The sequence below is a fragment of the Pseudophryne corroboree genome, chromosome 5, assembly GCF_028390025.1.
Source record: "Pseudophryne corroboree isolate aPseCor3 chromosome 5, aPseCor3.hap2, whole genome shotgun sequence".
NCBI classification, from domain to species: domain Eukaryota; kingdom Metazoa; phylum Chordata; class Amphibia; order Anura; family Myobatrachidae; genus Pseudophryne; species Pseudophryne corroboree.
The window spans coordinates 540,816,899-540,888,987 of NC_086448.1; positions in this window are offsets into that span (position 1 = coordinate 540,816,899).

Consider the following 72,089-nt stretch of genomic DNA (forward strand, 5'->3'; position numbering starts at 1 on the left):
AGATGAGCCCACCTTCCTTGTGGAGTGGGCATTTACAGATTTTTGGCTGTGGCAGGCCTGCCACAGAATGTGCAAGCTGAATTGTACTACAAATCCAACGAGCAATAGTCTGCTTAGAAGCAGGAGCACCCAGCTTGTTGGGTGCACACAGGATAAACAGCGAGTCAGATTTCCTGACTCCAGCCGTCCTGGAAACATATATTTTCAGGGCACTGACAACGTCTAGCAACTTGGAGGCCTCCAAGTCCCTAGTAGCCGCAGGCACCACCAATAGGTTGGTTCAGGTGAGACGCTGAAACCACCTTGGGGAGAAACTGAGGACGAGTCCTCAATTCCGCCCTGTCCGAATGGAAAATCAGATAAGGGCTTTTTCAGGATAAAGCCGCCAATTCTGACACGCGCCTGGTCCAGGCCAGGGCCAACAGCATGACCACTTTCCATGTGAGATATTTTAACTCCACAGATTTAAGTGGTTCAAACCAATGTGACTTTTGGAACCCAAAACTACATTGAGATCCCAAAGTGCCACTGGAGGCACAAAAGGAGGCTGTATATGCAGTACCCCTTTTACAAACGTCTGAACTTCAGGGACTGAAGCTAGTTCTTTTTGGAAGAAAATTGACAGGGCCGAAATTTGAACCTTAATGGACCCCAATTTCAGGCCCATAGACACTCCTGTTTGCAGGAAATGTAGGAATCGACCCAGTTGAATTTCCTCCGTCGGGCCTTACTGGCCTCGCACCACGCAACATATTTTCGCCAATTGCGGTGATAATGTTTTTGCGGTTACATCCTTCCTGGCTTTGATCAGGATAGGGATGACTTCATCCGGAATGCCTTTTTTCCTTCAGGATCCGGCGTTCAACCGCCATGCCGTCAAACGCAGCCGCGGTAAGTCTTGGAACAGACAGGGTCCTTGCTGGAGCAGGTCCCTTCTTAGAGGTAGAGGCCACGGATCCTCCGTGAGCATCTCTTGAAGTTCCGGTTACCAAGTCCTTCTTGGCCAATCCGGAACCACGAATATAGTGCTTACTCCTCTCCATCTTATCAATCTCAGTACCTTGGGTATGAGAGGCAGAGGAGGGAACACATACCCTGACTGGTACCCCCACGGTGTTACCAGAGCGTCTACAGCTTATTGCCTGAGGGTCCCTGGGCCTGGCGCAATACCTGTCGAGTTTTTAATCATGTGGAAGACTTCTGGGTGAAGTCCCCACTCTCCCGGGTGGAGGTCGTGCTGAGGAAGTCTGCTTCCCAGTTGTCCATTCCCGGAATGAATACTGCTGACAGTGCTATCACATGATTTTCCGCCCAGCGAAGAATCCTTGCAGCTTCTGCCATTGCCCTCCTGCTTCTTGTGCCACCCTGTCTGTTTACGTGGGTGACTGCCGTGATGTTGTCCGACTGGATCAACACCGGCTGACCTTGAAGCAGAGGTCTTGCTAAGCTTAGAGCATTGTAAATGTCCCTTAGCTTCAGGATATTTATGTGAAGTGATGTCTCCAGGCTTGACCATAAGCCCTGGATATTCCTTCCCTGTGTGACTGCTCCCCAGCCTCGCAGGCTGGCATCCGTGGTCACCAGGACCCAGTCCTGAATGCCTAATCTGCGGCCCTCTAGAAGATGAGCACTCTGCAACCACCACAGGAGGGACACCCTTGTCCTTGGTGACAGGGTTATCCGCTGATGCATCTGAAGATGCGATCCGGACCATTTGTCCAGCAGGTCCCACTGGAAAGTTCTTGCGTGGAATCTGCCGAATGGGATTGCTTCGTAGGAAGCCACCATTTTACCCAGAACCCTTGTGCATTGATGCACTGAGACTTGGCTCGGTTTTAGGAGGTTCCTGACTAGCTCGGATAACTCCCTGGCTTTCTCCTCCGGGAGAAACACCTTTTTCTGGACTGTGTCCAGGATCATCCCTAGGAACAGAAGACACGTCGTCGGAACCAGGTGCGATTTTGGAATATTGAGAATCCAATCGTGCTGCCGCAACACTACCTGAGATAGTGCTACACTGACCTCCAACTGTTCCCTGGATCTTACCCTTATCAGGGAATTGTCCAAGGAAGGGATAACTAAAATTCACTTCCTTCGAAGGAATATCATCATTTCGGCCATTACCTTGGTAAAGACCCGGGGTGCCGTGTACCATCCATACGGCAGCGTCTGAACTGATAGTGACAGTTCTGTACCATAAACCTGAGGTACCCTTGGTGAGAAGGGTAAATTTTGACATGAAGGTAAGCATCCTTGATGTCCCGAGACATCATGTAGTCCCCTTCTTCCAGGTTCGCAATCACTGCTCTGAGTGACTCAATCTTGAATTTGAACCTCTGTACGTAAGTGTTCAAAGATTTTAGATTTAGAATCGGTCTCACCGAGCCGTCCGGCTTCGGTACCACAACAGTGTGGAATAATACCCCGTTCCCTGTTGCAGGAGGGGTATCTTGATTATCACCTGCTGGGAATACAGCTTGTGAATGGCTTCCAAAACTGTCTCCCTGTCAGAAGGAGACATCGGTAAAGCCGACTTTAGGAAACGGCGAGGGGGAGACGTCTCGAATTCTAATTTGTACCCCTGAGATATCACCTGAAGGATCCAGGGGTCTACTTGCGAGTGAGCCCACTGCGCGCTGAAATTCATTGAGACGGGCCCCCCACCGTGCCTGATTCTGCTTGTAAAGCCCCAGCGTATACTGAGGGCTTGGCAGAGGCGGGAGAGGGTTTCTGTTCCTGGGAACTGGCTGATTTCTGCAGCCTTTTTCCTCTCCCTCTGTCACGGGGCAGAAATGAGGAACCTTTTACCCGCTTGTCCACGAAAAGACTGCGCCTGATAATACGGCGTCTTCTCATGTTGAGAGGCGACCTGGGGTACAAACGTGGAATTCCCAGCTGTTGCCGTGGCCACCAGGTCTGAAAGACCGACCCCAAATAACTCCTCCCTTAATAAAGCAATACTTCCAAATGCCGTTTGGAATACGCATCACCTGACCACTGACGTGTCCATAACCCTCTACTGGTAGAAATGGACAACGCGCTTAGACTTGATGCCAGTCGGCAAATATTCCGCTGTGCATCACGCATATATAAAAATGAATCTTTTAAATGCTCTATAGGCAAAAATATACTGTCCCTATCTAGGGTATCAATATTTTCAGTCAGGGAATCCGACCACGCCAACCCAGCACTGCACATCCAGGCTGAGGCGATTGCTGGTCGCAGTATAACACCAGTATGTGTGTAAATACCTTTTAGGATACCCTCCTGCTTTCTATCAGCAGGATCCTTAAGGGCGGCCATCTCAGGCGAAGGTAGAGCCCTTACAAGCGTGTGAGCGCTTTATCCCCCCTAGGGGGTGTTTCCCAACGCACCCTAACCTCTGGCGGGAAAGGATATAATGCCAATAACATTTTAGAAATTATCCGTTGTTATCGGGGGAAACCCACGCATCATCACACACCTCATTTAATTTCTCAGATTCAGGAAAACTACAGGTAGTTTTTCCTCACCGAACATAATACCCCTTTTTTGGTGGTACTCGTATTATCAGAAATGTGTAAAACATTTTTCATTGCCTCAATCATGTAACGTGTGGCCCTACTGGAAGTCACATTCGTCTCTTCACCGTCGACACTGGAGTCAGTATCCGTGTCGGCGTCTATATCTGCCATCTGAGGTAACGGGCGCTTTAGAGCCCCTGACGGCCTATGAGACGTCTGGACAGGCACAAGCTGAGTAGCCGGCTGTCTCATGTCAACCACTGTCTTTTATACAGAGCTGACACTGTCACGTAATTCCTTCCAACAGTTCATCCACTCAGGTGTCGACCCCCTAGGGGGTGACATCACTATTACAGGCAATCTGCTCCGTCTCCACATCATTTTTCTCCTCATACATGTCGACACAAAAGTACCGACATACAGCACACACAGAGGGAATGCTCTGATAGAGGACAGGACCCCACTAGCCCTTTGGGGAGACAGAGGGAGAGTTTGCCAGCACACACCAGAGCGCTATATATATACAGGGATAACCTTATATAAGTGTTTTTCCCCTTATAGCTGCTGTATAGTTAATACTGCGCCTAATTAGTGCCCCCCTCTCTTTTTTTAACCCTTTCTGTAGTGTAGTGACTGCAGGGGAGAGACAGGGAGCTTCCCTCCAACGGAGCTGTGAGGGAAAATGGCGCCAGTGTGCTGAGGATAGGCTCCGCCCCTTTTTCGCGGACTTTTCTCCTGCTTTTTTATGGATTCTGGCAGGGGTTAAATGCATCCATATAGCCCAGGAGCTATATGTGATGCATTTTTTTTGCCATCCAAGGTGTTTTTATTGCGTCTCAGGGCGCCCCCCCCCCAGCGCCCTGCACCCTCAGTGACCGAAGTGTTAAGTGTGCTGATAGCAATGGCGCACAGCTGCAGTGCTGTGCGCTACCTTGTTGAAGACAGGACGTCTTCTGCCGCCGATTTTCCGGACCTCTTCTGCCTTCTGGCTCTGTAAGGGGGCCGGCGGCGCGGCTCTGGGACCCATCCAAGCAGGGCCTGTGATCGTCCCTCTGGAGCTAATGTCCAGTAGCCTAAGAAGCCCAATCCACTCTGCACGCAGGTGAGTTCGCTTCTTCTCCCCTTAGTCCCTCGATGCAGTGAGCCTGTTGCCAGCAGGTCTCGCTGAAAATAAAAAACCTAATCTAAAACTTTCACTAAGAAGCTCAGGAGAGCCCCTAGTGTGCACCCTTCTCGTTCGGGCACAGAGATCTAACTGAGGCTTGGAGGAGGGTCATAGGGGGAGGAGCCAGTGCACACCAGATAGTCCTAAAGCTTTCTTTAGATGTGCCCAGTCTCCTGCGGAGCCGCTATTCCCCATGGTCCTTACGGAGTCCCCAGCATCCACTTAGGACGTTAGAGAAATCACAAGCTCACGGACGGTTTCACCAGTGCATCCGAATAGCGTCTAGTTAATCGTTCCACGCGGCTTCAGATGCAAATAATTCTCCTTAGCGTTTAAGCTCACGGATCTGGTGTTGGACTTTAGCAAGTCATACACGTCCTCCATGGCCACGCCCAATGCGTTTCGTCACTGTCGGACTTCGTCAGAGGGTGTGGTTTATGTCCCTTAGAATACGTACTTATAGCAAATGTTCCAATTGTTTAATCAATTAATTATTAATTAAGTGTATACACACCATGCTTCATCAAATCAACAGGCCCGTGTCACATATAATTAGAACATACTATAAAGCAGCATCAATACAAACTTATAAACGTATTAATCAATGCTCTAACATCTCAAGCTAAGAAGCAGCAAAACTGTTATAATTCTTTACCATAATTCAAACATTTACATGAAAAAAACATATATAAAAGTATTTTTTATTTCATTTATTAATAATTATTTATTTAAAAACTATTTAATTGATGCTTTATACCTTGAGATGCCTATGCCATAACACAAATATACTAACTACAATTTTAATCTTTATAATAATCACGCACATTCAAAAACAAGAATCGATATACATAATATAGATACGACACAAGAGGACCCGGTGTCAGACGCAGCACCTCCAGAGCAAGTGTCCGCTCTTACTGCTCGCAGGGCCGGCGGAAGCCCCACTTGCATGCCGATTGGACACAAACCTCCTTTAGCGCTACGTCAAAGATGTCAAAGGGTATAGTTTTTAAACCCCGAAACTTTCAAATCAGACATATATATATATATCTATATATAAAAAATTAAGAGGGAACAAATATCCGAGAATAAAACAAGGGGGAAAAAAGGAGCAAGAAAAAGACATTAGTAACATAAATAAATTTCATACAAAACTGTCTCACTTTGCTGATATTTTGAACCTTCATAGAGATATTCTAGAACGTCTTTTGTAACGATTCAACTTTGTAAAAAAGGAGTAATATCATACGTTTCATTCAAACCATAAGGTGACAGAGTATGTAATCTATTAATCCAAAACGTCTCTCTTTTACTTAATTGCTTTAGAACATCTCCACCTCTATCTGTCAGAACTACATGTTCTAAAGCTTTAAAGGTACATTTTTCCAGAGAAGAATTACAACATTTTGCAAAATGTCTAGGGACACTATGAGTAGTTAATTTATTTAGAATACTTCTTGTATGTTCCAAAATTCTAAGCTTTAACGGACATTTAGTTTTTCCTATATATATCTGATTCCACAACCACATTGCAAATTTATTAGCAGTTGGGCAAAACCATGGCCCTCATTCCGAGTTGTTCGCTCGGTAAAAATCTTCGCATCGCAGCGATTTTCCGCTTAATGCGCATGCGCAATGTTCGCACTGCGACTGCGCCAAGTAAATGTGCTATGCAGTTAGGAATTTTACTCACGGCTTTTTCATCGTTCTGGAGATCGTAATGTGATTGACAGGAAATGGGTGTTACTGGGCGGAAACAGGCCGTTTTATGGGCGTGTGGGGAAAAACGCTACCGTTTCCGGAAAAAACGCAGGAGTGGCTGGAGAAACGGAGGAGTGTCTGGGCGAACGCTGGGTGTGTTTGTGACGTCAAACCAGGAACGACAAGCACTGAACTGATCGCAGATGCCGAGTAAGTCTGGAGCTACTCAGAAACTGCTACGAGGTGTGTAATCGCAATATTGCGAATACATCGGTCGCAATTTTAAGATGCTAAGATTCACTCCCAGTAGGCGGCGGCTTAGCATGAGCAAATCTGCTAAAATCCGCTTGCGAGCGAACAACTCGGAATGAGGGCCCATGTGCATTGCAGGGGGGGGGGGGGGGCAGATACAACATTTGCAGAGAGAGTTAGATTTGGGTGGGGTGTGTTCAAACTGAAATCTTAATTGCAGTGTAAAAGTAAAGCAGCCAGTATTTACCCTGCACAGAAACAAAATAACCCACCCAAATCTAACTCTCTCTGAAAATGTTATATCTGCCCCCCCCCCCTTCCCTGCAGTGCACATGGGCCCTCATTCCGAGTTGATCGCTCGCAAGGCGATTTTAGCAGAGTTACACACGCTAAGCCGCTGCCTACTGGGAGTGAATCTTAGCTTCTTAAAATTGCGACCGATGTATTCGCAATATTGCGATTACTAACTACTTAGCAGTTTCAGAGTAGCTTCAGACTTACTCTGCCTGTGCGATCAGTTCAGTGCTTGTCGTTCCTGTTTTGACGTCACTAACACACCCAGCGTTCGCCAAGACACTCCCCCGTTTCCCCGGCCACTCCTGCGTTTTTTCCGGAAACGGTAGCGTTTTTTCCCGCACGCCCATAAAACGGCCTGTTTCCGCCCAGTAACACCCATTTCCTGTCAATCACATTACGATCGCCGGAGCGATGAAAAAGCCGTGAGTAAAAATACTATCTCCATTGTAAAATTACTTGGCGCAGTCGCAGTGCGAATATTGCGCATGCGTACTAAGCGGAATTTCACTGCGATGCGATGAAAAATACCGAGCGATCAACTCGGAATGAGGGCCATGGTTTTGACCAACTGCTAACAAATTTGCTGCTGCTATCAACTCTGAATTAGGCCCAAAGGTTGATGAGTTTGGGGTGGAAGAACTTCACTGGCTCGCACAGAGCCCTGACCTCAACCTCGTCGAGCACCTTTGGGATGAACTGGAATGGAGTTTTCGAGCCAGGCCTTCTTGTCCAACATGAGTGCCTGACCTCAAAAATGCTCTACAGAATAAATGGACAATTCCCACAGAAACACTCTACAATTTTGTGGAAAACCTTCCAAGAAAAAAAATAAGAATTTACTCACCGGTAATTCTATTTCTCGTAGTCCGTAGTGGATGCTGGGAACTCCGTAAGGACCATGGGGAATAGCGGGCTCCGAAGGAGGCTGGGCACTCTAGAAAGATCTTAGACTACCTGGTGTGCACTGGCTCCTCCCACTATGACCCTCCTCCAAGCCTCAGTTAGGTACTGTGCCCGGACGAGCGTACACAATAAGGAAGGATTTTGAATCCCGGGTAAGACTCATACCAGCCACACCAATCACACCGTACAACTCGTGATATGAAACACAGTTAACAGTATGAAACAATAGAGCCTCTCAACAGATGGCTCAACAATAACCCGATTTAGTTAACAATAACTATGTACAAGTATTGCAGATAAACCGCACTTGGGATGGGCGCCCAGCATCCACTACGGACTACGAGAAATAGAATTACCGGTGAGTAAATTCTTATTTTCTCTAACGTCCTAGTGGATGCTGGGAACTCCGTAAGGACCATGGGGATTATACCAAAGCTCCCAAACGGGCGGGAGAGTGCGGATGACTCTGCAGCACTGAATGAGAGAACTCCAGGTCCTCCTCAGCCAGGGTATCAAATTTGTAGAATTTTGCAAACGTGTTTGCCCCTGACCAAGTAGCTGCTCGGCAAAGTTGTAAAGCCGAGACCCCTCGGGCAGCCGCCCAAGATGAGCCCACCTTCCTTGTGGAATGGGCATTGACAGATTTTGGCTGTGGCAGGCCTGCCACAGTATGTGCAAGCTGAATTGTACTACAAATCCAACGATCAATAGTCTGCTTAGAAGCAGGAGCACCCAGCTTGTTAGGTGCATATAGGATAAACAGCGAGTCAGATTTTCTGACTCTAGCCGTTCTGGAAACATATATTTTCAGTGCCCTGACAACGTCTAGCAACTTGGAGTCCTCCAAGTCCCTAGTAGCCTAGGCACCACAATAGGCTGGTTCAGGTGAAACGCTGACACCACCTTTGGGAGAAACTGGGGACGAGTCCTCAATTCTGCCCTATCCATATGGAAAATCAAATAAGGGCTTTTACAAGACAAAGCCGCCAACTTTGATACTCGCCTGGCAGAAGCCAAGGCCAATAACATAACCACCTTCCACGTGAGATATTTCAGATCCACGGTTTTTAGTGGTTCAAACCAATGTGATTTTAAGAAACTCAACACCACGTTGAGATCCCAAGGTGCCACAGGAGGCACAAACGGGGGCTGACTCTGCAGCACTCCTTTTATAAATGTCTGAACTTCAGGTACTGAAGCTAGTTCTTTTTGAAAGAAAATCGACAGAGCCGAGATCTGTACCTTAATGGAACCCAATTTAAGGCCCATAGTCACTCCTGCTTGCAGGAAATGCAGAAATCGACCTAGTTGAAATTCCTCTGTTGGGGCCCTTTCGGCCTCACACCATGCAACATATTTTCGCCATATGCGGTGATAATGAGTTGCTGTAACCTCTTTCCTGGCTTTAGTAAGCGTAGGAATGACTTCCTCCGGAATGCCCTTTTCCTTCAGGATCCGGCGTTCAACCGCCATGCCGACAAACGCAGCCGCGGTAAGTCTTGGAACAGACAGGGCCCCTGCTGCCGCAGGTCCTGTCTGAGTGGCAGAGGCCATGGGTCCTCTGATATAAATTCTTGAAGTTCTGGGTACCAAGCTCTTCTTGGCCATCCACGAGTATCGTTCTTACTCCTCGCCTTCTTATTATTCTCAGTACCTTTGGTATGAGAGGCAGAGGGGAGAACACATAAACCGACTGGTACACCCACGGTGTTACCAGAGCGTCCATAGCTATCGCCTGAGGGTCTCTTGACCCGGTGCAATATCTTTTATAGCTTTTTGTTGAGGCGGGACGCCATCATGTCCACCTGTGGCCTTTCCCAATGGTGTACAATCCTATTGGAAGACTTCTGGAGGAAGTCCCCATTCTCCCGGGTGGAGGTCGTGTCTGTTGAGAAGATCTGCTTCCCAGTTGTCCACTCCGGGAATGAACACTGCTGACAGTGCTAACACATGATTTTCCGCCTATCGGAGAATCCTTGTGGCTTCTGCCATCGCCATCCTGCTTCTTGTGCCGCCCTGTTGGTTTACATGGGCGACTGCCGTGATGTTGTCTGATTGGATCAGTACCGGCTGGTTTTGAAGCAGAGGCCTTGCCGGCCTCAGGGCATTGTAAATGGCCCTCAGGTCCAGAATATTTATGTGTAGGGAAATAACCTGACTTGACCAAAGTCCCTGGAAATTTCTTCCCTGTGTGACTGCCTCCCAGCCTCAAAGGCTGGAATCCATGGTCACTAGGACCTAGTCCTGTATGCCGAACCTGCGGCCCTCTTGAAGATGGGCACTCTGCAGCCACCACAGTAGAGATACCCTGGTCCTTGGAGACAGGGTTATCAGCCTATGCATCGGAAGATGCGATCCGGACCACTTGTCCAACAGGTCCCTCTGAAAAGTTCTTGTATGGAACCTGCCTAATGGGATTGCTTCGTAGGAAGCTACCATTTTTCCCAGGACTCGCGTGCAATGATGCACCGCTACCTATTTTGGCTTCAGGAGGTCTCTGACTAGAGATGACAACTCCTTGGCTTTCTCCTCCGGGAGAAACACTATTTCTTGTTTATGTCCAGAACCATCCCCAGGAACAGTAGACGTGTCATAGGAACCAGCTGTGACTTTGGACTGTTTAGAATCCAACCATGCTGTTGTAGCACTTTCCAAAATAGTGCTACCCCGACTACCAACTGCTCCTTGGACCTCGCCCTTATAACGAGATTGTCCAAGTACGGGATAATTACAACTCCCTTTTTTTGAAGGAGTATCAACATTTCGGCCATTACCTTGATAAAACACCCTCGGTGCCATGTACAGTCCAAACGGCAGTGTCTGGACTTGGTAATGGTAATCTTGTACCACAAATCTGAGGTACTCCTGGCGAGGATGGTAAATGGGGACATGCAGGTAAGCATCCTTGATGTCCCAGGATACCATGTAATCCCCCTCGTCCAGGCTTGGAATAACCGCCCTGAGCGATTCCATCTTGAACTTGAATTTTTGTGTTCAAGGATTTTAAATATAAAATGGGTCACACCGAACCATGCGGTTTCGGTACCCCAACCCGTGTGGAATAGTAACCCCGTCCTTGTTGAAGTAGGGGCACCTTGAGTATTACCTGCTGGGAATACCGCTTATTAATTGCCTCTAGCACAGCCTCCCTGCCTGAGGGAGTTGTCAGCAAGGCATATTTTAGGAAACGGCTGGGGGGAGACATCTCGAATTCCAGCTTGTACCCCTGAAATACTACTTGAAAAAAACAGGGATCCACCTGTGAGCGAGCCCACTAATTGCTGAAATTTTTGAGACGGCCCCCCACCGTACCTGGCTACACCTGTGGAGCACCCGCGTCATGGTGTGGCCTCACAGGAGGCAGGGGAAGAATCTTGATTCTGGGAACAGGCTGACTGGTGCAGCTTTTTTCCCTCTACCCTTGTCTCTGTACAGAAAGGAAGCGCCATTTGACCCGCTTGCTTTTCTGAAGCCGAAAGGACTGTACCTTTGTCTGTGAGGAAACCTGAGGTAAAATTATTTCTTCCCAGCAGTTGCTGTGGATACGAGGTCCCAGAGACCATCCCCAAATAATTCCTCACCCTTATAAGGCTCTCTATGCGCTTTTTAAGTCAGCATCACCTGTCCAGTGACAGGTCTCTAATACCCTCCTGACAGAATGGACATTACATTTATTTTGGATGCCAGCCGGCAAAATATCCCTCTGTGCATCCCCCATATATAAGACGACGTCTTTAATATGTTTTTATGTTTGCCAACTAGTATCCCTGTTTGACAGGGTCACCGACCACGCTGCAGCAGCACTATCTGCAGGTCTCAGTCTAGTACCTGAGTGTGTAAATACAGACTTCAGGATAGCCTCCTGTTTTTTATCAACAGGTACCTATTAAAGTGGCCGTATCCTAAGACGTTGACAAACGTGTGAGCGCCTTATCCACCCTAGGGGATATCTCCCAGCGTAACTTATCCACCTGGCGGGAAAGGGTACGCCATCAGTAACTTTTTATAAATTACCAGTTTCTTAACGGGGGAACCCACGCTTTCACACACTTCATTTTTTTGAGCCCCTGATGGCCTTTGAGACGCCTGGGCAGGCGCGGGCTGCGAAGCCGGCTGTCCCACAGCTGTTACGTCATCCACCCTTTTATGTAAGGAGTTGACACTGTCGGTTAATACCTTTCACCTATCCATCCACTCTGGTGTCGGCCCCACAGGGGGCGACATCACATATATCGGCCTCTGTTCTGTCACCATATAAGCCTCCTCATTCAACATGTCGACACAGCCGTACCGACACACCGCAGACACACAGGGAATGCTCTAAACGAGGACAGGACCCACAAAAGCCCTTTGGGGGGACAGAGTAAGAGTATGCCAGCACACACCAGAGCGCTATATATATACAGGGACTAACTGAGTTATGTCCCTAATAGCTGCTTTTTATATAATATACTGTATACAGTGCCAATTTTAATGCCCCCCCCCTCTCTTTTCCCTCTTACTGTACTGTAGAATTGCAGGGAAGAGCCAGGGAGCTTCCTTCCAGCCGAGCTGTGAGGGAAAAATGGCGCCAGTGTGCTGAGGAGATAGGCTCCGCCCCTTTTTCGCGGCCTATTCTCCCGTTTTTTATGGAATTCTGGCAGGGGTATTTACCTCATATATAGCCCCTGGGGCCATATATTGAGGTATTTTAGCCAGCCAAGGTGTTTTTATTGCTGCCTCAGGGCGCCCCCCCCAGCGCCCTGCACCCTCAGTGACCGGAGTGTGAAGTGTGTGAGAGGAGCAATGGCGCACAGCTGCAGTGCTGTGCGCTACCTTGGTGAAGACAGAGTCTTCATGCCGCCGATTTTCCGGACCATCTTCTTGCTTCTGGCTCTGTAAGGGGGACGGCGGCGCGGCTCCGGGACCGAACATCAAGGCTGGGCCTGCGGTCGATCCCTCTGGAGCTAATGGTGTCCAGTAGCCTAAGAAGCCCAATCCGGCTGCAAGTAGGCGAGTTCGCTTCTTCTCCCCTTAGTCCCTCGCTGCAGTGAGCCTGTTGCCAGCAGGTCTCACTGAAAATAACAAATTCTAAGACTATAACTTTCTAAGAGCTCAGGAGAGCCCCTAGTGTGCATCCAACCTCGGCCGGGCACGAAATCTAACTTAGGCTTGGAGGAGGGTCATAGTGGGAGGAGCCAGTGCACACCAGGTAGTCTAAGATCTTTCTAGAGTGCCCAGCCTCCTTCGGAGCCCGCTATTCCCCATGGTCCTTACGGAGTTCCCAGCATCCACTAGGACGTTAGAGAAAATGTGCTGCTGCGAGCAACTCTGAACTAGGCCCACAGATCCTTTTGGCTACATCTACCTAGTGGCATTCTAAGGAACCGAGCAGCCGCCCAAAGCAGTGGAGGGTGTATAAACGGGGATATAAAGCTCACATTGGACTTTGTGATATCCTGTGGACCAAGTATCAGGGTACAGGAATACTTTTCTGGGAGGAGCGCAATGATCTATATCTGTGGACTAATTATATATATACACAGGTTGAGTATCCCATATCCAAATATTCCGAAATACGGAATATTCCGAAATACAGACTTTTTTGAGTGAGAGTGAGATAGTGAAACCTTTGTTTTTTGTTGGTTCAATGTACACAAACTTTGTTTAATACACAAAGTTATTAAAAATAGTGTATTAAATGACCTTCAGGCTGTGTGTATAAGGTGTATATGAAACATAAATGAATTGTGTGAATGTAGACACACTTTGTTTAATGCACAAAGTTATAAAAAATATTGGCTAAAATAACCTTCAGGCTGTGTGTATAAGGTGTATATGTAACATAAATGCATTCTGTGCTTAGATTTAGGTCCCATCACCATGATATCTCATTATGGTATGCAATTATTCCAAAATACGGAAAAATCCCATATCCAAAATCCCTCTGGTCCCAAGCATTTTGGATAAGGGAGACTCAACCTGTATATATATATATATATATATATATATATATATACACACACACACACACACATACACACACACACAATATACTGTGCAAAAGTTTAGGCAGGTATGGAAAAAATGCTGCAAAGTAAGAATGCTTTCAAAAATAGAAGTGTTAATGGTTTATTTTTATCAATTAACAAAATGCAAAGTGAATGAACAGAAGAGAAATCTAAACCAAATCAATATTTAGTGTGACCACCCTTTGACTTCAGAACATCATCAATTCTTTTAGGTACACTTGCACAAAATCAGGGATGTTGTAGGATAATAGTCAGGTGAATGATTAACCAATCATACTAAAAATAAGAATTTACTCACCGGTAATTCTATTTCTCGTAGTCCGTAGTGGATGCTGGGAACTCCGTAAGGACCATGGGGAATAGACGGGCTCCGCAGGAGACTGGGCACTCTAAAAGAAAGATTAGGTACTATCTGGTGTGCACTGGCTCCTCCCTCTATGCCCCTCCTCCAGACCTCAGTTAGGGAAACTGTGCCCGGAAGAGCTGACACAACAAGGAAAGGATTTGGAATCCAGGGTAAGACTCATACCAGCCACACCAATCACACTGTACAACTTGTGATAACCATACCCAGTTAACAGTATGAACAACAACTGAGCCTCATTTAACGGATGGCTCATAACAATAACCCTTTAGTTAAGCAATAACTATATACATGTATTGCAGAGAGTCCGCACTTGGGACGGGCGCCCAGCATCCACTACGGACTACGAGAAATAGAATTACCGGTGAGTAAATTCTTATTTTCTCTGACGTCCTAGTGGATGCTGGGAACTCTGTAAGGACCATGGGGATTATACCAAAGCTCCCAAACGGGCGGGAGAGTGCGGATGACTCTGCAGCACCGCATGAGCAAACTCAAGGTCCTCCTCAGCCAGGGTATCAAACTTGTAGAACTTTGCAAACTTGTTTGACCCCGACCAAGTAGCAGCTCGGCAAAGTTGTAAAGCCGAGACCCCTCGGGCAGCCGCCCAAGAAGAGCCCACCTTCCTTGTGGAATGGGCTTTCACCGATTTTGGATGCGGCAATCCAGCCGCAGAGTGAACCCGCTGAATCGTGCTATAGATCCAGCGAGCAATAGTCTGCTTCGAAGCTTGTTGGCTGCATACAGAATAAACAGCGAGTCAGACTTTCTGACTCCCGCCGTTCTGGAAACATAAATTTTCAAAGCCCGGACTACGTCCAGCAACTTGGAATCCTCCAAGTCCCTAGTAGCCGCAGGCACCACAATAGGCTGGTTCAAATGAAACGATGATACAACCCTAGGGAGAAATTGGGGACGAGTCCTCAATTCTGCCCTGTCCATATGGAAGATCAGATAAGGGCTTTTACATGACAAAACTGCCAATTCTGACACACGCCTAGCCGAAGCTAATGCCAATAGCATGACCACTTTTTACGTGAGATATTTTAGCTCCACGGTCTTAAGTGGCTCAAACCAGTGGGATTTCAGGAAATCCAACACAACGTTAAGATCCCAAGGTGCCACCGGTGGCACAAAAGGAGGCTGAATATGCAGCACCCCCAGAACAACGTCTGAACTTCAGGCAGTGAAGCCAGTTCTTTTTTTTTTTTTTTTAAATTGTTTATTTTAATTTTCAGGGTATAAACTTTACAGGTTACAAACATTACTGCAGCCTTCCCCCTTATATGGGATGGGCTGTTCTGTCTAACATAACATTACCGATAACAGATATATAACCTTAAAATAAGGAACATGTGGTTCCCACAATGCAAAGAAACAGCAAAGAGTTATGTCTCAGGGTAGACAGAGACTATTCAGATGGGTGGGAACCGACACACAGGTTCGTAGTTATGACTGTAGGAGGGTAGAGACTAAAGAGATAGAACCTGAGAGGCGAGAAAAAGAGACAGGGGAGATGGGGAGGGAATAGAGTAGGAGGAGAGGTGGCAGGGTTAGGGAAATGCCGCTGGTACGCCCCCGTTTTGCGTTGGTACGCGCATGGCGCTAGTACTAAATGGAAAGTGCTACTCGGGGAACACGAAAAGGATATGTTGAGGATATCCTCTGAGCTACTTGTCGGGCTAGGAGAGTACAGGGGTCATAATAGTATGGCCGTCGAGCTCCCGGGGGGTCGAGCTCCGTGTGCGGGGGCCTGTGAGTCAAACCAGAGTTCCCATACTTGAAGGAACTGAAAAGATCTGTTATGGAGGTATGCAGTGATTTTTTCCATGCTTGCGAAGTACCATATTTTGTTGATGACCTGTTGTATAGGGGGGGACTCCCTCTTTTTCCAGTTTAGGGCAATTGCGCATCTAGCCGCGTTCAAGATCTGTGTCAGTAATTTACCGGAGTTCGGAGGTGCATTGGCAGTGGGGAGGCCTAGCAGAAAGGACCAAGGATCTTTGTATATCCGGGTCTGGAGCACTGTACTCAACAAGTGGGCGACTGAGTCCCAGAATAGCTCGATTTTAGGGCATGTCCACCATATATGGAGGAAAGAGCCGTGTCCGCCGCATCCTCTCCAGCACAATGGCTGGGAGGAGGGGAACATTTTGTGAAGTCTAGAGGGGACTAGATACCACCTATATAAGATTTTATATGCGTTTTCCTTAACTAGGGTTGAAATCGAGGATTTCGCGGCAGCCGCAAAGACATCTGACCAATCATAGTCATCTGGTATCGGGCCAAGGTCCTGTTCCCACTTGAGTATAAAGGCCGGGGTCGTTTTCCTATCCCCTACCTGGAGAAGGTAATACAGTTGGGAGATGATTCCACGAGCGAGCGGTTTGTAATAGCAATAGGACTCCAGGGTGGAGAGAGGTTGGAATGGGGATGTGCTTGTTAAGGACGAGACAAAGTGTCTCACCTGTAGATAGGTAAAAGGGTTCGCATCCGGGAAGTCATATTTTGACGCAATTTCCGGTAATGGTGTACAGGCCCCTTCGGACAATACATCTAGAACGAAGCGGATGTTATGTGTCGACCATGAGTGCGAGCGGGTCATGGAATGGCCTGGGGCGAACGAAGGGTTGTCCCACAATGGAGTAAGCGCCGAAGGGGCTGATAGCATGTGGAAATGGCGTGTACAATAGTCCCAGATCTGACAGGTGAATTCCAGAACCGGGTGGAGTTGCAAATGGGGAGATCTAGATTTAGGAGGGGATAGGAGTAGAGATGATAGAGGAGTGCGGCTAAGTGTCCTCTCTAACTGGAGCCAACGTATGGACTGCGTAGGGGCGAACCATGCAACCGCTTGGCTGAGATGGGTGGCCAGATAGTAAAGGCGGATATCTGGGAATCCTCTCCCCCCTTCTTGTACTGATCTGCGGAGGGTAGAGAACCCTATCCTAGGAGTTTTATTTCTCCACACAAAACGTAGCAACCACGTATGAATTTGTGCCAGTACCGAGTCCGGCACTTTCACTGGTAGCGTTTGGAATAGATAGAGGAGGCGGGGGATAATATTCATTTTCAGAGCTATGATACGGCCTAACCAAGATATGATTAATGATTGCCATTTATGGAGATCGGCCTTAAGATTTTTAAGCAAAGGCGAGAAATTTTCCTTAAACAAGTCTCCATAGCGGCTCGTAATATAGACCCCCAGGTATCGGATTTTAGAGGTGCACCAGGTGAATTTGAAGTTGTTTTGCATGTTGGCTATTTGGGGAGGGGAGATGTGGAAGGGGAGAGCTTCCGTCTTGGACCAGTTGACTTTGTAGCCCGATAACTGTCCGTATTCAGACAGGAGAGTAAAAAGGTTCGGCAGAGAGGTGTGAGGTGAGGAAAGTGACAGGAGGACGTCGTCTGCGAACAAGGAAATCTTGTAAACGGAGTCCCCTACTCCTAGCCCTCCGATGTCGGGCGAGGCTCGGATTCGGGCTGCTAATGGTTCTATCACTAAGGCAAAGATCAGGGGTGAGAGTGGGCAGCCCTGTCTGGTACCGTTGGAGATGTCCAAAGGGTCAGATTGTACTCCGTTTATAGATACCCTAGCGGAAGGGGTCGAATATAAGGCTTGTATCCCTGTAAGGAATTCCCCCTTGAAGCCAGTTCTTTTGAGAGAAAATGGATAGGGCCGAAATCTTGACCTTTATGGATCCTAATTTTAGGCCCATAGTCACTCCTGACTGTAGGAAGTGCAGGAATCGACCCCGCTGGAATTCCTTTGTAGGGCCTTCCCGGCCTCACACCAAGCAACCTATTTTCGCTATATACAGTGAAAAAGTCTTGCTGTCACGTCTTTCCTAGCCTTTATCAGCGTAGGAATAACTGCATCCGGAATGCCCTTTTCCGCTATGATCCGGCGTTCAACCGCCATGCCGTCAAATGCAGCCGCGGTAAGTCTTGGAACAGACAGGGCCCCTGTTGCAACATGTCCTGTCTGAGAGGCAGAAGCCCTGAGTCCTCTGAGAGCATTTCTTGCAGCTCCGGGTACCGAGTCCTTCTTGGCCCATTCGAAGCAAAGAATATTGTTCTCACTCCTCCTTTTATTACAATTCTCAGCCCTTGGGTATGAGAGGAAGAGGAGGGAATACATAGACCGACTGGAACACCCATGGTGTTACTAGTGCGACCACAGCTATCACCTGAGGGTCCCTTGACCCGGCTTAAAACCTTTTTTAGCTTTTTATTGAGGTGGGACGCTATCTAGTCCACCTGAGGCAGTTCCCATCAATTTGCAAACTGCGTGAAGACTTCCTGATGAAGTCCCCACTTTCCCGGGGGGGAGGTCGTGCCTGCTGAGGAAGTCTGCTTTCCAGTTGTCCACTCCCGGAATGAACACTGCTGACAGTGCGCTTACTTGATTCTCCGCCCAGCGAAGAATTCTGGTGGCTTCTACCCTCGCCACCCTGCCCCTTGTGCCGCCTTGGCGGTTTACATGAACCCCTGCGGTCTGACTGGATCAGAACCGGTTGGTCGCGAAGCAGGATCTCCGCTTGACTTAGGGCGTTGTATATGGCCCTTAGTTCCAGGATATTGATGTGAAGGCAAGTCTGTTGACTTGACCACAGACCTTGGAAATTTCTTCCCTGTGTAACTGCCCCCCACCCTCGGAGGCTTGCATCCGTGGTCACCAGGATCCAGTCCTGAATGCCGAATCTGCGGCCCTCGAGAAGGTGAGCACTCTGCAGCCACCACAGGAGAGACACCCTGGCCCTGGGGGATAGGGTGATTAACCGATGCATATGAAGAGGTGATCCGGACCACTTGTCCAGTAAGTCCCATTGGAAGGTCCTCGCATGGAACCTGCCTAAGGGGATGGCCTCGTATGATGCCACCATCCTTCCCAGGACTCGAGTGCAGTGATGCACTGACACCTGTTTTGGTTTTAATAGATTTCTGACCAGTGTCATGAGCTCCTGAGCTCTCTCTATCGGGAGATAAACCCTTTTCTGGTCTGTGTCTAGGATCGTGCCTAGGAGAGGCAGATGAGCTGTAGGAACCAACTGCGACTTTGGAATAATAAGAATTTACTTACCGATAATTCTATTTCTCGTAGTCCGTAGTGGATGCTGGGGACTCCGTCCGGACCATGGGGAATAGCGGCTCCGCAGGAGACAGGGCACAAAAATAAAGCTTTAGGATTAGGTGGTGTGTACTGGCTCCTCCCCCTATGACCCTCCTCCAAGTCTCAGTTAGGATACTGTGCCCGGACGAGCGTACACAATAAGGAAGGATATTGAATCCCGGGTAAGACTCATACCAGCCACACCAATCACACCGTATAACGGCCCTCATTCCGAGTTGATCGGTCGGTATTTTTCATCGCATCGCAATGAAAATCCGCTTAGTACGCATGCGCAATATTCGCACTGCGACTGCGCCAAGTAATTTAACAATGAAGATAGTATTTTTACTCACGGCTTTTTCATCGCTCCGGCGATCGTAATGTGATTGACAGGAAATGGGTGTTACTGGGCGGAAACACGGCGTTTTAGGGGCGTGTGGATGAAAACGCTACCGTTTCCGGAAAAAACGCAGGAGTGGCTGGAGAAACGGAGGAGTGTCTGGGCGAACGCTGGGTGTGTTTGTGACGTCAAACCAGGAACGACAAGCACTGAACTGATCGCACAGGCAGAGTAAGTCTGAAGCTACTCTGAAACTGCTAAGTAGTTTGTAATCGCAATATTGCGAATACATCGGTCGCAATTTTAAGAAGCTAAGATACACTCCCAGTAGGCGTAGGCTTAGCGTGTGTAACTCTGCTAAATTCGCCTTGCGACCGATCAACTCGGAATGAGGGCCAACTTGTGATCTGAACCCAGTTAACAGTATGACAAACGTAGGAGCCTCTGAACAGACGGCTTACAACAATAACAACCCGAATTTGTTTGTAACAATAACTATGTACAAGTATTGCAGACAATCCGCACTTGGGATGGGCGCCCAGCATCCACTACGGACTACGAGAAATAGAATTATCGGTAAGTAAATTCTTATTTTCTCTAACGTCCTAAGTGGATGCTGGGGACTCCGTCAGGACCATGGGGATTATACCAAAGCTCCCAAACGGGCGGGAGAGTGCGGATGACTCTGCAGCACCGAATGAGAGAACTCAAGGTCCTCCTCAGCCAGGGTATCAAATTTGTAGAATTTTGCAAACGTGTTTGCCCCTGACCAAGTAGCAGCTCGGCAGAGTTGTAATGCCGAGACCCCCCGGGCAGCCGCCCAGGATGAGCCCACTTTCCTTGTGGAATGGGCCTTGACAGATTTAGGTTGTGGCAAGCCTGCCACAGAATGTGCAAGTTGAATTGTGCTACAAATCCAACGAGCAATCGTCTGCTTAGAAGCAGGAGCACCCATCTTGTTGGGTGCATACAATATAAACAGTGAGTCAGACTTTCTGACTCCCGCCGTTCTTGAAATATATATTTTCAATGCCCGGACCACGTCCAACAACTTGGAATCCTCCAAATCGTTAGTAGCCGCAGGCACCACAATAGGCTGGTTCAGGTGAAACGCTGACACCACCTTAGGCAGAAAATGAGGACGCGTCCGCAGTTCTGCCCTGTCCGTATGGAAAATCAGATATGGGCTCTTATATGATAAAGCCGCCAATTCTGATACTCTCCTGGCTGAAGCCAGGGCCAGTAGCATGGTTACTTTCCATGTAAGATACTTCAACTCCACCGATTTGAGCGGCTCAAACCAATGGGATTTGAGAAAATCCAAGACTACATTAAGATCCCACGGTGCCACTGGGGGCACAACCGGGGGCTGTATATGTAGTACTCCTTTTACAAAAGTCTGGACTTCAGGAACTGAAGCCAATTCTTTCTGGAAGAAAATCGACAGGGACGAAATTTGAACCTTAATGGACCCCAATTTGAGGCCCATAGACAATCCTGTTTGCAGGAAATGTAGGAATCGACCCAGTTGAAATTCCTCCGTGGGGGCCTTCCTGGCCTCACACCACGCAACATATTTTCTCCAAATGCGGTGATAATGTTGTACAGTCACCTCCTTCCTGGCTTTTACCAGTGTAGGAATGACCTCTTCCGGAATGCCTTTTTCCCTTAGAATTCGGCGTTCAACCGCCATGCCGTCAAACGCAGCCGCGGTAAGTCTTGGAATAGACACGGTCCCTGCTGAAGCAGGTCCCGTCTTAGAGGTAGAGGCCACGGATCCTCCGTGAGCATCTCTTGAAGTTCCGGGTACCAAGTTCTTCTTGGCCAATCCGGAGCCACTAGTATCGTTCTTACTCCCTTTTGCCGTATAATTCTCAGTACTTTTGGTATGAGAGGCAGAGGAGGGAACACATACACTGACTGGAACACCCACGGTGTTACCAGAGCGTCCACAGCTATTGCCTGAGGGTCTCTTGACCTGGCGCAATACCTGTCCAGTTTTTTGTTGAGGCGGGACGCCATCATATCCACCATTGGTTTTTCCCAACGGTTCACAATCATGTGGAAGACTTCTGGATGAAGTCCCCACTCTCCCGGGTGTAGATCGTGTCTGCTGAGGAAGTCTGCTTCCCAGTTGTCCACTCCCGGAATGAATACTGCTGACAGTGCTATCACATGATCTTCCGCCCAGCGAAGAATCCTTGCAGCTTCTGCCATTGCTGTCCTGCTTCTTGTGCCGCCCTGTCTGTTTACGTGGGCGACTGCCGTGATGTTGTCCGACTGGATCAACACCGGCTGACCCTGAAGCAGGGGTTTTGCCAGACTTAGAGCATTGTAAATCGCTCTTAGCTCCAGTATATTTATGTGAAGAGACATCTCCAGGCTTGACCATACTCCCTGGAAGTTTCTTCCCTGTGTGACCGCTCCCCAGCCTCTCAGACTGGCATCCGTGGTCACCAGGACCCAGTCCTGTATGCCGAATCTGCGGCCCTCTAACAGATGAGCACTCTGCAACCACCACAGAAGAGACACCCTTGTCCGTGGCGATAAGGTTATCCGCTGATGCATTTGCAGATGTGATCCGGACCATTTGTCCAGCAGATCCCACTGAAAAGTTCGTGCGTGGAATCTGCCGAATGGAATCGCTTCGTAAGAAGCCACCATCTTTCCCAGGACTCTTGTGCATTGATGCACAGACACTTTCCCTGGTTTTAGGAGGTTCCTGACAAGTTCGGATAACTCCCTGGCTTTCTCCTCCGGAAGAAACACCTTTTTCTGAACCGTGTCCAGAATCATTCCCAGGAACAGCAGACGTGTCGTCGGGGTCAACTGAGATTTTGGAAAATTCAGAATCCACCCGTGTTGTTGCAGCACTAGTCGGGTTAGTGCTACTCCGTCCTCCAGCTGTTCTCTGGACCTTGCCCTTATCAGGAGATCGTCCAAGTAAGGGATAATTAATACGCCTCTTCTTCGCAGAAGAATCATCATTTCGGCCATTACCTTGGTAAAGACCCGAGGTGCCGTGGACAATCCAAACGGCAGCGTCTGAAACTGATAATGACAGTTTTGCACCACGAACCTGAGGTACCCTTGATGTGAAGGGCAAATTGGGACATGCAGGTAAGCATCCTTTATGTCCAGGGACACCATAAAGTCCCCTTCTTCCAGATTCGCTATCACTGCTCTGAGTGACTCCATCTTGAATTTGAATTTTTGTATGTACAGGTTCAAAGATTTCAGATTTAGAATAGGTCTTACCGAGCCGTCCGGCTTCGGTACCACAAATAGCGTGGAGTAATACCCCTTTCCCTGTTGTAGGAGGGGTACCTTGACTATCACCTGCTGAGAAAACAGCTTGTGAATGGCTTCCAATACCGTCGCCCTGTCTGAGGGAGACGTTGGCAAAGCAGACTTTAGGAACCTGCGAGGGGGAGACTTCTCGAATTCCAACCTGTAACCCTGAGATACTACCTGCAGGATCCAGGGGTCCACCTGTGAGCAAGCCCACTGTGCGCTGAAATTCTTGAGTCGACCCCCCACCGCTCCTGAGTCCGCTTGTAAGGCCCCAGCGTCATGCTGAGGGCTTTGCAGAACCCTGAGAGGGCTTCTGTTCCTGGGCAGGGGCTGCTTGCTGCCCTCTCTTACCCCTTCCTCTGCCCCGAGGCAGATATGACTGTCCTTTTGTCCGCTTGTTCTTATAGGACCGAAAGGACTGCGGCTGAAAAGACGGTGTCTTTTTCTGTTGGGAGGGGGTCTGAGGTAAAAAGGTGGATTTTCCGGCAGTTGCCGTGGCCACCAGATCCGATAGACCGACGCCAAATAATTCCTCCCCTTTATACGGCAATACTTCCATATGTCGTTTGGAATCCGCATCACCTGACCACTGTCGCGTCCATAAACTCCTTCTGGCAGATATGGACATCGCATTTACTCTCGATGCCAGAGTGCAAATATCTCTCTGAGCATCTCGCATATAAAGGAAAGCATCCTTTAATTGCTCTATAGTCAATAAAATACTGTCCCTATCCAGGGTATCAATATTTTCAGTCAGGGAATCCAACCAGACGACCCCAGCACTGCACATCCAGGCTGAGGCGATGGCTGGTCGCAGTATAACACCAGTATGTGTGTATATACTTTTTAGGGTAGTTTCCAGTCTCCTATCAGCTGGATCCCTGAGGGCGGCCGTATCAGGAGACGGTAACGCCACTTGTTTTGATAAGCGTGTGAGCGCCTTATCCACCCTAGGGGGTGTTTCCCAGCGCGCCCTAACCTCTGGCGGGAAAGGGTATAATGCTAATAACTTTTTTGAAATTAGCACTTTTCTATCTGGGTTAACCCACGCTTCATCACATACATCATTTAATTCCTCTGATTCAGGAAAAACTACAGGTAGTTTTTTCACCCCCCACATAATACCCCTTTTTGTGGTACTTGCAGTATCAGAGATATGCAAAGCCTCCTTCATTGCCGTGATCATATAACGTGTGGCCCTACTTGAAAATACGTTTGTTTCATCACCGTCGACACTAGATTCAGTGTCTGTGTCTGGGTCTGTGTCGACCGACTGAGGTAAAGGGCGCTTTACAGCCCCTGACGGTGTCTGAGACGCCTGGGCAGGTACTAACTGGTTTGCCGGCCGTCTCATGTCGTCAACTGATTTTTGTAATGTGCTGACATTATCACGTAATTCCATAAACAAAGCCATCCATTCCGGTGTCGACTCCCTGGGGGGTGACATCACCATTATCGGCAATTGCTCTGCCTCCACACCAACATCGTCCTCATACATGTCGACACACACGTACCGAAACACAGCAGACACACAGGGAATGCTCTTATCGAAGACAGGACCCCACTAGCCCTTTGGGGAGACAGAGGGAGAGTTTGCCAGCACACACCCAAGCGCTATAATATATATGGGAACAACCCTATATAAGTGTTGTTCCTTATAGCAGCTTAAATATATCAAAATATCGCCAAAAAATGCCCCCCCTCTCTGTTTTACCCTGTTTCTGTAGTGCAGTGCAGGGGAGAGTCCTGGGAGCCTTCCTCACAGCGGAGCTGAGCAGGAAAATGGCGCTGTGTGCTGAGGAGAATAAGCCCCGCCCCCTATTTCGACGGGCTTTTCTCCCGGAGTTTTAGATATCTGGCATGGGTTAAATACATACATATAGCCTCAATGGCTATATGTGATGTATTCTTTTGCCATAAAGGTATTAAATATTGCTGCCCAGGGCGCCCCCAGCAGCGCCCTGCACCCTCCGTGACCGCTTGGTGTGAAGTGTGTGACAACAATGGCGCACAGCTGCAGTGCTGTGCGCTACCTTCATGAAGACTGAAGAGCCTTCTGCCGCCTGTTTCCGGACCTTCAATCTTCAGCATCTGTAAGGGGGGTCGGCGGCGCGGCTCCGGGACGAACCCCAGGGTGAGACCTGTGTTCCGACTCCCTCTGGAGCTAATGGTGTCCAGTAGCCTAAGAATCCAATCCATCCTGCACGCAAGTGAGTTGAAATTCTCTCCCCTAAGTCCCTCGATGCAGTGAGCCTGTTGCCAGCAGGACTCACTGAAAATAAAAAACCTAAAAACTTTTTCTAAGCAGCTCTTTAGGAGAGCCACCTAGATTGCACCCTGCTCGGACGGGCACAAAAACCTAACTGAGGCTTGGAGGAGGGTCATAGGGGGAGGAGCCAGTACACACCACCTAATCCTAAAGCTTTATTTTTGTGCCCTGTCTCCTGCGGAGCCGCTATTCCCCATGGTCCTGACGGAGTCCCCAGCATCCACTTAGGACGTTAGAGAAATATAGAATCCAGCCGTGTTGCCGTTACACTTCCAGAGAAAGTGATACGCTGTTCAGCAATTGCTCTTTTGATCTCGCTTGTATGAGGAGATCGTCCAAGTACGTGATAATAGTGACACCTTGCTTCCGCAGGAGCACAATCATATCCGCCATTACCTTGGTTATAACAATCCCGTACCGCAATTCTGAGGTACGCCTAATGAGGTGGATAAATGGGGACATGAAGGTATGCATCCCTTATGACCCGATTCACGATAAAGTCTCCCTCTTTTTAGGCTTGCCCTGACCGCTCTTAGCGATTCCATCTTGAATTTGAACCTTCTCAGGTATATGTTCAGGGATTTTTAATTCAATATGGGTCTGACCGAACCGTCTGGTTTCGGGATTACAACATGGTCGAATAATAACACCCTTTTGTTGAAGGAGGGGACCCTTGACCACCACCTGTTAAAGATACAATTTGTGAATTGCAGTTAACACTGGCTCCCCCTCTTGGGGGGAAGCCCGCAGGGCCGTCGGTGAGGGGGCATCTTCTCACAGTCCAGCTTGTATCCCTGAGACACAATATCTATTGCCCAGGGACCTAACAGGGAGTGAACCCACTTGTGGCTGAACTTACGAAGGCGTGTCCCCACCGGGCCTAGCTCCGCCTGTGGAGCCCCAGCTGCATAGGTGGATTTTTGTAGGGGCCGGGGAGGACTTCTGTTCCTGGGAACTAGCTGTGTTGATCCCGGCTCTGACAAGAAAGGACGCACCTCAGACTTTCTTGTTTCTTTATTCGAAAGGCTGCATTTAATAATGTCGTGTTTTTTTAGGCTGTGCAGGAATATAAGGCAAACTAGCAGAATTACCAGCTATAGCTGTGGAGACCAGGCCCGAGAACCCTTCTCCACACAATCCTCAGCCGTCCATATGCCTCTTAAGTCGGCATCATCTGTCCAATGCATATTCTACAGGACACGTCAAGCAGAGATCGACATAGCTTTGACTCTAGGACCCAGTATACTCATGTCTCTTTGGGCATGCTTTATAACTATATATCTATCACTTAAGACAGCATCTTTAATATATTTACTAGGGTCTCAATCTCTGCTGATAAGGTACCTGTCCACGCTGCCACAGCGCTATAAACCCATGCCGACACAATCGCCGGTCTGGGTAGTATACTAGAATGTGCACGCTATCTGCAGGATCCCTGAGAATAGCAAGTGCTACCGTCTGTGCAAACAGGACACCCTAGGGGAAGATTCTTAACACATCCTAGCCCTAGTGGGGAAAGGATACAGCCTGAGAATTCTCTTGTGGGAAGCTGCCGTCTCTTGTCTGGAGATTCCCGCTCTTTTTCCTCATGAGAGGAGGGAAATTTACCTCAGCATTCTTCCCCTTAAACATGTGTACTCTCGTGTCAGGGACAGATGAGTCATCAGTGATATGCAAATCATCTTTTATTTCAATATCATATATTGAATACCTTCTAGCCATCTTGGCTGTAACTTTGCATTATCGTAGTCGACAGTGGAGTCAAACTCCGTGTCGATACCAGTGTTTGTTATTTTGGATAGTGAGCATTGTGTGACTCTGAAGGTCTCTGTGACATAGGTACAGACATGGGTAGATTTCCTGTCTGTTCCCTAACCATTTGTGCAATAAATTCACCTTAGCACTTACACATATCCAAACAGGTGTCGGCGTTGTCGACGGAGACACCCTCTCACATACATATCCGCTCTATCACCTCCTTAGAGGAGCCTTTTACCTCAGACATGTCGACACACGCGTACCGACACACCACACACACAGGGGATGCTCTATTTGAAGACAGTTCCCCCACAAGGCCCTTTGGAGAGACAGAGAGAGAGTATGCCAGCACACACCCCAGCGCTATATAACCCAGGGATTACACTACAACTCAGTGTTTACCCAGTAGCTGCTGTATATACAATTTTTGCGCCTAAATTTATGTGCCCCCCCTCTCTTTTCACCCTTTGTGTACCAGGATACTGCAGGGGAGAGCCTGGGGAGCTTCCTTCCAGCGGAGCTGTGAAGAGAAAATGGCGCTGGTGTGCTGAGGAAGAAAGCCCCGCCCCCTCAGCGGCGGGTTTCTGTCCTGTTTCTGACTAAAAATGGCGGGGGTTTTACACATATACAGTCACAGACTGTATTATGTGTATTTTTATGCCAAATGTATTTTTATTGCTGCCCAGGGCGCCCCCCCCAGCGCCCTGCACCCTACAGTGACCGGAGTGTGTGGTGTGCTGTGGGAGCAATGGCGCACAGCTGCGGTGCTGTGCGCTACCTTAATGAAGACAGGAGTCTTCTGCCGCCGATTTCATCGCTTCTCTTCTGTCTTCTGGCTCTGCAAGGGGGACGGCGGCGCGGCTCCGGGAACGGACGATCGAGGTCAGGCCCTGTGTTCGAACCCTCTGGAGCTAATGGTGTCCAGTAGCCTAAGAAGCACAAGCTAGCTGCAAGCAGGTAGGTTCTCTCCCCTCAGTCCCACGTAGCAGTGAGTCTGTTGCCAGCAGATCTCACTGAAAATAAAAAACCTAACAAATACTTTCTTTTTAGCAAGCTCAGGAGAGCCCACTAGGAGCACCCAGCTCTGGCCGGGCACAGATTCTAACTGAGGTCTGGAGGAGGGGCATGGAGGGAGGAGCCAGTGCACACCAGATAGTACCTAATCTTTCTTTTAGAGTGCCCAGTCTCCTGCGGAGCCCGTCTATTCCCCATGGTCCTTACGGAGTTCCCAGCATCCACTAGGACGTCAGAGAAAAGGTGATAATGATCATTTTTAAATGTAAGTTGAAACGCAGTCATTAACTGAAACAGAAACAACTGTGTAGGAGGCTTAAACTGGGTGAGGAACAGCCAAACTCTTCTGTAAAGGTGAGGTTGTGTAAAACAGTTTCATGTCACAGGTCATACACCATGGCAAGACTAAGCACAGAAACACAACATGACACACACTGCATCAGCAAAGTCTCTCCCATGCAAAGATTTGAAAGCAAACTGGGGTTTCAAGATGTGCTGTTCAAGCTCTTTTAAAGAAATCAATGTTATTCACTTCATCTGTCAGTGGTTTTAATGCAATAGTTGTGTGTATACAGATGCATCCTCATACATCTTACCCTCAGTACACCACGCAGTGTGAGATGCCTGGTGACAGTGACCAGCCAGGTCCTGTGCAACTCTGCACAGATGCTGGGCGTCTCTTTTTTGCCGAAAAAATGTGGCTAGGATGCACGAGGATACTATTCTGATATATGACTGAGGACCTAATTCAGACTTGATCGTTGCCGTGCAAAATTTTGCACAGCTATGATCAGTTACTCAGACAGGCGGGGGGACGCCCAGCACAGGGCTAGTCCGTCCCGCATGTCAGGCTCTGGCCCGCCGCACAAGTACAAAAGCATCACACAGTGGCGATGCTTTTGTACTTGATGAGTAGCTCCCTATCGGAGTAGCTCCTGCGCGTTGGCAGGGAACTACCCGTTACTGTTTGGATTGCAGCGGCTGCGTGTGATATCACAAAGCCATCCCAGCCCGCCCCCCGCACAGTCCAGGCACGCCTGCATTGCCTGGACCGCGCCCCTAAAATGGCAGCCAAACTCTACTGGCCCGCCCAGCGACTCAAGCAGAGGCGAATGCAGGGCTGAGATGGCCATCGGCTGTCTGGAATGCGCAGTTCAGACCTGATAGGCTGCTGTGCGAAAACGCACAGCGATCAGGTCTGAATTAGGCCCTGAGTCTGTACACAGAGTAGAACAGAACTTGTATCGGAAAAAAAGCTGCAGCAGCTACATTGTGGCACTTTGAATACAGATTCAGGCACTCCCAATGCTAGAAAATGCTCATGTAACCTGGTGTGCCAAGTGCGGCTGTTTCGTGTGACTGCAGCAAAGATGTATGTGGACACAACTGTAAATATATATATATATATATATATATATATATATATACACTGCTCAAAAAAATAAAGAGAACACTAAAATAACACATCCTAGATCTGAATGAATGAAATATTCTTATTAAATACTTTGTTCTTTACATAGTTGAATGTGCTGACAACAAAATCACACAAAAAGTATCAATGGAAATCAAATTTATTAACCCATGGAGGTCTGGATTTGGAGTCCCCCTCAAAATTAAAGTGGAAAAACACACTACAGGCTGATCCAACTTTGATGTAATGTCCTTAAAACAAGTCAAAATGAGGCTCAGTAGTGTGTGTGGCCTCCACGTGCCTGTATGACCTCCCTACAACCCACACAAGTGGCTCAGGTAGTGCAGCTCATCCAGGATGGCACATCAATGCGAGCTGTGGCAAGAAGGTTTGCTGTGTCTGTCAGCGTAGTGTCCAGAGCATGGAGGCGCTACCAGGAGACAGGCCAGTACATCAGGAGACGTGGAGGAGGCCGTAGGAGGGCAACAACCCTGCAGCAGGACCGCTACCTCCGCCTTTGTGCAAGGAGGAACAGGAAGAGCACTGCCAGAGCCCTGCAAAAATAAGATTTTACTCACCGGTAAATCTATTTCTCGTAGTCCGTAGTGGATGCTGGGACTCCGTAAGGACCATGGGGAATAGCGGCTCCGCAGGAGACTGGGCACAACTAAAGAAAGCTTTAGGACTACCTGGTGTGCACTGGCTACTCCCCCTATGACCCTCCTCCAGACCTCAGTTAGGATACTGTGCCCGGAAGAGCTGACACAATAAGGAAGGATTTTGAATCCCGGGTAAGACTCATACCAGCCACACCAATCACACCGTATAACTCGTGATACTATATCCAGTTAACAGTATGAATAATAACTGAGCCTCTCAACAGATGGCTCAACAATAATAAGAATTTACTCACCGGTAATTCTATTTCTCGTAGTCCGTAGTGGATGCTGGGAACTCCGTAAGGACCATGGGGAATAGCGGGCTCCGAAGGAGGCTGGGCACTCTAGAAAGATTTATGACTACCTGGTGTGCACTGGCTCCTCCCACCATGACCCTCCTCCAAGCCTCAGTTAGGACACTGTGCCCGGACGAGCTGACATAATAAGGAAGGATTTTGAATCCCGGGTAAGACTCATACCAGCCACACCAATCACACCGTACAACTCGTGATACTATATCCAGTTAACAGTATGAATAATAACTGAGCCTCTCAACAGATGGCTCAACAATAATAAGAATTTACTCACCGGTAATTCTATTTCTCGTAGTCCGTAGTGGATGCTGGGAACTCCGTAAGGACCATGGGGAATAGCGGGCTCCGAAGGAAGCTGGGCACTCTAGAAAGATTTATGACTACCTGGTGTGCACTGGCTCCTCCCACCATGACCCTCCTCCAAGCCTCAGTTAGGACACTGTGCCCGGACGAGCTGACATAATAAGGAAGGATTTTGAATCCCGGGTAAGACTCATACCAGCCACACCAATCACACCGTACAACTCGTGATACTATATCCAGTTTGACAGTATGAAAACAACTGAGCCTCTCAACAGATGGCTCAACAATAACCCTTTAGTTAGCAATAACTATTTACAAGTATTGCAGACAATCCGCACTTGGGATGGGCGCCCAGCATCCACTACGGACTACGAGAAATAGAATTACCGGTGAGTAAATTCTTATTTTCTCTGACGTCCTAGTGGATGCTGGGAACTCCGTAAGGACCATGGGGATTATACCAAAGCTCCCAAACGGGCGGGAGAGTGCGGATGACTCTGCAGCACCGAATGAGAGAACTCCAGGTCCTCCTCAGCCAGGGTATCAAATTTGTAGAATTTTGCAAACGTGTTTGCCCCTGACCAAGTAGCTGCTCGGCCAAGTTGTAAAGCCGAGACCCCTCGGGCAGCCGCCCAAGATGAGCCCACCTTCCTTGTGGAATGGGCATTTACAGATTTTGGCTGTGGCAGGCCTGCCACAGAATGTGCAAGCTGAATTGTACTACAAATCCAGCGAGCAATAGTCTGCTTAGAAGCAGGAGCACCCAGCTTGTTGGGTGCATACAGGATAAACAGCGAGTCAGATTTTCTGACTCCAGCCGTCCTGGAAACATATATTTTCAGGGCCCTGACAACGTCTAGCAACTTGGAGTCCTCCAAATCCCTAGTAGCCGCAGGCACCACAATAGGCTGGTTCAGGTGAAACGCTGACACCACTTTAGGGAGAAACTGGGGACGAGTCCTCAATTCTGCCCTATCCATATGGAAAATCAGATAAGGGCTTTTACATGATAAAGTCGCCAATTCTGACACTCGCCTGGCTGAAGCCAAGGCCAATAACATGACCACTTTCCACGTGAGATATTTTAGATCCACGGTTTTTAGTGGCTCAAACCAATGTGATTTTAAGAAACTCAACACCACGTTGAGATCCCAAGGTGCCACAGGAGGCACAAACGGGGGCTGAATATGCAGCACTCCTTTCACAAATGTCTGAACTTCAGGTACTGAAGCTAGTTCTTTTTGAAAGAAAATCGACAGAGCCGAGATCTGTACTTTAATGGAGCCTAGTTTTAGGCCCATATTCACTCCTGCTTGCAGGAAATGCAGAAATCGACCTAGTTGAAATTCTTCTGTTGGGACCTTTTTGGCCTCGCACCATGCAACATATTTTCGCCATATGCGGTGATGCTTTGCCGTAACATCTTTCCTGGCTTTAATAAGCGTAGGAATTACTTCTTCCGGAATACCCTTTTCCTTCAGGATCCGGCGTTCAACCGCCATGCCGTCAAACGCAGCCGCGGTAAGTCTTGGAACAGACAGGGCCCCTGCTGTAGCAGGTCCTGTCTGAGCGGCAGAGGCCACGGGTCCTCTGAGATCATCTCTTGAAGTTCCGGGTACCACGCTCGTCTTGGCCAATCCGGAACCACGAGAATTGTGTTTACTCCTCGCTTTCTTATTATTCTCAATACCTTTGGTATGAGAGGCAGAGGAGGGAACACATAAACCGCTACTCCTCGCTTTCTTATTATTCTCAATACCTTTGGTATGAGAGGCAGAGGAGGGAACACATAAACCGACTGGTACACCCACGGTGTCACTAGAGCATCCACAGCTATCGCCTGAGGGTCCCTTGACCTGGCGCAATATCTTTTTAACTTTTTGTTGAGGCGGGACGCCATCATGTCCACCTGTGGTTTTTCCCAACGGTTTACCAGCATCTGGAAGACTTCTGGATGAAGTCCCCACTCTCCCGGGTGGAGGTCGTGTCTGCTGAGGAAGTCTGCTTCCCAGTTGTCCACTCCCGGAATGAACACTGCTGACAGTGCTAGTACATGATTCTCCGCCCATCGGAGAATTCTTGTGGCTTCTGCCATTGCCATCCTGCTTCTTGTGCCTCCCTGTCGATTTACATGGGCGACTGCCGTGATGTTGTCTGACTGGATCAGCACCGGCTGGTGTAGGAGCAGGGATTTTGCTTGACTTAGGGCATTGTAAATGGCCCTTAGTTCCAGAATATTTATGTGAAGGGAAGTCTCCTGACTCGACCATAGTCCTTGGAAGTTTCTTCCCCGTGTGACTGCCCCCCAGCCTCGAAGGCTGGCATCCGTGGTCACCAGGACCCAGTCCTGTATACCGAACCTGCGGCCCTCCAGAAGATGGGCACTCTGCAGCCACCACAGTAGAGACACCCTGGTTCTTGGAGACAGGGTTATTAAGCGATGCATCTGAAGATGCGATCCGGACCATTTGTCCAATAGGTCCCACTGAAAGATTTTGGCATGGAACCTGCCGAAGGGAATTGCTTCGTAAGAAGCTACCATCTTTCCCAGGACCCGCGTGCAGTGATGCACCGATACCTGTTTTGGTTTCAGGAGGTCTCTGACTAGAGATGACAACTCCCTGGCTTTCTCCTCCGGGAGAAACACTTTTTTCTGGACTGTATCCAGGATCATACCCAGGAACAGTAGCCGTGTCGTCGGAACCAGCTGTGACTTTGGGATATTCAGAATCCAGCCGTGCTGGTGCAGCACTTCCTGAGATAGTGCTACTCCCACCAACAACTGTTCCTTGGATCTCGCCTTTATTAGGAGATCGTCCAAGTATGGGGTAATTAAAACTCCCTTTTTTCGAAGGAGTATCATCATTTCCGTCATAACCTTGGTAAATACCCTCGGTGCCGTGGACAGTCCAAACGGCAGCGTCTGGAATTGGTAATGGCAATCCTGTACCACAAATCTGAGGTACTCCTGGTGAGGATGGTAAATGGGGACATGCAAGTAAGCATCCTTGATGTCCAGGGATACCATGTAATCCCCCTCGTCCAGGCTTGCAATAACCGCCCTGAGCGATTCCATCTTGAACTTGAATTTTTTTATGTATGTGTTCAAGGATTTCAAATTTAAAATGCGTCTCACCGAACCGTCCGGTTTCGGCACCACAAATAGTGTGGAATAGTAACCTTGGCCTTGTTGAAGTAGGGGTACCTTGATTATCACCTGTTGGGAATACAGCTTGTGAATTGCCGCTAGCACCGCCTCCCTGTCTGAGGGAGCAATCGGCAAGGCAGATTTTAGGAACCGGTGGGGTGGAGACGCCTCGAATTCCAGTTTGTACCCCTGAGATACTATTTGAAGGATCCAGGGATCCACCTGTGAGCGAGCCCACTGATCGCTGAAATTCTTGAGGCGCCCCCCCACCGTACCTGGCTCCGCCTGTGGAGCCCCACCGTCATGCGGCGGACTTGGAAGAAGAAGCGGGGGAGGACTTTTGCTCCTGGGAACCTGCTGTTTGTTGCAGCCTTTTTCCCCTACCTCTGCCTCTGGACAGAAAAGACCCGCCTTTTCCACGCTTGTTTTTCTGGGTCCGAAAGGACTGAACCTGATAAAACGGCGCCTTCTTAGGCTGTGAGGGGACATGGGGTAAAAATGCTGACTTCCCAGACGTTGCTGTGGAAACTAGGTCCGAGAGACCATCCCCAAATAATTCCTCACCCTTATAAGGCAAAACTTCCATGTGCCTTTTAGAATCTGCATCTCCTGTCCACTGGCGAGTCCATAAGCCTCTCCTAGCAGAAATGGACAATGCACTTACTTTAGATGCCAGCCGGCAGATTTCCCTCTGTGCATCTCTCATATATAAGACTGAGTCTTTGATATGGTCTATGGTTAGCAGGATCGTGTCTCTGTCTAGTGTGTCAATATTTTCTGACAGTTTATCTGACCACGCGGCGGCAGCACTGCACATCCATGCTGACGCAATAGCTGGTCTAAGTATAATGCCTGAGTGTGTATATACAGACTTCAGGATCGCCTCCTGCTTTCTATCAGCAGGTTCCTTGAGGGCGGCCGTATCCGGAGACGGTAGTGCCACCTTTTTAGACAAACGTGTGAGCGCTTTATCCACCCTAGGAGGTGTTTCCCAACGTGACCTATCCTCTGGCGGGAAAGGGAACGCCATTAGTACCTTCTTAGGAATTACCAATTTTTTATCAGGGAAAGCCCACGCTTCTTCACACACTTCATTTAATTCATCTGATGGGGGAAAAACTACGGGTAGTTTTTTCTCCCCAAACATAATACCTTTTTTAGTGGTACCTGTAGTTATATCAGAAATGCGTAACACCTCTTTCATTGCCTCAATCATGCAGTGAATGGCCTTAGTGGGCATCAGGTTAGACTCATCGTCGTCGACACTGGTGTCCGTATCAGTGTCGACATCTGGGTCTGCGGTCTGAGGTAGCGGGCGTTTCAGAGCCCCTGATGACCTTTGAGACGCCTGGACAGGCACGAGCTGAGAAGTCGGCTGTCCCACATTTGGCATGTCGTCAAATTTCTTATGTAAGGAGTCTATACGTGCACTCATTTCTTTCCATAAGCTCATCCACTCAGGTGTCTGCCCCGCAGGGGGTGACATCCCTTCTAAAGGCATCTGCTCCGTCTCCACATCATTATCCTCATCAAACATGTCGACACAGCCGTATCGACACACCGCACACACACAGGGAATGCTCCAACAGAGGACAGGACCCACAAAAGCCCTTTGGGGGGACAGAGTGAGAGTATGCCAGCACACACCAGAGCGCTATATAATGCAGGGACTAACGGAGTTATGTCCCCTATAGCTGCTTTTTCTATATAAATGTATACTGCGCCTAAATTTAGTGCCCCCCCCTCTCTTTTTTACCCTTTTCTGTAGTGTAGACTGCAGGGGAGAGCCAGGGAGCTTCCTTCCAGCGGAGCTGTGAGGGAAAAATGGCGCCAGTGTGCTGCAGGAGATAGCTCCGCCCCTTTTCCGCGGACTATTCTCCCGCTTTTTCCTATATTCTGGCAGGGGTATTTTCCACATATATAGCCTCTGGGGCTATATATTGTGGTATTTTTGCCAGCCAAGGTGTTATTATTGCTTCTCAGGGCGCCCCCCCCCAGCGCCCTGCACCCTCAGTGACCGGAGTGTGAAGTGTGTGTGAGGAGCAATGGCGCACAGCTGCAGTGCTGTGCGCTACCTTGGTGAAGACTGATGTCTTCTGCCGCCGATTTTCCGGACCTCTTCTTGCTTCTGGCTCTGTAAGGGGGACGGCGGCGCGGCTCCGGGACCGAACACCAAGGCTGGGCCTGCGGTCGATCCCTCTGGAGCTAATGGTGTCCAGTAGCCTAAGAAGCCCAAGCTGGCTGCAAGCAGGCAGGTTCGCTTCTTCTCCCCTTAGTCCCTCGCTGCAGTGAGCCTGTTGCCAGCAGGTCTCACTGAAAATAAAAAACCTAATTTCTATACTTTCTTTCTAAAGGCTCAGGAGAGCCCCTAGTGTGCATCCAACCTCGGCCGGGCACAAAATCTAACTGAGGCTTGGAGGAGGGTCATGGTGGGAGGAGCCAGTGCACACCAGGTAGTCATAAATCTTTCTAGAGTGCCCAGCCTCCTTCGGAGCCCGCTATTCCCCATGGTCCTTACGGAGTTCCCAGCATCCACTAGGACGTCAGAGAAAACCCTTTAGTTAAACAATAACTATATACAAGTATTGCAGACAATCCGCACTTGGGATGGGCGCCCAGCATCCACTACGGACTACGAGAAATAGATTTACCGGTGAGTAAAATCTTATTTTCTCTGACGTCCTAAGTGGATGCTGGGACTCCGTAAGGACCATGGGGATTATACCAAAGCTCCCAAACGGGCGGGAGAGTGCGGATGACTCTGCAGCACCGAATGGGCAAACTCTAGGTCCTCCTCAGCCAGGGTGTCAAACTTGTAGAATTTAGCAAATGTGTTTGACCCCGACCAAGTAGCTGCTCGGCAAAGTTGTAGAGCCGAGACCCCTCGGGCAGCCGCCCAAGAAGAGCCCACCTTCCTCGTGGAATGGGCTTTCACTGATTTTGGATGCAACAGTCCAGCCGCAGAATGTGCAAGCTGAATCGTACTACAGATCCAGCGAGCAATAGTCTGCTGTGAAGCAGGAGCACCCAGCTTGTTGGGTGCATACAGGATAAACAACGAGTCAGTTTTCCTGACACTAGCTGTCCTGGAAACATAAATTCTCAGGGCCCTGACTACGTCCAACAACTTGGAAGCCTCCAAGTCTTTAGTAGCCGCAGGCACCACGATAGGTTGGTTCAAATGAAAAGCTGATACCACCTTAGGGAGAAACTGGGGACGAGTCCTCAATTCTGCCCTATCCATATGGAGAATCAGATAAGGGCTTTTACATGACAAAGCCGCCAATTCTGACACACGCCTGGCCGAAGCCAAGGCCAACAGCATGACCACTTTCCACGTGAGATATTTTAATTCCACGGTTTAAAGTGGCTCAAATCAATGTGACTTTAGGAAATCCAACACCACGTTGAGATCCCAAGGTGCCACTGGAGGCACAAAAGGAGGCTGAATATGCAGCACTCCCTTAACAAAAGTCTGAACTTCAGGTAGTGAAGCCAGTTCTCTCAGGAAGAAAATTGATAGAGCCGAAATCTGGACCTTAATGGAACCCAATTTTAGGCCCATAGTCACCCCTGACTGTAGGAAGTGCAGAAAACGGCCCAGCTGAAATTCCTCCGTTGGGGCCTTCCTGGCCTCACACCACGCAACATATTTTCGCCAAATGCGGTGATAATGGTTTGCGGTCACTTCTTTCCTAGCTTTAATCAGCGTAGGAATGACTTCCTCCGGAATGCCCTTTTCCTTCAGGATCCGGTGTTCAACCGCCATGCCGTCAACGCAGCCGCGGTAAGTCTTGGAACAGACAGGGCCCCTGCTGCAGCAGGTCCTGTCTGAGCGGCAGAGGCCATGGGTCCTCTGAGATCAGTTCTTGAAGTTCCGGGTACCAAGCTCTTCTTGGCCAATCCGGAACAATGAGTATAGTTCTTACTCCTCTTTTTCTTATTATCCTCAGTACCTTGGGTATGAGAGGAAGAGGAGGGAACACATAAACCGACTGGTACACCCACGGTGTCACCAGAGCGTCCACAGCTATCGCCTGAGGGTCCCTTGACCTGGCGCAATATCTTTTTAGCTGTTTGTTGAGGCGGGACGCCATCATGTCCACCTGTGGCCTTTCCCAATGGTGTACAATCATTTGGAAGACTTCTGGATGAAATCCCCACTCTCCCGGGTGGAAGTCGTGCCAGCTGAGAAAGTCTGCTTCCCAGTTGTCCACTCCGGAAATGAACACTGCTGACAGTGCTAACACATGATTTCCCGCCCATCGGAAAATCCTTGTGGCTTCTGCCATCGCCATCCTGCTTCTTGTGCCGCCCTGTTGGTATACATGGGCGACCGCCGTGATGTTGTCTGACTGGATCAGCACCGGCTGGTGTTGAAGCAGGGGTCTAGCCTAACTTAGGGCATTGTAAATGGCCCTTAGTTCCAGAATATTTATGTGTAGGGAAGTCTCCTGACTCGACCATAGTCCTTGGAAGTTTCTTCCCTGTGTGACTGCCCCCCAGCCTCGAAGGCTGGCATCCGTGGTCACCAGGACCCAGTCCTGTATGCCGAATCTGCGGCCCTCTAGAAGATGAGCACTCTGCAGCCACCACAACAGCGACACCCAGGCCCTTGGAGACAGGGTTATCAGCCGATGCATCTGAAAATGCGACCCGGACCACTTGTCCAACAGATCCCACTGGAAGATCCTTGCATGGAACCTGCCGAATGGAATTTCTTCGTAAGAAGCTACCCTCTTACCCAGGACTCGCGTGCATTGATGCACCGACACCTGTATTTGTTTTAGGAGGTCTCTGACTAGAGATGACAACTCCTTGGCCTTCTCCTCCGGGAGAAACACTTTTTCCTGTTCTGTGTCCAGAACCATACCCAGGAACAGTAGACGCGTCGTAGGAACCAGCTGCGACTTTGGAATATTCAGAATCCAGCCGTGCTGTTGTAGCACTTCCCGAGATAGTGCTACTCCGACCAAGAACTGCTCCCTGGACCTCGCCTTTATAAGGAGATCGTCCAAGTAGGGATAATTATAACTCCCTTTTTTTTATTTTTGAAGGAGTATCATCATTTCGGCCATTACCTTGGTAAATACCCTCGGTGCCGGGGACAGACCAACGGCAACGTCTGGAATTGGTAATAACAGTCCTGTACCACAATCCTGAGGTACTCCTGGTGAGGAGGGTAAATGGGGACATGCAGGTAAGCATCCTTGATGTCCAGTGATACCATGTAATCCCCTTCTTCCAGGCTTGCAATAACCGCCCTGAGCGATTCCATTTTGAACTTGAACCTTCGTATATAAGTGTTCAAGGATTTCAATTTTAGAATGGGTCTCACCGAACCGACTGGTTTCGGTACCACAAACATTGTGGAATAGTAACCCCGGCCTTGTTGAAGGAGGGGTACCTTGATTATCCCCAGCTGGAAGTACAGCTTGTGAATTGCCGCCAGTACTACCTCCCCTTTCTCCGAGGGCAGCAGGCAAGGCCGATTTGAGGTAACGGCGAGGGGGAGTCGCCTCGAACTCCAGCTTGTATCCCTGTGATACTACTTGCAGAACCCAGGGATCCACCTGTGAGCGAGCCCACTGGTCGCTGAAGTTCCCGAAACGCGCCCCCACCGCATCTGGCTCCACCTGTGGAGCCCCAGAGTCATGCGGCGGACTCAGAGGAAGCGGGGGAAGATTTTTGATCCTGGGAACTGGCTGTCTGGTGCAGCTTTTTTCCCTCTTCCCTTGACTCTGTGCAGAAAGGAAGCGCCTTTGACCCGCTTGCTTTTCTGAAGCCGAAAGGGCTGTATCTGATAATACAGTGCTTTCTTAGGCTGTGAGGAAACCTGAGGTAAAAATTGTTTTCTTCCCAGCTGTTGCTGTGGATACGAGGTCCCAGAGACCATCCCCAACAATTCCTCACCCTTATAAGGCAGATGTGCCTTTTAAAGTCAGCATCACCTGTCCACTGCCGGGTCCCTAATACCCTCCTGGTAGAATGGACATTGCATTAATTCTGGATGCCAGCCGGCAAATATCCCTCTGTGCATCCCTCATATATAAGACTACGTCTTTAATATGCTCTATGGTTAGCCAAAAGTATCCCTGTCTTGACAGGGTAACAGACCCCGCTGCAGAAGCACTATCCATGCTGAGGCAATTGCAGGTCTCAGTATAGTACCTGAGTGTGTATATACAGACTTCAGGATAGCCTCCTGTTTTTTATCAGCAGGCTCCTTCAAAGTGGCCGTATCCTAAGACGGCAGTGCCACCTTTTTTGACAAACGTGTGAGCGCCTTATCCACCCTAGGGGATATCTCCCAATGTGACCTATCCACTGGCGGGAAAGGGTACGCCATCAGTAACTTTTAGAAATTACCAGTTTCTTATCGGGGGAACCCACGCCTCTTCACACACTTCATTCACTCATCTGATGGGGGAACAAAACACTGGTTGCTTTTTCTCCCCAAACATAAAACCCCTGTTTTGTGGTATTCGGGTTAATGTCAGAAATGTGTAATACATTTTTCATTGCCGAGCTAATGCAACGGATGTTCCTAGTGGATTGTGTATATGTCTCAACCTCGTCGACACTGGAGTCAGACTCCGTGTCGACATCTGTGTCTGCCATCTGAGGTAGCGGGCGTTTTTTGAGCACCTGATGGCCTTTGAGACGCCTGGGCAGGCGCGGGCTGAGAAGCCGGCTGTCCCACAGCTGTTACGTCATCCAGCCTTTTATGTAAGGAGTTGACACTGTCGGTTAATACCTTCCACCTATCCATCCACTCTGGTGTCGGCCCCACAGGGGGCGACATCACATTTATTGGCATCTGCTCCGCCTTCCACGTAACCTTCCTCATCAAACATGTCGACACAGCCGTACCGACACACCGCACACACACACACAGGGAATGCTCTGACTGAGGACAGGACCCCACAAAGTCCTTTGGGGAGACAGAGAGAGAGTATGCCAGCACACACCAAAGCGCTATATAATACAGGGATTCACACTTCCCACAGTGATTTTTCCCTTATAGCTGCTATAATACACAATTTAGCGCCTAAATTTAGTGCCCCCCCTCTCTTTTTAACCCTTTGAGCCTGAAAACTACAGGGGAGAGCCTGGGGAGCTGTCTTCCAGCTGCACTGTGAAGAGAAAATGGCGCCAGTGTGCTGAGGGAGATAGCCCCGCCCCTTTTTCGGCGGACTTTCTCCCGCTTTTTATGGATCTCTGGCAGGGGTATTTTTCACATATATAGCCTCTAGGACTATATATTGTGATTAATTTGCCAGCCAAGGTGTTAATATTGCTGCTCAGGGCCCCCCCCCCCCAGCGCACTGCACCCATCAGTGACCGGAGTGTGAGGTGTGCATGAGGAGCAATGGCGCACAGCTGCAGTGCTGTGCGCTACATTGTTGAAGACCGAAGTCTTCTGCCGCCGATTTTCAGGACCATCTTCATGCTTCTGGCTCTGTAAGGGGAACGGCGGCGCGGCTCCGGGACCGAACGATCGAGGTCAGGTCCTGTGTTCGATCCGTCTGGAGCTAATGGTGTCCAGTAGCCTAAGAAGCCCAAACTAGCTCCAATCAGGTAGGTTCGCTTCTTCTCCCCTTAGTCCCTCGTAGCAGTGAGTCTGTTGCCAGCAGATCTCACTGAAAATAAAAAAACTAAAATATACTTTCTTTTCTAGGAGCTCAGGAGAGCCCCTAGTGTGCATCCAGCTCAGCCGGGCACAAGATTCTAACTGAGGTCTGGAGGAGGGTCATAGGGGTAGGAGCCAGTGCACACCAGGTAGTCCTAAAGCTTTCTTTAGTTGTGCCCAGTCTCCTGCGGAGCCGCTATTCCCCATGGTCCTTACGGAGTCCCAGCATCCACTTAGGACGTCAGAGAAATGACCTCCAGCAAGCCACAAATGTGCATCTGTCTACTCAAACGATCTGAAACAGACTCCATGAGGGTGGTATGAGGGCCCGACGTCCACAGGTGGGGGTTGTGCTTACAGCCCAACACCGTGCAGGACGTTTGGCATTTGCCAGAGAACACCAAGATTGGCAAATTCACCACTGGTGCCCTGTGCTCTTCACAGATGAAAGCAGGTTCTCACTGAGCACATGTGACAGAGTCTGGAGACGCCATGGAGAACTTTCTGCTGCCTGCAACATCCTCCAGTATGACCGGTTTGGCAGTGGGTCAGTAATGGTGTGGGGTGGCATTTCTTTGGGGGGCCGCACAGCCCTCCATGTGCTCGCCAGTGGTAGCCTGACTGCCATTAGGTACTGAGATGAGATCCTAAGACCCATTGTGAGACCATATGCTGGTGCAGTTGGCCCTGGGTTCCTCCTAATGCAAGAAAATGCTAGACCTCATGTGGCTGGAGTGTGTCAGCAGTTCCTGCAAGACGAAGGCATTGATGCTATGGACTGGCCCGCCCGTTCCCCAGACCTGAATCCAACTGAGCACATCTGGGACATCATGTCTCGCTCCATCCACCAATGTGGCATTGGTGGATGGAGCGAGACATGATGTCCCAGATGTGCTCAGTTTCATCTCAGTTGCACCACAGACTGTCCAGGAGTTGGCGGATGCTTTAGTCCAGGTCTGGGAGGAGATCCCTCAGGAGACCATCCGCCACCTCATCAGGAGCATGCCCAGGCGTTGTAGGGAGGTCATACAGGCACGTGGAGGCCACACACACTACTGAGCCTCATTTTGACTTGTTTTAAGGACATTACATCAAAGTTGGATCAGCCTGTAGTGTGTTTTCCCACTCTAATTTTGAGTATGACTCCAAATCCAGACCTCTATGGGTTAATAAATTTGATTTCCATTGATAATTTTTGTGTGATTTTGTTGTCAGCACATTCAACTATGTAAAGAACAAAGTATTTAATAAGAATATTTCATTCATTCAGATCTATGATGTGTTATTTTAGTGTTCCCTTTATTTTTTTTAGCAGCATCTCCTATATAATAGGCCAGGTCTGTGACTCTGTGCCTGGCCGTAACGCTGGGCGGAGTCACAGTGGCTGGATGCTGGCCAGGAACACTCCCCTCCCTCTGTCCGCCCAGTCTACTCCCCGTCTCCGCCCACTCCCCTCTCCCTCCTCCAGTCCCTGCACCCTGGTGACTGACAGTGCTGCCGGGGACTGTAAGCGGGGGCTCTCACTAACCGCTGCCGCACAGTCCGGAGGAGAATTGTGGACGACCGCTGACAGCTGCACCAGCACCCCCCTCCCACCCGCGGCACACACATCATCCAACACATCCACCCGCCGCACACGGCCCGCGCCACCCCGCACCCTCCCACCCACAGAATCCACCCCCCCACCCGCGGCACCCTCCCACCCACCACATCCTCCCACCCGCGCCACCTACAGAATCCACCCCCCCACCCGCGGCACACGGCCCGCGGCAACCCGCACCCTCCCACCCGCAGCATCCACCACATACTCCCACCAGCAGGAAACCCACATCAGCCCACCCGCGGCACTCCCGCCCCCACCCGCGGCACACACATCATCCAACACATCCACCCGCCGCACACGGGCCGCGGCACCCCGCACCCTCCCACCCACAGAATTCACCCCCCCATAAGCGGCACACGACCCGCGGCACCCCGCACCCTCCCACCCGCGGCATCCACCACATCCACCCACCCACATCAGCCCACCTGCGGCACACGCCCCTCCCCCACCCGCAGCACTCCCGCCCCCTCCCCCACCCGCAGCACCCCCCACCCCTCCCCCACCTGCGGCTCCACAGCACGCACGACATTCCTCCCCCACCCACGGCACACACCCCTCCCCCACCCGCGGAACTCCCACCACCACCCGCAATACCCACAACCTGCAAAAATAAGAATTTACTTACCGATAATTCTATTTCTCGTAGTCCGTAGTGGATGCTGGGGACTCCGTCAGGACCATGGGGAATAGCGGCTCCGCAGGAGACAGGGCACAAAAGTAAAAGCTTTAGGATCAGGTGGTGTGCACTGGCTCCTCCCCCTATGACCCTCCTCCAAGCCTCAGTTAGGATACTGTGCCCGGACGAGCGTACACAATAAGGAAGGATTTTGAATCCCGGGTAAGACTCATACCAGCCACACCAATCACACTGTACAACCTGTGATCTGAACCCAGTTAACAGCATGATAACAGCGGAGCCTCTGAAAAGATGGCTCACAACAATAATAACCCGATTTTTGTAACAATAACTATGTACAAGTATTGCAGACAATCCGCACTTGGGATGGGCGCCCAGCATCCACTACGGACTACGAGAAATAGAATTATCGGTAAGTAAATTCTTATTTTCTCTGACGTCCTAAGTGGATGCTGGGGACTCCGTCAGGACCATGGGGATTATACCAAAGCTCCCAAACGGGCGGGAGAGTGCGGATGACTCTGCAGCACCGAGTGAGAGAACTCCAGGTCCTCCTCAGCCAGGGTGTGCCCCTGACCAAGTAGCAGCTCGGCAAAGTTGTAAAGCCGAGACCCCTCGGGCAGCCGCCCAAGATGAGCCCACCTTCCTTGTGGAATGGGCATTTACATATTTTGGCTGTGGCAGGCCTGCCACAGAATGTGCAAGCTGAATTGTACTACACATCCAACTAGCAATCGTCTGCTTAGAAGCAAGAGCACCCAGTTTTTTGGGTGCATACAGGATAACAGCAAGTCAGTTTTCCTGACTCCAGCCGTCCTGGAACCTATATTTTCAGGGCCCTGACAACATCTAGCAACTTGGAGTCCTCCAAGTCCCTAGTAGCCGCAGGTACCACAATAAGCTGGTTCAGGTGAAACGCTGACACCACCTTAGGGAGAAACTGGGGACGAGTCCGCAGCTCTGCCCTGTCCGAATGGACAATCAGATATGGGCTTTTGTGAGACAAAGCCGCCAATTCTGACACTCGCCTGGCCGAGGCCAGGGCCAACATCATGGTCACTTTCCATGTGAGATATTTCAAATCCACAGATTTGAGCGGTTTAAACCAATGTGATTTGAGGAATCCCAGAACTACGTTGAGATCCCACAGTGCCACTGGAGGCACAAAAGGGGGTTGTATATGCAGTACTCCCTTGACAAACTTCTGGAGTTCAGGAACTGAAGCCAATTCTTTCTGGAAGAAAATCGACAGGGCCGAAATTTGAACCTTAATGGACCCCAATTTGAGGCCCATAGACACTCCTGTTTGCAGGAAATGCAGGAATCGACCGAGTTGAAATTTCTTCGTGGGGCCTTCCTGGCCTCACACCACGCAACATATTTTCGCCACATGTGGTGATAATGTTGTGCGGTCACCTCCTTCCTGGCTTTGACCAGGGTAGGAATGACCTCTTCCGGAATGCCTTTTTCCCTTAGGATCCGGCGTTCAACCGCCATGCCGTCAAACGCAGCCGCGGTAAGTCTTGGAACAGACATGGTACTTGCTGAAGCAAGTCCCTTCTTAGCGGCAGAGGCCATGAGTCCTCTGTGAGCATCTCTTGAAGTTCCGGGTACCAAGTCCTTCTTGGCCTATCCGGAGCCACGAGTATAGTTCTTACTCCTCTACGTCTTATAATTCTCAGTACCTTAGGTATGAGAAGCAGAGGAGGGAACACATACACCGACTGGTACACCCACGGTGTTACCAGAACGTCCACAGCTATTGCCTGAGGGTCTCTTGACCTGGCGCAATACCTGTCCAGTTTTTTGTTCAGGCGGGACGCCATCATGTCCACCTTTGGTCTTTCCCAACGGTTCACAATCATGTGGAAGACTTCTCGATGAAGTCCCCACTCTCCCGGGTGGAGGTCGTGCTGAGGAAGTCTGCTTCCCAGTTGTCCACTCCCGGAATGAACACTGCTGACAGTGCTATCACATGATTTTCCGCCCAGCGAAGAATCCTTGCAGTTTCTGCCATTGCCCTCCTGCTTCTTGTGCCGCCCTGTCTGTTTACGTGGGTGACTGCCGTGATGTTGTCCCACTGGATCAATACCGGCTGACCTTGAAGCAGAGGTCTTGCTAAGCTTAGAGCATTGTAAATTGCTCTTAGCTCCAGTATATTTATGTGGAGAGAAGTCTCCAGACTTGATCACACTCCCTGGAAATTTTTTCCTTGTGTGACTGCTCCCCAGCCTTTCAGGCTGGCATCCGTGGTCACCAGGACCCAGTCCTGAATGCCGAATCTGTGGCCCTTTAGTAGATGAGCACTCTGCAGCCACCACAGAAGAGACACCCTTGTCCTTGGAGACAGGGTTATCCGCTGATGCATCTGAAGATGCGATCCGGACCATTTTTTCAGCAGATCCCACTGAAAAGTTCTTGCGTGAAATCTGCCGACTGGAATCGCTTCGTAAGAAGCCACCATTTTTCCCAGGACCCTTGTGCAATGATGCACTGACACTTTTCCTGGTTTAAGGAGGTTCCTGACTAGCTCGGATAACTCCCTGGCTTTCTCCTCCGGGAGAAACACCTTTTTCTGGACTGTGTCCAGAATCATCCCTAGGAACAGCAGACGTGTCGTCGGAGACAGCTGCGATTTTGGAATATTTAGAATCCACCCGTGCTGTCGTAGAACTACTTGAGATAGTGCTACTCCGACCTCCAACTGTTCTCTGGACCTTGCCCTTATCAGGAGATCGTCCAAGTAAGGGATAATTAAAACGCCTTTTCTTTGAAGAAGACTCATCATTTCGGCCATTACCTTGGTAAAGACCCGGGGTGCCGTGGACAATCCAAACGGCAGCGTCTGAAACTGATAGTGACAGTTTTGTACCACGAACCTGAGGTACCCTTGGTGAGAAGGGCAAATTGGGACATGGAGGTAAGCATCCTTGATGTCCAGGGACACCATATAGTCCCCTTCTTCCTGGTTCGCTATCACTGCTCTGAGTGACTCCATCTTGATTTGAACCTTTGTATGTAAGTGTTCAAATATTTCAGATTTAGAATAGGTCTCACCGAGCCGTCTGGCTTCAGTACCACAATATAGTGTGGAATAATACCCCTTTCCTTGTTGTAGGAGGGGTACTTTGATTATCACCTGCTGGGAATACAGCTTGTGAATTGTTTTCAATACTGCCTCCCTGTCGGAGGGAGACGTTGGTAAAGCAGACTTCAGGAACCTGCGAGGGGGAGACGTCTCGAATTTCCAATCTGTACCCCTGGGATACTACTTGTAGGATCCAGGGGTCCACTTGCGAGTGAGCCCACTGCGCGCTGAAACTCTTGAGACGACCCCCCACCGCACCTGAGTCCGCTTGTACGGCCCCAGCGTCATGCTGAGGACTTGGCAAAAGCGGTGGAGGGCTTCTGTTCCTGGGAATGGGCTGCCTGCTGCAGTCTTCTTCCCTTTCCTCTATCCCTGGGCAGATATGACTGGCCTTTTGCCTGCTTGCCCTTATGGGGACGAAAGGACTGAGGCTGAAAAGACGGTGTCTTTTTCTGCCGAGATGTGACTTGGGGTAAAAAAGGTGGATTTTCCAGCTGTTGCCGTGGTCACCAGGTCCGATGGACCGACCCCAAATAACTCCTCCCCTTTATACGGCAATACTTCCATGTGCCGTTTGGAATCTGCATCACCTGACCACTGTCGTGTCCATAAACATCTTCTGGCAGATATGGACATCGCACTTACTCTTGATGCCAGAGTGCAAATATCCCTCTGTGCATCTCGCATATATAGAAATGCATCCTTTAAATGCTCTATAGTCAATAAAATACTGTCCCTGTCAAGGGTATCAATATTTTCAGTCAGGGAATCCGACCAAGCCACCCCAGCGCTGCACATCCAGGCTGAGGCGATCGCTGGTCGCAGTATAACACCAGTATGTGTGTATATACTTTTTAGGATATTTTCCAGCCTCCTATCAGCTGGCTCCTTGAGGGCGGCCGTATCTGGAGACGGTAACGCCACTTGTTTTGATAAGCGTGTGAGCGCCTTATCCACCCTAAGGGGTGTTTCCCAACGCGCCCTAACTTCTGGCGGGAAAGGGTATAACGCCAATAATTTTCTATCGGGGGAAACCCACGCATCATCACACACTTCATTTAATTTATCTGATTCAGGAAAAACTACAGGTAGTTTTTTCACACCCCACATAATACCCTCTTTTGTGGTACTTGTAGTATCAGAAATATGTAACACCTCCTTCATTGCCCTTAACATGTAACGTGTGGCCCATTAATGGAAAATACGTTTGTTTCTTCACCGTCGACACTGGAGTCAGTGTCCGTGTCTGTGTCGACCGACTGAGGTAAATGGGCGTTTTAAAGCCCCTGACGGTGTTTGAGACGCCTGGACAGGTACTAATTGGTTTGCCGGCCGTCTCATGTCGTCAACCGACCTTGCAGCGTGTTGACATTATCACGTAATTCCCTAAATAAGCCATCCATTCCGGTGTCGACTCCCTAGAGAGTGACATCACCATTACAGGCAATTGCTCCGCCTCCTCACCAACATCGTCCTCATACATGTCGACACACACGTACCGACACACAGCACACACACAGGGAATGCTCTGATAGAGGACAGGACCCCACTAGCCCTTTGGGGAGACAGAGGGAGAGTTTGCCAGCACACACCAAAACGCTATATTATACAGGGACAACCTTATATAAGTGTTTTCCCTTATAGCATCTTAATATATAATAATATCGCCAAATAAGTGCCCCCCCTCTCTGTTTTAACCCTGTTTCTGTAGTGCAGTGCAGGGGAGAGCCTGGGAGCCTTCCTAGCAGCGGAGCTGTGTAGGAAAATGGCGCTGTGTGCTGAGGAGAATAGGCCCCGCCCCCTTTTCGGCGGGCTTCTTCTCCGGTTTTTCTGACAACCTGGCAGGGGTTAAATACATCCATATAGTCCCAGGGGCTATATGTGATGTATTTTTAGCCAGCATAGGTACTTTCATTGCTGCCCAGGGCGCCCCCCCAAGCGCCCTGCACCCTCAGTGACCGTTGGTGTGAAGTGTGCTGAGAGCAATGGCGCACAGCTGCAGTGCTGTGCGCTACCTCATGAAGACTGAGAAGTCTTCAGCCGCCGATTTCTGGACCTCTTCTCTCTTCAGCATCTGCAAGGGGGTCGGCGGCGCGGCTCCGGTGACCCATCCAGGCTGTACCTGTGATCGTCCCTCTGGAGCTAGTGTCCAGTAGCCTAAGAAGCCAATCCATCCTGCACGCAGGTGAGTTCACTTCTTCTCCCCTAAGTCCCTCGTTGCAGTGAGCCTGTTGCCAGCAGGACTCACTGAAAATAAAAAACCTAACAAAACTTTTACTCTAAGCAGCTCTTTAGGAGAGCCACCTAGATTGCACCCTTCTCGGCCGGGCACAAAAACCTAACTGAGGCTTGGAGGAGGGTCATAGGGGGAGGAGCCAGTGCACACCACCTGATCCTAAAGCTTTTACTTTTGTGCCCTGTCTCCTGCGGAGCCGCTATTCCCCATGGTCCTGACGGAGTCCCCAGCATCCACTTAGGACGTCAGAGAAACCCCACGCCCCTCCCCCACCACTTCCCTACCTCCCCCACCCAACCCCCATACCAACCTCTCCCCCCGCTACACCCTCCACCCCACCCCCACCCGCGGCACCCCCCCACCCCACACCTACCTCTACCCCCTCCACCCCACCCACAGCATCCACCCCCCACCCCTCCCCCATCCCCAGCTCCCACCACATTTGTCCACCACCCGCGGCACACACCCCGTCCCCTCCCCCATCCGTAACACCCACAACCCGCAAAACCTCCCGGCCCACCCCCATACCTACCTCTCCCCCCCGCACCCTTCACCCCACACCCCCCTCTCCCCCCGCACTTACCACCCTACCCGCGGCATCCACCACATACGCCCCCCACCCATGGCACACGCCCCTTCCCCACCCAAACACCCACAGCATCCACCACATCCGCTCCCCTCCCGCGGCACACATCACTCCCCCACCCGCGGCACACATCACTCCCCCACCCGCGGCACTCCTGCCCCCTTCCCCACCCATAGCACCCCGCCCCTCCCCCACCCACTGAACTCCCTCCCCCAACCGCAGCACCCCCCCCACCCGTGGCACCCACCACATCCGTCCCTCACCTGCGGGAAACGCCCCCTCCCCCACCCGTAGCACCTACAACCCGCAACCCCCCCACCGGCGGCACCCCCGCCTCTCCCCCCCTCCTACAACCACGCACCCTCCACCCACCAGCGGCACCCCCCTTATACCCACTTCTCGCCCCTGCACTCTCCACCCCACCCGTGGCACCCACCACATCCGCGTCACACGCCCCACCCCCACCTGTAGCACCCCCCCGCCCCTCCCCCACCCGTGGCACCCACCACATCCATCCCCCACCAGAGGCACACGCCCCCACCCGTAGCACCCACAACCCGCAAAAACCCCCACCCGCGGCACTCCCCCACCCCTATCTCTCCCCCCCCTTGCACCCACGCACCCTCCACTCCACCCGCCCCTCCCCCACCCACCGCACCCTCAATCCCACCGGCGGAACCCACAGCATCCACCACCCGCCCGCTGCACTACCAACCCCTCCCCCACCTGTAGCACCTCCCATACCCACCTCTCCCTCTCGCTACACCCCCACACCCTCCACCCCACCAGTTCCTCCCCCACCCACGGCATCCACCCCCCACCAGCGGCACACGCACCACCCGTAGCACCCACAACCCGCAAAACCCCCCACCCGCGGCACTCCCCCACCCCTATCTCTCCCCCCCCTTACACCCAGCGTTTTTCCGCACACACCCATAAAACGGCCAGTTTCCGCCCAGAAACACCCACTTCCTGTCAATCACACTCCGATCACCAGAACGCTGAAAAAATAAGAATTTACTTACCGATAATTCTATTTCTCGGAGTCCGTAGTGGATGCTGGGGTTCCTGAAAGGACCATGGGGAATAGCGGCTCCGCAGGAGACAGGGCACAAAAAGTAAAGCTTTCCGATCAGGTGGTGTGCACTGGCTCCTCCCCCTATGACCCTCCTCCAGACTCCAGTTAGATTTTGTGCCCGAACGAGAAGGGTGCAATCTAGGTGGCTCTCCTAAAGAGCTGCTTAGAGAAAGTTTAGCTTAGGTTTTTTACTTTACAGTGAGTCCTGCTGGCAACAGGATCACTGCAACGAGGGACTTAGGGGAGAAGTAGTGAACTCACCTGCGTGCAGAGTGGATTTGCTGCTTGGCTACTGGACACTAGCTCCAGAGGGACGATCACAGGTACAGCCTGGATGGTCACCGGAGCCGCGCCGCCGGCCCCCTTGCAGACGCTGAAGAGAGAAGAGGTCCAAAATCGGCGGCTGAAGACTCCTGAGTCTTCATAAAGGTAGCGCACAGCACTGCAGCTGTGCGCCATTTTCCTCTCAGCACACTTCACACAACAGTCACTGAGGGTGCAGAGCGCTGGGGGGGGCGCTCGGAGAGGCAAATAAAAACCTTATTAGAGGCAAAAAATACCTCACATATAGCCCACAGAGGCTATATGGAGATATTTAACCCCTGCCTAACTTCAAAAATAGCGGGAGACGAGCCCGCCGTAAAAGGGGCGGGGCCTATCTCCTCAGCACACAGCGCCATTTTCTCTCACAGAAAAGCTGGAGAGAAGGCTCCCAGGCTCTCCCCTGCACTGCACTACAGAAACAGGGTTAAAACAGAGAGGGGGGGCACTGATTTTGGCGATATTGTATATATATAAAAGATGCTATAAGGGAGAAACACTTATATAAGGTTGTCCCTATATAATTATAGCGTTTTTGGTGTGTGCTGGCAGACTCTCCCTCTGTCTCCCCAAAGGGCTAGTGGGTCCTGTCCTCTGTCAGAGCATTCCCGGTGTGTGTGCTGTGTGTCGGTACGTGTGTGTCGACATGTATGAGGACGATGTTGGTGAGGAGGCGGAGAAATTGCCTGTAATGGTGATGTCACTCTCTAGGGAGTCGACACCGGAATGGATGGCTTATTTAGAGAATTACGTGAGAATGTCAACACGCTGCAAGGTCGGTTGACGACATGAGACGGCCGACAATCTATTAGGACCGGTCCAGGCGTCTCAGAAACACCGTCAGGGGTTTTAAAAACGCCCATTTACCTCAGTCGGTCGACACAGACACAGACACGGACACTGAATACAGTGTCGACGGTGAATAAACAAACGTATTTCTCATTAGGGCCACACGTTAAGGGCAATGAAGGAGGTGTTACGTGTTTCTGATACTACAAGTACCACAAGAAAGGGTATTATGTGGGAGTGAAAAAACTACCTGTAGTTTTTCCTGAATCAGATAAAATAAAATGAAGTGTGTGATGATGCGTAGGGTTACCCCGATAGCAAATATTGGCGTTATACCCTTTCCCGCCAGAAATTAGGGTACGTTGGGAAACACCCCTTAGGGTGATAAGGCGCTCACACGCTTATCAAGTGGCGTTACCGTCTCCAGATACGGCCGCCCTCAAGGAGCCAGCTGATAGGAAGCTGGAAAAATATCCTAAAAAGTATATACACACATACGGTGGTTATACTGCGACCAGCGATCGCCATCAGCCTGGAGATGCAGTGCTGGGTTGGCTTGGTCGGATTCCCTGACTGAAAATATTTTATTCATGTAGAGCATTTAATAGGATGCATTCTATATATATGTATGTGAGATGCACAGAGGGATATTTGCTCTCTGGCATCAAGATAAGTGCGTTGTCCATATCTCCCAGAAGATGTCAGGGACACGACAGTGGTCAGGTGATACAGATCCCATACGGCAGATGGAAGTATTGCTGTATAAAGGGAAGGAGTTATTTGGGGGTCGGTCCATCGGACCTGGGGACCACAGCAACAGCTGGGAAATCCAACCTTTTTTACCCCAAGTTACATCTCAGCTAAAAAAGACACCGTCTTTTCAGCCTCAATCTTTCCTTTCCCATGAGGGCATGCAGGCAAAAGGCCAGTCATATCTGCCCAGACATAGAGGTAAGGGAAGTAGACTGCAGCAGGCAGCCCTTTCCCAGGAAAAGAAGCCCTCCACCGCGTCTGCCAAGTCCTCAGCATGACGCTGGGGCCGTGCAAGCGGACTCAAGGTGGGGGGGTAGTCTCAAGAGTCTCAGGGCGCAGTGGGATCACTCGCAAGTTGACCCCTAGATCGTACGAGTATTATCCCAGGGGTAAAGATTGGAGAGTCGAGACATCTTCTCCTCGCAGGTTCCTGAAGTCTGCTTTACCAACGGCTCCCTCCGACAGGGAGGCAGCATTGGAAACAATTCACAAGCTGTATATCCAGCAGGTGATAATCAAAGTACCCCTCCTACGACAAGGAAAAGGGTATTATTTTTCCACACTATATTGTGGTACTGAAGCCAGACGGCTTGGTGACACATAGTCTAAATCTAAAATGTTTTGAACACTTACATAAAAGGTTCAAATCGAGATAAAGTCACTCAGAGCAGTGATAGCGAACCGGAAAAAAGGGGACTATATGGTGTCCCTGGACATCAAGGATTACCTCCATGTCCAAATTTTGTCCTTCTCATCAAGGGTACCTCTGGTTCGTGGTACAGAACTGTCAATATCAGTTTCAGACGATGCCGTTTGAATTATCCACGGCACCCCGGGCCTTTTTACCAAGGTAATGGCCGAAAAGATGTTTCTTCAAAGAAAAAAGGCATCTAAATTATCCCTTACTTGCACGACCTAAAAAGGGCAAGTTCCAGAGAACAGTTGGAGGTCGGAAGAGCACTATCTAAAGTAGTTCTTCGACGGCACGACTGGATTCTAAATATTCCAAGAATCGCAGCTGTTTTCTGACGATACGTCTGCTGTTCCTAGGGATGATTCTGGACACGGTTCAGAAAAAGGTTTTTCTTCCCGAGGAAAAAGCCAAGGAGTTATCCGACCTGTCAGGAACCTCCTAAAACCAGGAAAGGTGTCTGTACACAAGAGTCCTGGGAAAAATGGTGGCTTTTTACGAAGCAATTCCATTCGGCAGATTCCATGCAAGAATTTTCCAAAGGGATCTGTTGGACAAATGGTCAGGGTCGCATCCTCAGATGCACCTGCGAATAACCCTGTCGCCAAGGACAAGGGTATATCTTCTGTGGTGGTTGCAAAAGGCTCATCTATTGGAGGGCCGCAGATTCGGCATACAGGATTTGATCCTGGTGACCACGGACGCCAGCCTGAGAGGTTGGGGAGCAGTCACACAAGGAAGAAACTTCCAGGGGGTATGGACGAACCTGGAAAAGTCTCTTCACATAAACATTCTGGTACTAAGAGCAATCTAAAATGCTCTAAGCCAGGCGGAACCACTCCTGCAAGGAAAACCGGTGTTGATTCAGTCGGACAACATCACGGCGGTCGCCCATGTAAACAGACAGGGCGGCACAAGAAGCAGGAGTGCAATGGCAGAAGCTGCCAACATTCTTCGCTGGGCGGAGAATCACGTAATAGCACTGTCAGCAGTGTTCTTCCCGGGCGTGGACAACTGGGAAGCAGACTTCCTCAGCAGACACGATATTCACCCGGGAGAGGGGGGTCTTCATCCAGAAGTCTTCCACATGCTAATAAACTGTTGGGAAAGACCAATGGTAGACATGATGGCGTCTCGCCTCAAGGACAAGTATTGCGCCAGGTCAAGAGATCCACAGGCAATAGCTGTGGACGCACTGGTAACACCTTGGGTGTACAAATCAGTATATGTGTTTCCTCCTCTGCCTCTCATACCAAAGGTATTGAAGATTATACGGTGAAGAGGAGTAAGAACAATACTAGTGGCTCCGGATTGGCCAAGAAGGACTTGGTACCCGGAACTTCAAGAGTTGGTCACGGACGACCCGTGCCCTCTACTTCTGAGAAGGGACCTGCTACAACAGGGTCCCTGTCTCTTTCAAGACTTACCGCGGCTGCGTTTGACGGCATGGCGGTTGAACGCCAGATCCTAAAAGGGAAAGGCATTCCAGAAGAAGTCATTCCTACCTTGATTAAGGCAAGGAAGGAAGTCACCGCGAAACATTATCACCGCATTTGGCGAAAATATGTCGCGTGGTGCGAGGATCGGAGTGTTCCGACGGAGGAATTTCAACTGGGTCGTTTCCTACATTTCCTACAATCAGGATTGTCTATGGGTCTCAAATTGAGATCTATTAAGGTTCAAATTTCGGCCCTGTCAATATTCTTCCAAAAAGAATTGGCCTCAGTTCCTGAGGTACAGACTTTTGTTAAAGGAGTACTGCATATACAGCCTCCTGTGGTGCCTCCGGTGGCACCGTGGGATCTAAATGTAGTTTTAGATTTCCTCAAATCCCATTGGTTTGAACCATTGAAAAAGGTGGATTTTAAATATCTCACATGGAAAGTGACTATGTTACTGGCCCTGGCTTCCGCCAGGAAAGTATCTGAATTGGCGGCTTTATCTTATAAAAGCCCTTATCTAATCTTCCATTCGGATAGGGCAGAACTGAGGACTCGTCCGCATTTTCTCCCTAAGGTGGTATCAGCGTTTCACCTGAACCAACCTATTGTGGTGCCTGCGGCCACTGGCGACTTGGAGGACTCCAAGTTGTTGGACGTTGTCAGAGCCTTAAAAATATACATTTCAAGGACGGCTGAAGTCAGAAAATCTGACTCGCTGTTGATACTATATGCACACAACAAGTTGGGTGCCCCTGCTTCTAAGCAGACGATTGCTCGTTGGATTTGTAACACAATTCAACTTGCTCATTCTGTGGCAGGCCTGCCACAGCCTAAATCTGTTAAGGCCCATTCCACAAGGAAGGTGGGCTCATCTTGGGCGGCTGCCCGAGGGGTCTCGGCATTACAATTCTGCCGAGCAGCTACGTGGTCGGGGGAAAACACGTTTGTAAAATTCTACAAATTTGATACCCTGGCAAAAGAGGACTTGGAATTCTCTCATTCGGTGCTGCAGAGTCATCCGCACTCTCCCGCCCGTTTGGGAGCTTTGGTATAATCCCCATGGTCCTTTCAGGAACCCCAGCATCCACTTAGGACGATAGAGAAAATAAGAATTTACTTACCGATAATTCTATTTCTCGGAGTCCGTAGTGGATGCTGGGCGCCCATCCCAAGTGCGGATTATCTGCAATACTGTACATAGTTATTGTTAACAAATTCGGGTTATATTGTTAAGGAGCCATCTTTAAGAGGCTCTTTCTGTTATCATACTGTTAACTGGGTTTAGATCACAAGTTGTACGGTGTGATTGGTGTGGCTGGTATGAGTCTTACCCGGGATTCAAATTGCCTCCCTTATTGTGTACGCTCGTCCGGGCACAGTACCTAACTGGAGTCTGGAGGAGGGTCATAGGGGGAGGAGCCAGTGCACACCACCTGATCTGGTAAAAGCTTTACTTTTTTGTGCCCTGTCTCCTGCGGAGCCGCTATTCCCCATGGTCCTGACGGAGTCCCCAGCATCCACTTAGGACGTCAGAGAAACCCCACGCCCCTCCCCCACCACTTCCCTACCTCCCCCACCCAACCCCCATACCAACCTCTCCCCCCGCTACACCCTCCACCCCACCCCCACCCGCGGCACCCCCCCACCCCACACCTACCTCTACCCCCTCCACCCCACCCACAGCATCCACCCCCCACCCCTCCCCCATCCCCAGCTCCCACCACATTTGTCCACCACCCGCGGCACACACCCCGTCCCCTCCCCCATCCGTAACACCCACAACCCGCAAAACCTCCCGGCCCACCCCCATACCTACCTCTCCCCCCCGCACCCTTCACCCCACACCCCCCTCTCCCCCCGCACTTACCACCCTACCCGCGGCATCCACCACATACGCCCCCCACCCATGGCACACGCCCCTTCCCCACCCAAACACCCACAGCATCCACCACATCCGCTCCCCTCCCGCGGCACACATCACTCCCCCACCCGCGGCACACATCACTCCCCCACCCGCGGCACTCCTGCCCCCTTCCCCACCCATAGCACCCCGCCCCTCCCCCACCCACTGAACTCCCTCCCCCAACCGCAGCACCCCCCCCACCCGTGGCACCCACCACATCCGTCCCTCACCTGCGGGAAACGCCCCCTCCCCCACCCGTAGCACCTACAACCCGCAACCCCCCCACCGGCGGCACCCCCGCCTCTCCCCCCCTCCTACAACCACGCACCCTCCACCCACCAGCGGCACCCCCCTTATACCCACTTCTCGCCCCTGCACTCTCCACCCCACCCGTGGCACCCACCACATCCGCGTCACACGCCCCACCCCCACCTGTAGCACCCCCCCGCCCCTCCCCCACCCGTGGCACCCACCACATCCATCCCCCACCAGAGGCACACGCCCCCACCCGTAGCACCCACAACCCGCAAAAACCCCCACCCGCGGCACTCCCCCACCCCTATCTCTCCCCCCCCTTGCACCCACGCACCCTCCACTCCACCCGCCCCTCCCCCACCCACCGCACCCTCAATCCCACCGGCGGAACCCACAGCATCCACCACCCGCCCGCTGCACTACCAACCCCTCCCCCACCTGTAGCACCTCCCATACCCACCTCTCCCTCTCGCTACACCCCCACACCCTCCACCCCACCAGTTCCTCCCCCACCCACGGCATCCACCCCCCACCAGCGGCACACGCACCACCCGTAGCACCCACAACCCGCAAAACCCCCCACCCGCGGCACTCCCCCACCCCTATCTCTCCCCCCCCTTACACCCAGCGTTTTTCCGCACACACCCATAAAACGGCCAGTTTCCGCCCAGAAACACCCACTTCCTGTCAATCACACTCCGATCACCAGAACGCTGAAAAATCCTTGTTATGCCGTCAGTAAAATACCTAACTTTTGAGTAAAATAACTACCCGCATGCGCTCTGCGAACCTTGCGCATGCGCAGTAAGCGACTAATCGCAATATAGCGAAACTCGGCAACGAGCGAACAACTCGGAATGAAGGCCATTGTGTGTATAAGTGACACTGCTACCAGTGGGCATTGTGTGTATAAGCGGAGCTGCTAAAAGTGGCCATTGTGTGTATAAGCGGCTCAGCTACCTGTGGCCACTGTGTATATAAGCGCCTCTGTTACCTATGGGAATTGTGTGTAGAAGTGACGCTGCTACTGGGGGCCATTGTGTGTATAAGCACCAAACGTCTCTGCTACCTGTGGCCACTGTGTGTATAAGCGCCTCTGCTACCTGTGGTCACTGTGTGTATAAGCGCCACTGCTACCTGTGGTCACTGTGTGTATAAGCGCCACTGCTACCTGTGGTCACTGTGTGTATAAGCGCCACTGCTACCTGTGGTCACTGTGTGTATAAGCGCCTCTGCTACCTGTGGTCACTGTGTGTGTATAAGCGGCTCTGCTACCTGTGGGTATTGTGTGTATAAGCGCCTCTGCTATCTGTGGGTATTGTGTGTATAAGCGGCTCTGCTACCTCTGCCCACTGTGTGGATACGCGGCTCCATTACCTGTGGCCACTGTGTGTATAAGCTGCGCTGCTACCTGTGGGCACTGTGTGTATAAGCGGCTCTGCTACCTGTGGGTATTGTGTGTATAAGCGGCTCTGCTACCTGTGGGTATTGTGTGTTATAGCGGCTCTGCTACCTGTGGCCACTGTGTGTATACGCGGCTCTGATACCTGTGACCACTGTGTGTATAAGCTGCGCTGCATACACTAGCAGTATATACTACACTATGTTATTATTTGTGCCCTGCGGCCACTCTTCACGCCCTCACAAAGGCCTACGACCCCTTGACAATCGCACGCCCTTCCCCCTTGCAATATTTACCCACTAGCATAACATTTTTCCCAGATAATACTCCATCGAATAACAATTATAGCACAGCTGAAGCCCGTGCAGGGGTTAGCCTCTTGCAACGGTATTTTCTTTCTAACACCTTGCCTCTATTTATCCTCTCCCTACCATCCTGACTCTCCCTATCCTTTACCGATCGCACAGCGTTTCTGTACATTCCCTTTCTGCCAGATGCCAAGGCCAACAGCATGACCACTTTCCAAGTGAGAAACTTCAACTCCACATCTTGCAGAGGCTCAAACCAGTCCGATTTAAGAAACTGCAACATCACATGAAGATCCCATGGCGCCGCAGGAGGCACAAAGGGAGGTTGGATGCGCAGAACTCCTTTCACGAACGTCTGAACCTCAGGAATGGAAACCAATTGTTTCTGAAAGAGTGGATAAGGCCGAAATTTGGACCTTGTTCGACCCTAGTCTCAAGTCAGCATCCACACCCGCCTGTAAAAATAGGAGAAGACGTCCTAATTGAAACTCCACCGCAGGAAACTTCTTGGATTCACACCAAGATACATATTTTCTCCAAATACGATGGTAATGCTTGGACATTAGCCCTTTCCTGGCCAGAATAAGTGTGCAAATGACTTAATTGGGAATACCCTTACGGGCTAGGATCCTGCGCTCAACAGCCATGCCATCAAATGTAGATGCGGTAAGTCTTGATAAACTAACGGCCCTTGCTGAGGCAGGTCCACGCGAAGAGGGAGGGGCCGAGGATCTTCCAGCAGTAACTCCTGAAGATCTGGATACCAAGTCCTCCTTGGCCAGTCTGGGGCAATGAGAATTGCCCGAACCCTTGTTCTTCTGACGATCTTTAGAATTTTTAGTATTAGCGGAAGTGGAGGGAACAGATACACTGACTGGAACACCCACTGGGTCACCAGTGCATCCACTGCTACTGCTTGTGGGTCTCTCGACCTGGAACAATATCTCTGAAGCTTCTTGTTGAGACGAGATGCCATCATGTCTATATGAGGAAAGCCCCAACGATTTGCTATCTCCGCAAAGACTCCTGGGTGGAGGCCCAATCTGCTGGATGGAGATCGTGTCCGCTGAGGAAGTCCGCTTCCCAGTTGTCCACTCCCGGAATGAAAATTGCTGACAGAGCTCTTGCATGTCTTTCTGCCCAGAGGAGTATTTTTATCACCTCTGCCATTGCCGCTCTGCTTTTCGTTTCTCCCTGACGGTTTATGTAAGCTACTGCCGTTACATTGTCCGACTGGATCTGTACAGGACGATCTTGAAGAAGATGAGCCGCTTGATGAAGGCTGTCAAGGCACTGCTCTCAACTCCAGAATGTTTATATGAAGAAGCATTTCTTGACTTGACCATCTTCCTTGAAAGCTTTCCCCTTGCGTGACTGCTCCCCAACCTCGGAGACTTGCATCTGTGGTCACCAGGATCCAGGACTGAATCCCAAACCTGCGTCCCTCCAGGAGATGAGAACTTTGTAGCCACCACAGGAGCGAAATTCTGGCTTTTGTCGACAGGATTATCCTCTGATGCATGTGTAGATGCGATCCTGACCACTTGTATAGTAGGTCCCACTGGAACACCATGTAGAGCTTCTTAAGCCGCTACCATCTTCCCCAGCTGGCGGATGCACTGATGAATCAACACGCGTGCTGTTTCAAAATCTGTTTGACCATCTTCTGGATCTCCAGAGCCTTTTCCACCTGTAGAAATACTCTCTGTACCTCGGTGTCCAGTATCATTCCCAGAAATGATAATCTCATTGTCTGTTCCAATTGTGATTTTAGAAGGTTTATGATCCAACCGTGCTGTTGAAGGACAGTCAGGGTTAATGCAATGTCCCGCACTAACTTCTCCCTGGATCTTGCTTTTATCAGGAGATTGTCCAGGTACGGCATTATGTTGACTCCTTTCTTGCGAAGGAGAACCATCATCTCCGCCATCACCTTGGTGAATATTCTCGGAGCCGTGGAGAGCCCGAAAGGCAATGTTTGGAACCGGTAGTGACAGTCCTGAACCTCAAATCTCAGGTATGCTTGATGTGGAGGGTAAATGGAAACATGCAAATAAGCATCCTTGATGTCTACCGACACCAGAAATTCCTTTTCCTCCAAGCTGGAGATCACCGCTCTCAGGGACTGCATCTTGAATTTGAATCTTTTTAAATAAAGATTCAGAGATTTTAGGTTTAAAATCGGTCTGACCGAGCCGTCCGGCTTCGGAACCACAAACAGGCTTGAGTAAAAACCTCCTGTTGTGGTACAGGAACTAAGGAAATTACTCCGTCTTGACGTAATTTCTGTACTGCGTTCAGTACTTTTGATCTGTCCGGAACAGAAACTGGCAAGGCTGATTTGAAAAATCGGCATGGGGGAAGGTCTTGAAATTCGAGTTTGTAACCTTGGGATACTACCTGTAATATCCAAAGCTACAGATCTGAGTTAACCCAGACTTGGCTGAAGAACAGTAGACGTGCCCCCACCCGATCGCACTCCCGCAGGGGAGCCCCAGCGTCATGCTGTGGTTTTAGCAGAAGTAGCTGTGGACTTCTGCTCCTGCGAGCCTGATGGTGTTGCAGGTTTCCTACCTCTTCCCTGCCCTCTTCCTGCAAAGAAGGGGGTACCTTTTGCTTTTTTGTATTTGTCGGCCCGAAAGGACTGCATCGTATGAGAATGATACCCTTTTCTAGGTGGAGCAGGTGCGGAAGGCAGAAATGCCGACTTGCCTGATGTAGTTGTTGAAATCATGGCATCCAGCTTGTCTCCAAAGAGGGCCTCCCCATTGTAAGGGAGCGCCTCAATATTCTTCTTTGATTCCGCATCAGCATTCTATAGGCAGATCCATAGTGCTCTGCGGGCCGAAATCACCATAGCAGAGGATCTTGAGCCCAGCAAACCAATATCCTTCATGGCTTCAACTAAGTAACCTGCAGCATCTTTGATATGGCCGAGAATTAGGACCAATTCATCCTTGTCAACTGTGTCTATATTTACTAGCAAGTTGTCTGATCATTTTTCCACAGCGTTACCCACCCACGCACAAGCAATGGTGGGCCTGAGCAACGTTCCGTTAGCCGTATAGATGGACTTTAAGGTAGCCTCTAATTTACGTCAGCAGGGTCCTTTAAGGAAGCTGACCCTGGGGCAGGCAAAATGATCTTTTTAGACAGCCTGGAAACTGAGGTGTCTACCATTGGAGGTGATTCCCATTTGCGCCTGTCTTCCTCAGGGAAAGGGTACGCTACACATATCCTTCTAGGAATGGTAAATTTATTTTCTGGGGTAGACCAGGATTCCTCAAAGAATGCATTCAGATCCTTTGAAGGAGGAAAAGTCACTACATGCTTTTTATTCAATTTGAAATAATAATAAGAATTTACTTACCGATAATTCTATTTTTCATAGTCCGTAGTGGATGCTGGGGACTCCGTAAGGACCATGGGGAATAGCGGCTCCGCAGGAGACTGGGCACATCTAAAGAAAGCTTTAGGACTATCTGGTGTGCACTGGCTCCTCCCCCTATGACCCTCCTCCAAGCCTCAGTTAGGATACTGTGCCCGGACGAGCGTACACAATAAGGAAGGATTTTGAATCCCGGGTAAGACTCATACCAGCCACACCAATCACACTGTACAACTTGTGATCTGAACCCAGTTAACAGCATGATAACAGAGGAGCCTCTAGAAAAGATGGCTCACTACAGCAATAACCCGATTTTTTGGTAACAATAACTATGCACCAGTATTGCAGACAATCCGCACTTGGGATGGGCGCCCAGCATCCACTACGGACTACGAGAAATAGAATTATCGGTAAGTAAATTCTTATTTTCTCTAACGTCCTAAGTGGATGCTGGGGACTCTGTAAGGACCATGGGGATTATACCAAAGCTCCCAAACGGGTGGGAGAGTGCGGATGACTCTGCAGCACCAATTGAGAGAACTCCAGGTCCTCCTCAGCCAGGGTATCAATTTTGTAGAATTTACAAACGTATTTGCTCCTGACCAAGTAGCTGCTCGGCAAAGTTGTAAAGCCGAGACCCCTCGGGCAGCCGCCCAAGATGAGCCCACCTTCCTTGTGGAGTGGGCATTTACAGATTTTTGGCTGTGGCAGGCCTGCCACAGAATGTGCAAGCTGAATTGTACTACAAATCCAACGAGCAATAGTCTGCTTAGAAGCAGGAGCACCCAGCTTGTTGGGTGCATACAGGATAACAGCGAGTCAGATTTCCTGACTCCAGCCGTCCTGGAAAATAAGAATTTACTTACCGATAATTCTATTTCTCGTAGTCCGTAGTGGATGCTGGGGACTCCGTCAGGACCATGGGGAATAGCGGCTCCGCAGGAGACAGGGCACAAAAGTAAAAGCTTTAGGATCAGGTGGTGTGCACTGGCTCCTCCCCCCATGACCCTCCTCCAAGCCTCAGTTAGGATACTGTGCCCGGACGAGCGTACACAATAAGGAAGGATTTTGAATCCCGGGTAAGACTCATACCAGCCACACCAATCACACTGTACAACCTGTGATCTGAACCCAGTTAACAGCATGATAACAGCGGAGCCTCTGAAAAGATGGCTCACAACAATAATAACCCGATTTTTGTAACAATAACTATGTACAAGTATTGCAGACAATCCGCACTTGGGATGGGCGCCCAGCATCCACTACGGACTACGAGAAATAGAATTATCGGTAAGTAAATTCTTATTTTCTCTGACGTCCTAAGTGGATGCTGGGGACTCCGTCAGGACCATGGGGATTATACCAAAGCTCCCAAACGGGCGGGAGAGTGCGGATGACTCTGCAGCACCGAGTGAGAGAACTCCAGGTCCTCCTCAGCCAGGGTGTGCCCCTGACCAAGTAGCAGCTCGGCAAAGTTGTAAAGCCGAGACCCCTCGGGCAGCCGCCCAAGATGAGCCCACCTTCCTTGTGGAATGGGCATTTACATATTTTGGCTGTGGCAGGCCTGCCACAGAATGTGCAAGCTGAATTGTACTACACATCCAACTAGCAATCGTCTGCTTAGAAGCAAGAGCACCCAGTTTTTTGGGTGCATACAGGATAACAGCAAGTCAGTTTTCCTGACTCCAGCCGTCCTGGAAACCTATATTTTCAGGGCCCTGACAACATTTAGCAACTTGGAGTCCTCCAAGTCCCTAGCAGCCGCAGGTACCACAATAAGCTGGTTCAGGTGAAACGCTGACACCACCTTAGGGAGAAACTGGGGACGAGTCCGCAGCTCTGCCCTGTCCGAATGGACAATCAGATATGGGCTTTTGTGAGACAAAGCCGCCAATTCTGACACTCGCCTGGCCGAGGCCAGGGCCAACATCATGGTCACTTTCCATGTGAGATATTTCAAATCCACAGATTTGAGCGGTTTAAACCAATGTGATTTGAGGAATCCCAGAACTACGTTGAGATCCCACAGTGCCACTGGAGGCACAAAAGGGGGTTGTATATGCAGTACTCCCTTGACAAACTTCTGGAGTTCAGGAACTGAAGCCAATTCTTTCTGGAAGAAAATCGACAGGGCCGAAATTTGAACCTTAATGGACCCCAATTTGAGGCCCATAGACACTCCTGTTTGCAGGAAATGCAGGAATCGACCGAGTTGAAATTTCTTCGTGGGGCCTTCCTGGCCTCACACCACGCAACATATTTTCGCCACATGTGGTGATAATGTTGTGCGGTCACCTCCTTCCTGGCTTTGACCAGGGTAGGAATGACCTCTTCCGGAATGCCTTTTTCCCTTAGGATCCGGCGTTCAACCGCCATGCCGTCAAACGCAGCCGCGGTAAGTCTTGGAACAGACATGGTACTTGCTGAAGCAAGTCCCTTCTTAGCGGCAGAGGCCATGAGTCCTCTGTGAGCATCTCTTGAAGTTCCGGGTACCAAGTCCTTCTTGGCCAATCCGGAGCCACGAGTATAGTTCTTACTCCTCTACGTCTTATAATTCTCAGTACCTTAGGTATGAGAAGCAGAGGAGGGAACACATACACCGACTGGTACACCCACGGTGTTACCAGAACGTCCACAGCTATTGCCTGAGGGTCTCTTGACCTGGCGCAATACCTGTCCAGTTTTTTGTTCAGGCGGGACGCCATCATGTCCACCTTTGGTCTTTCCCAACGGTTCACAATCATGTGGAAGACTTCCCGATGAAGTCCCCACTCTCCCGGGTGGAGGTCGTGCTGAGGAAGTCTGCTTCCCAGTTGTCCACTCCCGGAATGAACACTGCTGACAGTGCTATCACATGATTTTCCGCCCAGCGAAGAATCCTTGCAGTTTCTGCCATTGCCCTCCTGCTTCTTGTGCCACCCTGTCTGTTTACGTGGGCGACTGCCGTGATGTTGTCCCACTGGATCAATACCGGCTGACCTTGAAGCAGAGGTCTTGCTAAGCTTAGAGCATTGTAAATTGCTCTTAGCTCCAGTATATTTATGTGGAGAGAAGTCTCCAGACTTGATCACACTCCCTGGAAATTTTTTCCTTGTGTGACTGCTCCCCAGCCTTTCAGGCTGGCATCCGTGGTCACCAGGACCCAGTCCTGAATGCCGAATCTGTGGCCCTTTAGTAGATGAGCACTCTGCAGCCACCACAGAAGAGACACCCTTGTCCTTGGAGACAGGGTTATCCGCTGATGCATCTGAAGGTGCGATCCGGACCATTTTTCCAGCAGATCCCACTGAAAAGTTCTTGCGTGAAATCTGCCGAATGGAATCGCTTCGTAAGAAGCCACCATTTTTCCCAGGACCCTTGTGCAATGATGCACTGACACTTTTCCTGGTTTTAGGAGGTTCCTGACTAGCTCGGATAACTCCCTGGCTTTCTCCTCCGGGAGAAACACCTTTTTCTGGACTGTGTCCAGAATCATCCCTAGGAACAGCAGACGTGTCGTCGGAGACAGCTGCGATTTTGGAATATTTAGAATCCACCCGTGCTGTCGTAGAACTACTTGAGATAGTGCTACTCCGACCTCCAACTGTTCTCTGGACCTTGCCCTTATCAGGAGATCGTCCAAGTAAGGGATAATTAAGACGCCTTTTCTTTAAAGAAGAATCATCATTTCGGCCATTACCTTGGTAAAGACCCGGGGTGCCGTGGACAATCCAAACGGCAGCGTCTGAAACTGATAGTGACAGTTTTGTACCACGAACCTGAGTTACCCTTGGTGAGAAGGGCAAATTGGGACATGGAGGTAAGCATCCTTGATGTCCAGGGACACCATATAGTCCCCTTCTTCCTGGTTCGCTATCACTGCTCTGAGTGACTCCATCTTGATTTGAACCTTTGTATGTAAGTGTTCAAATATTTCAGATTTAGAATAGGTCTCACCGAGCCGTCTGGCTTCAGTACCACAATATAGTGTGGAATAATACCCCTTTCCTTGTTGTAGGAGGGGTACTTTGATTATCACCTGCTGGGAATACAGCTTGTGAATTGTTTCCAATACTGCCTCCCTGTCGGAGGGAGACGTTGGTAAAGCAGACTTCAGGAACCTGCGAGGGGGAGACGTCTCGAATTTCCAATCTGTACCCCTGGGATACTACTTGTAGGATCCAGGGGTCCACTTGCGAGTGAGCCCACTGCGCGCTGAAACTCTTGAGACGACCCCCCACCGCACCTGAGTCCGCTTGTACGGCCCCAGCGTCATGCTGAGGACTTGGCAAAAGCGGTGGAGGGCTTCTGTTCCTGGGAATGGGCTGCCTGCTGCAGTCTTCTTCCCTTTCCTCTATCCCTGGGCAGATATGACTGGCCTTTTGCCTGCTTGCCCTTATGGGGACGAAAGGACTGAGGCTGAAAAGACGGTGTCTTTTTCTGCTGAGATGTGACTTGGGGTAAAAAAAAAGGTGGATTTTCCAGCTGTTGCCGTGGCCACCAGGTCCGATGGACCGACCCCAAATAACTCCTCCCCTTTATACGGCAATACTTCCATGTGCCGTTTGGAATCTGCATCACCTGACCACTGTCGTGTCCATAAACATCTTCTGGCAGATATGGACATCGCACTTACTCTTGATGCCAGAGTGCAAATATCCCTCTGTGCATCTCGCATATATAGAAATGCATCCTTTAAATGCTCTATAGTCAATAAAATACTGTCCCTGTCAAGGGTATCAATATTTTCAGTCAGGGAATCCGACCAAGCCACCCCAGCGCTGCACATCCAGGCTGAGGCGATCGCTGGTCGCAGTATAACACCAGTATGTGTGTATATACTTTTTAGGATATTTTCCAGCCTCCTATCAGCTGGCTCCTTGAGGGCGGCCGTATCTGGAGACGGTAACGCCACTTGTTTTGATAAGCGTGTGAGCGCCTTATCCACCCTAAGGGGTGTTTCCCAACGCGCCCTAACTTCTGGCGGGAAAGGGTATAACGCCAATAATTTTCTATCGGGGGAAACCCACGCATCATCACACACTTCATTTAATTTATCTGATTCAGGAAAAACTACAGGTAGTTTTTTCACACCCCACATAATACCCTCTTTTGTGGTACTTGTAGTATCAGAAATATGTAACACCTCCTTCATTGCCCTTAACATGTAACGTGTGGCCCAAATGGAAAATACGTTTGTTTCTTCACCGTCGACACTGGAGTCAGTGTCCGTGTCGACCGACTGAGGTAAATGGGCGTTTTAAAGCCCCTGACGGTGTTTGAGACGCCTGGACAGGTACTAATTGGTTTGCCGGCCGTCTCATGTCGTCAACCGACCTTGCAGCGTGTTGACATTATCACGTAATTCCCTAAATAAGCCATCCATTCCGGTGTCGACTCCCTAGAGAGTGACATCACCATTACAGGCAATTGCTCCGCCTCCTCACCAACATCGTCCTCATACATGTCGACACACACGTACCGACACACAGCACACACACAGGGAATGCTCTGATAGAGGACAGGACCCCACTAGCCCTTTGGGGAGACAGAGGGAGAGTTTGCCAGCACACACCAAAACGCTATATTATACAGGGACAACCTTATATAAGTGTTTTCCCTTATAGCATCTTAATATATAATAATATCGCCAAATAAGTGCCCCCCCTCTCTGTTTTAACCCTGTTTCTGTAGTGCAGTGCAGGGGAGAGCCTGGGAGCCTTCCTAGCAGCGGAGCTGTGTAGGAAAATGGCGCTGTGTGCTGAGGAGAATAGGCCCCGCCCCCTTTTCGGCGGGCTTCTTCTCCCGTTTTTCTGACAACCTGGCAGGGGTTAAATACATCCATATAGCCCCAGGGGCTATATGTGATGTATTTTTAGCCAGCATAGGTACTTTCATTGCTGCCCAGGGCGCCCCCCCAAGCGCCCTGCTCCCTCAGTGACCGTTGGTGTGAAGTGTGCTGAGAGCAATGGCGCACAGCTGCAGTGCTGTGCGCTACCTCATGAAGACTGAGAAGTCTTCAGCCGCCGATTTCTTGACCTCTTCTCTCTTCAGCATCTGCAAGGGGGTCGGCGGCGCGGCTCCGGTGACCCATCCAGGCTGTACCTGTGATCGTCCCTCTGGAGCTAGTGTCCAGTAGCCTAAGAAGCCAATCCATCCTGCACGCAGGTGAGTTCACTTCTTCTCCCCTAAGTCCCTCGTTGCAGTGAGCCTGTTGCCAGCAGGACTCACTGAAAATAAAAAACCTAACAAAACTTTTACTCTAAGCAGCTCTTTAGGAGAGCCACCTAGATTGCACCCTTCTCGGCCGGGCACAAAAACCTAACTGAGGCTTGGAGGAGGGTCATGGAGGGAGGAGCCAGTGCACACCACCTGATCCTAAAGCTTTCACTTTTGTGCCCTGTCTCCTGCGGAGCCGCTATTCCCCATGGTCCTGACGGAGTCCCCAGCATCCACTTAGGACGTCAGAGAAACATATATTTTCAGGGCCCTGACAACGTCTAGCAACTTGGAGTCCTCCAAGTCCCTAGTAGCCGCAGGCACCACAATAGGTTGGTTCTGGTGAAACGCTGAAACCACCTTAGGGAGAAACTGAGGACGTGTCCTCAATTCCGCCCTGTCCGAATGGAAAATCAGAAAAGGACTTTTACAGGATAAAGCCGCCAATTCTGACACGCGCCTGGCCCAGGCCAGGGCCAACAGCATGACAACTTTCCATGTGAGATATTTTAACTCCACAGATTTAAGTGGTTCAAACCAATGTGACTTTTGGAACCCAAAAACTACATTGAGATCCCAAAGTGCCACTGGAGGCACAAAAGGAGGCTGTATATGCAGTACCCCTTTTACAAACGTCTGAACTTCAGGGACTGAAGCTAGTTCTTTTTGGAAGAAAACTGACAGGGCCGAAATTTGAACCTTAATGGACCCCAATTTCAGGCCCATAGACACTCCTGTTTGCAGGAAATGTAGGAATCGACCCAGTTGAATTTCCTCAGTCGGGCCTTACTGGCCTCGCACCACGCAACATATTTTCGCCAAATGCAGTGATAATGTTTTGCGGTTACATCCTTCCTGGCTTGATCAGGATAGGGATGACTTCATCCGGAATGCCTTTTTTCCTTCAGGAACCGGCGTTCAACCGCCCTGCTGTCAAACGCAGCCGCGGTAAGTCTTGGAACAGACAGGGTCCTTGCTGGAGCAGGTCCCTTCTTAGAGGTAGAGGCCACGGATCCTCCGTGAGCATCTCTTGAAGTTCCGGTTACCAAGTCCTTCTTGGCCAATCCGGAGCCACAAATATAGTGCTTACTCCTCTCCATCTTATCAATCTCAGTACCTTGGGTATGAGAGGCAGAGGAGGGAACACATACACTGACTGGTACACCCACGGTGTTACCAGAGCGTCTACAGCTATTGCCTGTTGGTCCCTTGACCTGGCGCAATACCTGTCGAGTTTTTCCCAACGGTTTCTAATTATGTGGAAGACTTCTGGGTGAAGTCCCCACTCTCCCGGGTGGAGGTCGTGCTGAGGAAGTCTGCTTCCCAGTTGTCCACTCCCGGAATGAATACTGCTGACAGTGCTATCACATGATTTTCCGCCCCGCGAAGAATCCTTGCAGCTTCTGCCATTGCCCTCCTGCTTCTTGTGCCACCCTGTCTGTTTACGTGGGTGACTGCCATGATGTTGTCCGACTGGATCAACACCGGCTGACCTTGAAGCAGAGGTCTTGCTAAGCTTAGAGCATTGTAAATGTCCCTTAGCTTCAGGATATTTATGTGAAGTGATGTCTCCAGGCTTGACCATAAGCCCTGGATATTCCTTCCCTGTGTGACTGCTCCCCAGCCTCGCAGGCTGGCATCCGTGGTCACCAGGACCCAGTCCTGAATGCCGAATCTGAGGCCCTCTAGAAGATGAGCACTCTGCAACCACCACAGGAGGGACACCCTTGTCCTTGGTGACAGGGTCATCCGCTGATGCATCTGAAGATGTGACCCGGACCATTTGTCCAGCAGGTCCCACTGGAAAGTTCTTGCGTGGAATCTGCCGAATGGGATTGCTTCGTAGGAAGCCACCATTTTACCCAGAACCCTTGTGCATTGATGCACTGAGACTTGGCTCGGTTTTAGGAGGTTCCTGACTAGCTCGGATAACTCCCTGGCTTTCTCCTCCGGGAGAAACACCTTTTTCTGGACTGTGTCCAGGATCATCCCTAGGAACAGAAGACAAATCGTCGGAACCAGCTGCGATTTTGGAATATTGAGAATCCAATCGTGCTGCCGCAACACTACCTGAGATAGTGCTACACCGACCTCCAACTGTTCCCTGGATCTTACCCTTATCAGGGAATCGTCCAAGTAAGGGATAACTAAAATTCCCTTCCTTCGAAGGAATATCATCATTTCGGCCATTACCTTGGTAAAGACCCGGGGTGCCGTGGACCATCCATACGGCAGCGTCTGAACTGATAGTGACAGTTCTGTACCATAAACCTGAGGTACCCTTGGTGAGAAGGGTAAATTTTGACATGAAGGTAAGCATCCTTGATGTCCCGAGACATCATGTAGTCCCCTTCTTCCAGGTTCGCAATCACTGCTCTGAGAGACTCAATCTTGAATTTGAACCTCTGTATGTAAGTGTTCAAAGATTTTAGATTTAGAATCGGTCTCACCGAGCCGTCCGGCTTCGGTACCACAACAGTGTGGAATAATACCCCGTTCCCTGTTGCAGGAGGGGTACCTTGATTATCACCTGCTGGGAATACAGCTTGTGAATGGCTTCCAAAACTGTCTCCCTGTCAGAAGGAGACATCGGTAAAGCCGACTTTAGGAAACGGCGAGGGGGAGACGTCTCGAATTCTAATTTGTACCCCTGAGATATCACCTGAAGGATCCAGGGGTCTACTTGCGAGTGAGCCCACTGCGCGCTGGAATTCATTGAGACGGGCCCCCCACCGTGCCTGATTCTGCTTGTAAAGCCCCAGCGTCATACTGAGGGCTTGGCAGAGGCGGGAGAGGGTTTCTGTTCCTGGGAACTGGCTGATTTCTGCAGCCTTTTTCCTCTCCCTCTGTCACGGGGCAGAAATGAGGAATCTTTTGCCCGCTTGTCCATGAAAAGACTGCGCCTGATAATACGGCGTCTTCTCATGTTGAGAGGCGACCTGGGGTACAAACGTGGATTTCCCAGCTGTTGCCGTGGCCACCAGGTCTGAAAGACCGACCCCAAATAACTCCTCCCTTTAATAAGGCAATACTTCCAAATGCCGTTTGGAATACGCATCACCTGACCACTGACGTGTCCATAACCCTCTACTGGTAGAAATGGACAACGCACTTAGACTTGATGCCAGTCGGCAAATATTCCGCTGTGCATCACGCATATATAGAAATGCATCTTTTAAATGCTCTATAGGCAAAAATATACTGTCCCTATCTAGGGTATCAATATTTTCAGTCAGGGAATCCGACCACGCCAACCCAGCACTGCACATCCAGGCTGAGGCGATTGCTGGTCGCAGTATAACACCAGTATGTGTGTAAATACATTTTAGGATACCCTCCTGCTTTCTATCAGCAGGATCCTTAAGGGCGGCCATCTCAGGAGAGGGTAGAGCCCTTACAAGCGTGTGAGCGCTTTATCCCCCCTAGGGGGTGTTTCCCAACGCACCCTAACCTCTGGCGGGAAAGGATATAATGCCAATAACATTTTAGAAATTATCAGTTGTTATCGGGGGAAAACCACGCATCATCACACACCTCATTTAATTTCTCAGATTCAGGAAAACTACAGGTAGTTTTTCCTCACCGAACATAATACCCCTTTTTGGTGGTACTCGTATTATCAGAAATGTGTAATAACATTTTTCATTGCCTCAATCATGTAACGTGTGGCCCTACTGGAAGTCACATTTGTCTCTTCACCGTCGACACTGGAGTCAGTATCCGTGTCGGCGTCTATATCTGCCATCTGAGGTAACGGGCGCTTTAGAGCCCCTGACGGCCTATGAGACGTCTGGACAGGCACAAGCTGAGTAGCCGTCTGTCTCATGTCAACCACTGTCTTTTATACAGAGCTGACACTGTCACGTATTCCTTCCAACAGTTCATCCACTCAGGTGTCGACCCCCTAGGGGGTGACATCACTATTACAGGCAATCTGCTCCGTCTCCACATCATTTTTC